Here is a 60,948-nt window from a genome sequence, read left to right on the forward strand (position 1 = left end):
TGAAAGAAAGGGCAGAGTTTCCACATGGGCACATCTGTTTCATAACACAACATTAACACACTCTCTTTGTCTCTTTGTGAAAAAATGCTCTTCTTACTCTTGTTTTTAGTCTAAATATCTAAAAATTCTTACATTAAGAAACATTTACTAGACAGGTAAAAATTGTCTTGTTTTGGGGAAAAAATAACTCAAAATAATCTGCCAATGGGGTGAGAAAAATAATGTTGTTTTAAGATTAATTTGCATACCCCAGTGGCAGATTATTTAGCTTATTTTAAACAAAAAATCTATTATTTTTCCCCAAAACAAGACAATAATTTTTACCTGTCTAGAAAATGTTTCTTAATGTAAGAATTTTTAGATATTTAGACTAGAACCAAGACAAAAATACTAAGAAAAGCATTTGTTGCAGTGCGCATCTCATTTAAAACCACATTTGTAAGTGCTTCAGCTCGGATGCGAATAATCGGATCTCGTGCAGATTTTTCTGCAAATTCCACAGATATGAGTCAGATGTGAGTAAACAATCAGATTTTGTATGTCGGTGTAAACGCAGCCTTCCACATCGTGTTTATAAATCTGAGCGTTATATATATTTGAGCATGCACACACACACACTGAGCCGCGTGAGTGAATGATGTGAGCACTGTAGGGTGGTTAAAGCACTTACCGCTGAGGGGTCCTCACAGACAGATTGCCATCTTCTTCTTCTTGTCCTTGCTGTCTTGCTCCCGTCTGGAGGACAGGCGTCTCTTGAGCTCATCTGGCACTCGCTCGTAGCAGCGCTTGCACACCGGCTTCAGGTCCATCTCCACAAACTTATCCCTGAGCAACGGCACAGATACGGCACGTTAGGACACACTCCAGCCTTTCTCATCCTGAGAGAGCTCAAACTTATCCCTCAGCAACGGCACAGATATGGCACATTAGGACACACTCCAGCCTTTCTCATCCTGAGAGAGCTCAAACTTATCCCTGAACAACAGCACAGATACGGCACATCAGCACACACTCCAGCCTTTCTCATCCTGGGAGAGCTCAAACTTATCCCTGAGCAACGGCACAGATACGGCACATTAGCACACACTCCAGCCTTTCTCATCCTGGGAGAGCTCAAACTTATCCCTGAGCAACGGCACAGATACGGCACATCAGCACACACTCCAGCCTTTCTCATCCTGGGAGAGCTCAAACTTATCCCTGACCAACGGCACAGATATGGCACATTAGCACACACTCCAGCCTTTTTCATCCTGGGAGAGCTCAAACTTATCCCTGAGCAACAGCACAGACGGCACATCAGCACACACTCCAGCCTTTCTCATCCTGGGAGAGCTCAAACTTATCCCTGAGCAACAGCACAGATATGGCACATTAGCACACACTCCAGCCTTTTTCATCCTGGGAGAGCTTAAACTTATCCCTGAGCAACGGCACAGATACGGCACATCAGCACACACTCCAGCCTTTTTCATCCTGGGAGAGCTCAAACTTATCCCTGAGCAACGGCACAGATATGGCACATCAGCACACACTCCAGCCTTTTTCATCCTGGGAGAGCTCAAACTTATCCCTGAGCAATGGCACAGACGGCACATCAGCACACACTCCAGCCTTTCTCATCCTGGGAGAGCTCAAACTTATCCCTGAGCAACAGCACAGACGGCACATCAGCACACACTCCAGCCTTTTTCATCCTGGGAGAGCTCAAACTTATCCCTGAGCAACAGCACAGACGGCACATCAGCACACACTCCAGCCTTTTTCATCCTGGGAGAGCTCAAACTTATCCCTGAGCAACAGCACAGATACGGCACATCAGCACACACTCCAGCCTTTCTCATCCTGGGAGAGCTCAAACTTATCCCTGAGCAACAGCACAGACGGCACATCAGCACACACTCCAGCCTTTCTCATCCTGGGAGAGCTCAAACTTATCCCTGAGCAACGGCACAGATACGGCACATCAGCACACACTCCAGCCATTCTCATCCTGGGAGAGCTCAAACTTATCCCTGAGCAACGGCACAGATACGGCACATCAGCACACACTCCAGCCTTTCTCATCCTGGGAGAGCTCAAACTTATCCCTGAGCAACGGCACAGATACGGCACATCAGCACACACTCCAGCCTTTCTCATCCTGGGAGAGCTCAAACTTATCCCTGAGCAACGGCACAGATACGGCACATCAGCACACACTCCAGCCTTTCTCATCCTGGGAGAGCTCAAACTTATCCCTGAGCAACAGCACAGACGGCACATCAGCACACACTCCAGCCTTTTTCATCCTGGGAGAGCTCAAACTTATCCCTGAGCAACAGCACAGACGGCACATCAGCACACACTCCAGCCTTTTTCATCCTGGGAGAGCTCAAACTTATCCCTGAGCAACGGCACAGATACGGCACATTAGCACACACTCCAGCCATTCTCATCCTGGGAGAGCTCAAACTTATCCCTGAGCAACGGCACAGATACGGCACATCAGCACACACTCCAGCCTTTCTCATCCTGGGAGAGCTCAAACTTATCCCTGAGCAACAGCACAGATACGGCACATCAGCACACACTCCAGCCTTTCTCATCCTAGGAGAGCTCAAACTTATCCCTGAGCAACAGCACAGATACGGCACATTAGCACACACTCCAGCCTTTTTCATCCTGGGAGAGCTCAAACTTATCCCTGAGCAACAGCACAGACGGCACATCAGCACACACTCCAGCCTTTTTCATCCTGGGAGAGCTCAAACTTATCCCTGAGCAACAGCACAGATACGGCACATCACCACACACTCCAGCCTTTCTCATCCTGGGAGAGCTCAAACTTATCCCTGAGCAACGGCACAGATACGGCACATCAGCACACACTCCAGCCTTTCTCATCCTGGGAGAGCTCAAACTTATCCCTGAGCAACAGCACAGATACGGCACATCACCACACACTCCAGCCTTTCTCATCCTGGGAGAGCTCAAACTTATCCCTGAGCAACAGCACAGACGGCACATCAGCACACACTCCAGCCTTTTTCATCCTGGGAGAGCTCAAACTTATCCCTGAGCAACGGCACAGATACGGCACATTAGCACACACTCCAGCCTTTCTCATCCTGGGAGAGCTCAAACTTATCCCTGAGCAACGGCACAGATACGGCACATCAGCACACACTCCAGCCTTTCTCATCCTGGGAGAGCTCAAACTTATCCCTGAGCAACAGCACAGATACGGCACATCACCACACACTCCAGCCTTTCTCATCCTGGGAGAGCTCAAACTTATCCCTCAGCAACGGCACAGATACGGCACATCAGCACACACTCCAGCCTTTCTCATCCTGGGAGAGCTCAAACTTATCCCTGAGCAACAGCACAGATACGGCACATTAGCACACACTCCAGCCTTTTTCATCCTGGGAGAGCTCAAACTTATCCCTGAGCAACAGCACAGACGGCACATCAGCACACACTCCAGCCTTTTTCATCCTGGGAGAGCTCAAACTTATCCCTGAGCAACGGCACAGATACGGCACATTAGCACACACTCCAGCCTTTCTCATCCTGGGAGAGCTCAAACTTATCCCTGAGCAACGGCACAGATACGGCACATCAGCACACACTCCAGCCTTTCTCATCCTGGGAGAGCTCAAACTTATCCCTGAGCAACAGCACAGATACGGCACATCACCACACACTCCAGCCTTTCTCATCCTGGGAGAGCTTAAACTTATCCCTGAGCAACGGCACAGATACGGCACATTAGCACACACTCCAGCCTTTCTCATCCTGGGAGAGCTCAAACTTATCCCTGAGCAACAGCACAGATACGGCACATCACCACACACTCCAGCCTTTCTCATCCTGGGAGAGCTTAAACTTATCCCTGAGCAACGGCACAGATACGGCACATCAGCACACACTCCAGCCTTTCTCATCCTGGGAGAGCTCAAACTTATCCCTGAGCAACAGCACAGATACGGCACATCACCACACACTCCAGCCTTTCTCATCCTGGGAGAGCTTAAACTTATCCCTGAGCAACGGCACAGATACGGCACATTAGCACACACTCCAGCCTTCCTTATCCTGGGAGAGCTCAAACTTATCCCTGAGCAACAGCACAGATACGGCACATCAGCACACACTCCAGCCTTTCTCATCCTGGGAGAGCTCAAACTTATCCCTGAGCAACGGCACAGATACGGCACATCAGCACACACTCCAGCCTTTCTCATCCTGGGAGAGCTTAAACTTATCCCTGAGCAACGGCACAGATACGGCACATTAGCACACACTCCAGCCTTCCTTATCCTGGGAGAGCTCAGCTGCCAAACAATGGCTCAGTCTGTACATCACAGTTACACTTCTGCTGTTCGATCAATGGTAAAACGCTTATGAAAGTAAATTAAAGTCACTATGGAACCATTGCTCATCTCTTCTCTGATGAGGGCGGGGCCAACTGTCACTCACATGAGATCGGCCAATAGCAAACCACAGCAATCCAATCAATTCCCCACAGACACAATCAAGGCCCGCCCCTACATTTGTTCTTGTTTGATTAAGGGCTTCTCCTACTGCAAAGTGGAACTTTTTTTTTTTTTTTTACCATGTATTACAGTGACTGTATACCTCTGGTCTCTAATATATAACTGTACTCTGTCTATCTAAAGATTCGGTATCTACCTCACTCAGGGGGCAGAGGAAAGCTCCTGAATGAAGAACAGGAACTTGATATAGTCCACATGGTGATTGCTGATAATGAAATAAAACTGAAGGGCATTCTATAAAGTTACTCTGAGATGGGTCATTCATTTTTTGTATTGAACTTCTGCAGCAAATTAAGCAAAATTGATGCAATTTATTATAAACAAAACCAAAATGTGTAGAGCTGTTAAAAGACACATAATCTATGATCAATCAAATATACCGTCTATTGTATAAGGGCAGACCTGACACATAATATAACGCAGTTTCTGTAGTTCCATCTGATGTTAGTGTTTTTATGACATTGTGTTATGATTGACCAAATGTTGCTGTTGGAAGAGAACGTGTGTTAGTGTTTGAAAAGATATTTGATTTTGAAAATGAATGTTGGAGTTTAGTTTACAATGTGTGATTTTGAGCATGACAAACGGTTTGCCAGTTCTGTGTTGTAGGTGTGTTGGTGCATTAAGAGTTTAGGATATTTGTTAAAAGGGTTAAAAAAAATTGTCAAATCAATTGTAAAAAACTGTAACAAATGCATGTTTACAATCAAACCAGTAACGCATTAAGAAACACACACACAGGGTCAGAAACCCTGAACTAGCCCAGATGAATGCTTTAATTGGACGTGTTGGTGATCGTACGCACTTGAGAGTCAGCTTGGAGTTGCACGTGGAGCAGCCGAAGCATTTGACACACCAGGCCTTATTCAGCGCAGACACAACTGAGGAGAGAAGGATCAGAGTGAGTTCTGCAGGATAAGGCCAGCCCAGAGCAGAGTTTAAGAGTTAACCGTCTCACCGTCGCCCTCAATGACGCGGTTGCAGTGATAACAGACGTCTCCGAAGAGCTGCAACACACATGCAGAAATATCTCAGACGGACTCCATCATGGCCCGACCGCTCTCATGTTAAAGTGTGGCTACAGTATTCCAGCAAGGATGTGTAATGAAGCTCCAGACTGTACCTGGTTGTAGTGGTTCTCACAGTACGCCAAGCCCTTGCGCTCGTAGTGCGGGTGACCCAGAAACGCTTTCTCACATTTAGCACACACAAAGTGCTGCAAACACACAAACACACGTGTGTGAAGATGCCAGATTCTGGCTCAGAGGATGATGGTGATTGCTGGATCAGTTTTAGGTGTGCTGATGTATCAGAGGATGGTGATTGCTGGATCAGTTGTAGGTGTGGTGATAATATACCTCCACATGCCACTGCTTTCCCATAGCGTTGACCACGCGGCCCTCGATGGGTCTCCTGCAGGCTCCACAGATCGGCACGCCCAGCTTATCATGACACGGCAGACAGTACAGCTCGCCTTTGAGCTCTCTGGCCTCCGCTGTCAGCTCCTTACTGCACACACACACATTAAACACACACACACACACACGCCTCAACCTTAGAGTGGTGCTATACTTAGTATCAGACTCTCAAAAGCTCAGGGTTAGCTCAGGGTTCCTCAAGCTCGGTCCTGGAGGGCCCTGTCCTGATCTAACACCTGAGCCAATCAGGGCTTCAGGATCTCCAGAATACCACAGGAAGAGGTGTAGGAAGAGCTCAACTCTTTATTGCCTTAGTATTGTGTGAATCAGCCTCCTTGTCATTTCTGACTTATAACAAAAAACACAACAATGTCTAAAAGCTGATGGGATAAGGAGTACAGAAAACAAGCTAAAGAACCCAGAACTAAAAACCCAGAAGTGTTTATAAGCTGTCGACCCAACTAGCGAGCGTTTAAAGACACAAAAGTGGATCCAGGCGATTGAGACAGAGCCTGACATGCTATATTACACTGAGAACGACGCCCCCTGGAGGAAAACGCAATCAGAGACAGGAAATATCATATATAACGCTGACATTTGGATATTTGACAGAATGTTTATTGCACATGTAGGCATACTGAGTGTCAGGATTGACCCAGTTTTCCTGCAACACAGCAAAAAATGCTTTTCTTACTCAGTATTTTTGTCTTGTTTCTAGTCAAAATTTCAAAAAATTCTTGCAAAAAATAATAATTGTTTTCTGTTTGAATTAAGATTATTTTTCTCACCCCATTGGCAGATTATTTATCTTATTTTAATCAAAAACTCTTCATTTTGAGTTATTTTTCCCCAAAACAAGACAATAATTTTTGCTTGTCTAGTAAATACTTCTTGTTTTAAGAGTTTTTAGATGTTTGGACTAGAAACAAGACAAAAATACTGAGTAAGAAGAGCATTTTTTTGCAGTGTGAAGCTTCCCGTCTTATTGCCTGTATCCACTTTTGTCTCCTTAAACACTCGTTTTTTGGGGTTGACAGCTTCCACTGGGTCAATCCTGACACTCAGTATGCCTACATGTGCAGTAAACATTCTGTCAAATATCCAAATGTCAGCGTTATATATGATATTTCCTGTCTCTTATTGCGTTTTCCTCCAGGGGGCGTCGTTCTCAGTGTAATATAACATGTCAGGCTCTGTCTCAATCGCCTGGATCCACTTTTATGTCTTTAAACGCTCGCTAGTTGGGTCGACAGCTTATAAACACTTCTGGGTTTTTAGTTCTGTGTTTTTTAGCTGTACACCTTGTCGCACATCAGCTTCTAGACATTGCTCTGTTTTTTTCTTATATAAGTCAGAAATGATAAGTAGGCCGATTCACGCAAAACAAATTAATGGAGAGCGTTGGTCTCTGTAGTCTCTCCGAAGTCCGAAGACTTTTGCATTTCACAGAGGATGAATCGGAAATGGAGCAATATAACCTGCTAACCGGGACTCATCTTTATGTGTTCAGATGTGACGCAATGACGCAAAGATATGCTTGAATTTAATCTAACAGAGAGTTGCTAGACGACACTGGCTGAAAAGGACATCTGCTGCCCCTAGGGTACGTCTAGATTACTAGGTTAAGAAACAACAGCAAGAGTTAGAACAAGAGCATGACAGAGCCTCTTTAAAGGGACAACACGAGCTCTAAACAGACGGCTGATAAACACGTGTCCTGTGACCTCCTGCATAATGAGACCTGCCTTCGCTGGTGTTTGTCGTGTTTGCTCACCCGCAGTTATAGCAGCTGAAGTGGTCAGGATGGTACGGATCGTTCTTGAAGATCAGTGGAACATCTTCCACGATGGCTTGGCATTTCTGGCAGATGTACTTCCCCAGACCGTGAGCCTTCTCTCGGTTATGACACGGACGGCACAGGTGCCTGTCGGGCAGAATTTGGACTTCAAATCCCATTCCTGATCACATTCAGTGGCCTGATTTCTGCCGATCTGAGCCTCACCTGCCGGCGTTCTTCACAAAGCCCACGTCTGCGAGAACGGCCTGGCAGAGATCACAGCAGAAGCATTCGGGGTGCCAGCTGAGGTTCATGGCCTTGATCACGCGGCCAATCACAAACTCGCCTGGCAACACAACCAGTCACACCATGCTGAGACCATCAAGAGTTTGAGTTTGCCACACTATGCTATAATCTGGTGTCATACATCTCCCAGAATACCCCATCCAGTCAGGCTGCGGAGGGAAATATTCTAGGCCTTATTGTGTTAACTCACCGCACTGGTGACAGCAGGGGGCGAACAGCATCTGGAAGTCATGCTCACAGTACTTTCTGCCTTCAAACTGCAGAAGCAAGAGCAGGAGACATGATTACAGAAAAACACCGGCACAGATTCATGTCCTCATCAAACATGTCTTACACCTTAATGTGATGGTCCACTTCGACATTCTGCTGACTATGAGTAACTTTACAACTACATGTCAACAAGCTCTCCTTAGAGTATTAGTAGACTGGGTTAGGGTAAGTAGAATAAGTTGACATGTAAATGAACTCTAAATGAAGAGAGTTTTTGCTTAAAATAAGATAAATGATCTGCCAATAGGTTGAGAAAAGTAATCTTAATTCAAACAGAAAACAAGATTATTTTTCTCACCCCATTGGCTGATTATTTCACTTATTTTAAGCAAAAACTCTCTTCATTTAGAGTTATTTCTTCCCAAAACAAGACATTAATTTGTACTCGTCTAATAAATGTTTATTAATGTAAGAATTTTTAGATATGTTGACTAGAAACAAGACAAAAATACTAAGTAAGAAGAGCATTTTTTGCAGTGTTGGCCATCAAAATAAAGTGTTACCAATGTCTTAGACAAGATTTTAAAACCCGTGGAAACATAGGCGTTATATAAAGTCAACTTCATTGCTTGGATTTGAGTGACTGTTATCATTTTTCCATGTTCATGTGTGCTTCTGCAATCTGATTTATTAAGATTATTCTTGGGTTTTTATTTAATCTTTCCCCACTTTTTTCACTCAAGATGATTAAAATCTTCAAAACTTGTTTTCTTGGATTTTGGTATCTTCAACTCCACTTTACACTGTGAAATCCCTTAATTTAATGTGTTTGTCACCTGGTGGATATTTTTGGTACTGTGCCAAAACAAAAACCTCATTAGAAAACTACATTTTTGTGATATCAACTTCAAATTTGGAACACAACTTGGTTAGACATATGTCTTTGATTTTATTGTAATTTTAGAGAAAAAAATATTTAGTACAGTACATCTCCTTTACAGTAAACCTAAACGTTCATAACGTTTTCATACTTCCGCAGTAATCTGCCCAGTGACAGAAACCAAGACCAAACATAGCTCTATACTCCAAAGCATTCCTGAATTAGTCTTTAGGTTTGGATGATGCATCTATTCTCTAAAAGGGGGCGACATTTAAAGCCAGTGCTGAAATTGTGTTATGGGGACCCCACCATAAAAATAATTTGGGCTGGGGCTGGGGTAAATCCTGCAACAGGGCTATACATAGGACTTTTATAAATACATAGGGCATATAAGTGATATTGCTAGGGGAGTTTGGTGTAGGCCGCCCCGAAAAAATGTAGATTTTCCAGATCTACACGTGCATTTTAAGGAGTTTGAAGGCCAAATTTATGGGCAGTGGCATAAATGATTTTTCAAACAGATATGAGCATCAAAGATCAGTTTCAGCCACTTGTTTCTTTCCTGAACTAATCAACGTTTACTCATTAATGGTTCATTTTCTCATTTATAAAGACACTCGACATCTACTATCTTTCTGTAAACACAGGTTCGAGTTTTCTGCGTTCTTTGCGCTCTTTTCCCCATTATATCGTCCCACAGAGGGACCCCTGAAGCGTCTGACCTCGTAGAAGAGGCCGTGCAGGAACTGCTGGAAGCACTGGGCGCAGACGAAGCACTGCTCGTGGTACAGCTCGCCGTTACTGTTCACCATCTTCTCAGTCGGCCTGAAGCCGGCCTTACACACCTCACACGCCGCATGGGCCAGAGCGCTTGTCATGTTTCTGTGGAGACAGAGGATAGGTCATCCAATGAGTCTTCAAATACTACAGTCTAGTAAAACACATTAGATAATGTTTCCTGATTCCTGATGCCATAGCTAGAATCCCTTTATTCAGTGGTAAAATGCACACAATTCATTTCAAACTCTACAATGCTTCAGCGCTGTCATATAAAGAGCTATATGAGTAAAGGTGACGTGACCATTAGGTGCTGCTTCTGCTCGGCTTCACATTTACACACAACTGTCAACAGCATGTCTAGCATATTTGATCTTCTCTAATCCTGTCTACTGGCATACGGCCATCTCATTGATTTCTGGCGGTATCCTATCGTGAATATCGCATGTCAGATCATTAGAGCCGTTATTGTGTTATACAGTGATCCCCAAATGCTGTGGACTCACTGGACAGAGTCAGTGGATAAAAGCGTCTCCTAAAGCACTACTCACTGGGTGAGATTGTGAGGAATAGTACAGCTGTTCTCTGGCTGCTCTTTGTGAAGGTCAGACTCTGGACTGTCTGGAGAAGCATGTAAGGCATGTGTATCTGCATACAGGGCTTGATCTGTTCAGCACACAGCTGTGTTAACTCTAGTCTCAGCTGCACATGACATGGAAAACACGGTCTGGAACTGGTCAGGATGCTGTGACCTCAGCAGGAGTATTACGTATGTACAGTGCATCCGGAAAGTATTTACACCGCTTCACTTTTTCAACACTTTGTATGTGTTACAGCCTTATTTCAAAATGGTTTAAAATCATTATTTTCCTCAAAAATCTACAAACAATACCCCATAATGACAACGTGAAAGAAGATTGTTTTAAAGATTTGCAAATGTAAAAAAATATTTAAAAAACAAACAAATCACATATCTATAAGTATGACTCTCAGCATTGAGCTCAGGTGCTCCTGTTTCCACAGATCATCCGTGAGATGCTTCTACAACTTGACTGGAGTCCAACCTGTGGTCAATTCAGCTGACTGGACATGATTTGGAAAGGCTCACACCTGTCTATATAAGGTCCTACAGTTAACAGTGCATGTCAGAGCACAAATCCAGCCATGAGGGGATTGTCTGTAGACTCAGAGACAGGGGTGTATAGAGGCACAGATCTGGGGAAGGTCCCAATGAGCTCAGTGGCCTCCATCACCCATACATGAAGTTTGGAGCCACCAGGAGCTAGAGCTGCCGTCCGGCCAAACCGAGTGATCAGGGGAGAAGGGCCTTAGTCAGGGAGGAGACAGAGAACCAGATGGTCACTCTGATAGAGCTCCAGCATTTCTCTGTGGAGAGAGGAGAATCTTCCAGAAGAACAGCCATCTCTCCAGCTCTACACCAATCAGGTCTGTGTGGGTTAGGGTTAGACCTCTCAGGCCTCTCTGGTCTGATGAAACAAAGATTAAACTCTTTAGCCTGGATGGAGGAAACCAGGCACCACTCATAACCTGGCCAATCCCATCCCTACAGTGAAGCATGGTGGTGGTGGCAGCATAATGCTGTGGGGGTGTTTTTCAGCAGCAGGAACTGAGAGATTAGTCCTGATCAAGGGAAAGATGAATGCAGCGATGTTCAGAGATATCCTTGATGTAAACCTGCTCCAGAGCGCTCTGGACCTCAGACTGGGGCAAAGGTTCATCTTCCAACAGGTCAACGACTCTAAGCCCACAGCCAAGATAACAAAGGAGCGGCTACAGGATGACTCTGGGAATGTCCTTGAGCAGCCCAGCTAGAGCCCAGAAATGAACCTGATTGAACATCTCTGGAGAGATCTGAAAATGGCTGTGCACGATGTTCCCCATCCAACCTGATGGAGCTTAGGAGGACCTGCAACTGCCTAAATATAGGTGTGCCAAGCTTGAGCATCATACCCAAAAAGGCTTGAGGCTTTAATCGGTGCCAAAGGTGCTTCAACAAAGATGAGAAATATAACAATACAGACTCTTTCTCTTTACATTTCCAAACTTCAAACTCACTGACAGCACTTTATTTTTGAAAAGATGTTTGCCTGTTCGCTAGTGATTAGACTGTTGTTGAACTGAGAAGGCGAGTACAGAACGAGTTGCTCTATCCACCGTACTCTGTGAGCTGTTTTCTGTGAATGTGTGAGACTTCTGATTCATCAGCCGCTGTAGGGAAATTACTGAGACAAAGAGCAGTAAATGGTAAAACTACCCAGCAAGCAATAGCCATCATTTCACCGTCTCGGTTAACTGTAGACCCAATATAGTATGGCTATGAGTAACCTACTTCTAGCCAAAAAAAATCTTACATTTGGTTACCTGTAGTTTTTGCCAAAATATCTTGTGAGATTTATGATATTCCATCATGTGAGCAAAGTCAACAGTGATTATAAGGTGTCTGGTTTCATTTATTTGACTTGTTCATGTTCTAGATGACTAGTCTATTCTTGGGCTATGGTTAGACGTCTATTACACTATAAATAGCCCTAATTCAGCCTTGTTTTAGCCCTGACGTCAGGGCTGTGTTTGGAACGCAATTAGACGTCTATTAAATGTAAAATTACTAGCTGGGTATCTGCACAAACCAGTGTGATTATGATTATAATAATGAAATCTGATAACAAATAGCAGTTTTTGTTCAAGTAAAATAACTGGAAGCGAATAAGAGCGGAATCCTCCACAGTAAAGGGAAAAAGGATCTAGATATGAGATTAAACATCTCATCTGCAAGCGACTGGCTTCAGACTATCTGCCATTTCTGCAAAAGTATGAGCAAGTATTTTTTTTGTGCAAACCTCAAAAAAACAAAGCAATTCACAAAACAGACAAATGTAAAAGGGCATGTAAAGGGGATAGTTTTTGTCATCATTAATGCAATGAATCAGTCAATCACTGGTATTTGTTCTCTTTCTGAGCTAAAACATGATGTATATTATCAGCTCAGAGTTACAGATCACAGGTTTTACAGATTTACTGTAGTTTACTGCTGAAGGGTCCCGTAAAGGCCAGCCGTGACCAGTGATCAAGTTATAATAATCTGCTTTCAGGGCAGTATTTATATTTGTGCTTTTATCTATTCATCATACAAGAGTCAACCAGTTGAGTATAGTATAGTTTATAATTATATATAAATTACAAAGTCCTGAATGCAGCAATACAAGTATATTTTTCATGCGTTTCCGAATATGCAGAAGCTGTATGAAGCCAAGAAGAGCTGTAGGAGCGGCAGACTCACGATCGCACGTAGAAGTCGCAGAACTCCTTGTAGACTTTGACATCGCTGCGCCGGGGAAGCTCAGATTCAGCCGAGATCTCAGCGTGCGGCTGGAGGCCGTTGATACTTTCCACCTCCATCACAGAGGTAATCACAGAGACAGGCTGGTGAAATCACAGAGATAATCCCAGAAATCACAGCGAAGGAGACGGACTGGTGGAATCACAGAGATAATCCCAGAAATCACAGCGAAGGAGACAGACTGGTGGAATCCCAGAGCCGGACTGGTGACGCTTGTGTGAGAGCAGCAGCCGGGACAGACTGACAGACCCTGAGTCAATAATAGACTGTGACAGTCTGTCCCGCTCCTCCTGACCTCATGTCTGAACCCTGCCTATAAACCACACTTCACCCAGAGACACTTGGTTTGTGAGCACTTCTACTGCCTCAACTAACATGACTACTCCTGATCCTAATATTCCTAAAAATCCTGAATATTCTGGTTGAGATAACCCTGTGGGACACTTCACCCAGACTCTCACAGTTACATCAATAACCAGCAGAGCAATAACTAATTAACATATAGTAATAATGTACTGAATGTTAGTGTGGTGTTTAGATCAATTGCTGTTTCCTGAGTTCATCATAGCACTTTATCTGTCAGACAAAGAGTCATATTTAATGATGGTTTAATGCTCTGTAGAAGCAGCAGCTTCAGAATCACACATACAGTAAGAACTAAGATTCCTAACTCTAACACAGATAAGCGTTATTCCTAACTCTAACACAGATAAGCGTTATTCCTAATACTAGCACAGTTTTTTGACCAGCACATTCCTCCTCTAGCACTCTTGGTCTATAAATACCCTCAGCACATCTACAAACCTGGCAGCTGATGAAAACACACAGAGCTAAGTTAGGAAGCACTCGAGGCCTCTGAAACCCGTCCTTCATTCTCTGAAAACTCTGCCATTCACACTGGAGATCATTTAATCTGATCATCTGAAGCTAATGGAGCTCAGAGAATCACATGAGCGAGTGAAGGTTCTGCTCAGATCTCACTCAGCTCCTCTGTGCTAAAGACAGATCCAATCTTCGGGAACATTCACATTTGGATCATTCTTTTCCCATTATAACCATTAAAATGTAAATATCTACAGATTTGTTTCTTGTCTTAAACAACTAATGTGACCTAGGCAGACATGCTGTTATTATATCAGTAGTGTCACTGAGACACATGGGGGAGAGCGGGCACAACTGAACACTTTTTGACCAAATCTACTTGGGGCTCAGATTTTTTTTTCTCACACATTAATTTTACACGTCTAGTACAACTGTGTAGTTTTGTTTAATTAATACAGTGTATATTTTATTCTTGATTTACCCCAAAAGAATGGAAGTGAAATGTGACAACATGACCGTGTGTGTGTGTGTGTGTGTGTGTGTGTGTGTGTGTGTGTGTGTGTGTGTGTGTGTGTGTGTGTGTGTGTGTGTGTGTGTGTGTGTGTGTGTGTGTGTGTGTGTGTGTGTGTGTGAGTGTGTGTGTGTGTGTGTGTGTTCTCCTATAGTAGTGAATGAGTGTAATTTTTCCTCAGTGACCCTGCAGTGCTCTGTCTGAAGTGATACTGTAATAGACGGCTGCATGGTTATAATTTTATTCCTAATATTATCAATCTTACTAGTAAAGAAGTTCATAAAGTCATTACTGCTGTGCTGTTTACAAACGTCAGAAGCTGAAGCTTTATTTTTTGATAATTTAGCCACTGTATCGAATAAATACTTAGGGTTGTGTTTGTTTTCTTCTAAAAGAGATGAGAAATAAGCAGATCTAGCAGTTTTTATGGCCTTTCTGTATGCAATCATGCTCTCTTTCCACAAATTGCGAAAAACCTCCAGTTTTGTTTTCTTCCAGCTGCGCTCCATTTTTCTGGCTGCTGTTTTAAGGGCCCGAGTGTGCTCGTTGTACCACGGCGTTGGATTATTTGCTTTAATCTTCTTTAAGCGCCGGGGAGCAACTATGTCTAAAGTGCTAGTAAAGAGAAAGTCAATAGTTTCTGTTGCAGCATCAAGTTCATCTTGGCTATCTGTAATGCTGAGGAGATGGAACTGATGAGGAAGATTATGGACAAAGCAATCTTTAGTCGCAGCGGTTATCGTCCTGCCATATTTGAAGCGAGGGGATGGCTTTGCAGCCTTAGGTAAATTAAGTATACATGATATTAGGTAATGATCTGAGATGTCATCGCTCTGCTGCAGAATTTTAACAGTATCAACATTTATTCCATGTGACATTATTAGATCTAAAGTATGATTAAGGCGATGAGTGGGTCCCGATACGTGTTGTCTAACTCCAATAGAGTTTAGAATGTCTCTAAATGCCAATCCCAATGCGTCTTTTTCATTGTCTACGTGGATATTAAAATCCCCAACAATTAGTACTTTATCTACAGCTAATACTAACTCCGATACAAAACCAGCAAATTCTTTGATAAAGTCTGTATTGTGCCCTGGTGGCCTGTATACAGTAGCCAACACAAATGTCAGACGGGATTTATCATTTACACTACACAGTGTTACATAAAGCACCAAAACTTCAAAGGAATTATATTTGAAACTAGACTTCTGAGTAATACTGAAAATATTATTATAAATTACAGCAACACCTCCCCCTTTACCTTTCAGACGTGGCTCATGTTTGTAACAATAATCTCGGGGGGTGCACTCATTTAAAGTAATGTAATCGTCAGGTTTTAGCCAGGTTTCTGTCAAACACAGCACATCTAAGTTATGATCTATAATCATATCATTGACAACAAGCGTTTTTGGCGAAAGGGATCGAATATTCAGCAACCCAAGCTTTATCAATTGTTCATCCGTATTATATCTGTTGTTTATTTGTTGGACATCAATTAAATTTTTACTGTTGAATGGTTTTTTGTATTTACTAATTTGGGGAACAGACACAGTCTCTATATGATAATATCTAGGTGAAAGAGTCTCTATGTGCTGGGATTTAGCTGACTCTGGTGACGTGAGACAGCTAGCAGACGGTTGGTTTAGCCAGTTTGTCTGCTTCCTGACCTGGGCCGCAGTGAGTCAAGATTATGATATGTGGTTTCCAGCTTTTTTTGTATAAACTCTGTGGACACACACAGGCCTAGTCCACACATACATGGGTATTTTTAATATTTTATTAGTTTTTCCTCCTCCATTTAAAAAAAACAATCGCGTCCACACAAGCACGGTTTAAAAAACAAATCTGTCCACATGAATCCTTTCCTAAAGAAAAAGATGGTTGAAGATGAGTTCAAAAATTATATCTGGAGCCAGGTTAGATAGAATATATGTTCAAAAAGCAGTATTAGTCCCACACACCTATCTGATCATCACTACATATCTGTCAAGGTCACAACACTGAATACTCATAATAAATCTTATTGGCACTTTAATAATCGACTGTTAAAAGATCACTCTTCCGTGCACTCTTTTACTCTTTTCTGGAGAGCTTGGAGAGAGAGAAGGTCACAGTATAAATCCTTAAGCCAATGGTGGGACATTGGGAAAATCCAGATGAAGTCCTTTTGCCAACAGTATACACAAAATAATACGAATGAAACTAAAAAGAAGATAAAACTTTTGGAAGAAGACATTTTAAAGTTAAGTAGCTCCATAAGTGAAGAAGATGGGGAAAGTGAAAATCTACTCGAACAGAATAAATTCATTTAAAAAAAATCTGTATGAAGAAAGAGACCAAGGAGCAATAGTTCGAGCAGGAATCGCTCAACTTCACAACATGGACACTTCCTCAAAATTCTTTTTTGCCTTGGAAAAGAAAGTTGAGAGCGAAAAGCAATCAATCATCTTAAACTACCCGATGGGAGAGAGAGACGTGGGATAAAGAGGAGATTATCTTACAAGCCTTGTCATTCTACGAAAAACTTAACAGCTCAGTCTTGTGATCCTAAAGCTGTGGAACATATTCTTAATGATGTCCCTAAATTAAATTAAATGACGACAACAAGAAAGAACTGGAACATTCACTGTCCTTTGAAGAACTAAGTACAGCTTGTGAACAACAGTCTGCTGGACGATCCCCAGGGTTGGACGGTCTGACATCTGAATTTTACAGAGCTTTTTGGTCACTTATTGGACCTGATTTACATTCTGTTTTTATTGAAAGTGAAAAACTGAAAGTTTTACCTCTGAGTTGCAGAAGAGCCGTAATAACTCTATTACCTAAAAAAGGTGACTTAAGGTCCTTAAAAAACTGGCGCCCCATCTCAATTTTAAACACAGACTACAAGATACTTTCAAAGGCATTACCGAATCGGATGAAAGAATGCTTGGCTTCCATAGTCCATGAAGATCAATCATACTGTTCCAAAACGCTCCATCTTTGAAAACTTGTCTCTGGTGCGTGATCTACTACAGTTAACTGACATATATCCTCCTGGACTTAACTGCAGCTTTCGATACAGTTGACCATAACATCCTCCTTCACCGTTTACATTCCACCATTGGTCTCTCTGACTCGGTCCACAACTGGTTTTCTTCTTATCTCACTGGGAGAACTGAATATGTCGCGTTAGGAGAAGCTACATCCCTGTCACACAATGTCACCTGCGGTGTCCCTCAAGGCTCTGTGCTCGGACCCACCCTGTTCATACTCTACATGCTCCCCCTTGGCCGTCTCATCAACCGGCATGGGATTTCTTTTCACTGCTATGCTGATGACACTCAACTTTACTTTAGGACAAGTTCATCTCCCTCTGCTGACCTCACACCATCCACTTTGATCACTTGCCTGGATGAGATAAAGGCGTGGATGAAGCAAAACTTTCTGCAGCTAAACAGCTCCAAAACTGAAGCTATCCTAGTCGGCACTCCACTTCAGGTCCAGAAGTCCGTTATCACCAGCATTGCTTTCTCTGATCAGGTCATTCCTCTTTCCACTTCAGTCACGAATCTGGGGGTCAGAATGGAATCGCAGCTTACTTTTGAAGCGCACATCAAACACCTGTGTAAGACCTCCTTCTTCCACCTCAGAAACATTGCCAAACTTCGTCCCATTCTATCACTGGCTGATGCGGAGAAGCTTGTCCATGCCTTTATCTCCTCCAGGCTGGACTACTGCAATGCGCTCCTTATTGGCATCCCTAGCAAAAATCTCCAGAGGCTGCAGTGTATTCAGAACAGCGCTGCTAGGATTCTCATGAGGGTGCGCAAATACGACCATATCACCCCCATTCTAAAATCACTCCACTGGCTTCCTGTGTCGTTCAAGATCGAGTACAAGATCTCTCTCCTTACCCACCAGTGCATCCATGGTGATGCTCCCTCCAATCTCTAGGAACTCCTCACCACACAAACAGCCACTCGTAACCTCCGCTCTGTTTCGCTGTATCGCCTCAAAACTCCCACAGCCAATCTCCGTACTATGGGGGATCGGGCATTCTGCTCTTCAGCCCCCAGTCTGTGGAATGCTCTCCCTGACCACCTGCGGACTCCACAGACTATAGATACTTTTAAGCGTGGTCTTAAAACCCACCTTTTCAGCAGAGCTTTTAATTGACTTTTAATTGACTTGCTACTTGTTTAATTTATTTTATTTTATTTTTCGGTTTTATTTATTTATTGTTGTTGATTGTTTTGTTTTTGTTTTTAAATTCTGTAGCACTTTGAGATTTTGTTTAATATAAAGTGCATTATAAATAAAATTTATTATTATTATTATTATTATATACAAGCTTGAAGTTGGACTTCTGTCACTTGACCAGGAGAAGGCTTTTGACAGAGTCGACCATCACTACCTCTTTAAAACTCTGACTGCCTTTGGGTTTGGAGAGAAATTTATTTCACATATCCAGCTACTATACACTGATATATACAGTATGTTGAAGATTAATGGAGTTTTAACAAGAACTTTTCCAGTGTGCAGAGGTGTTCGACAAGGCTGCAGCCTTTCTGGACTTTTAGATATCTTGTCCATAAAGCCCTTGCTGAGACTTTTGAGGAAAAATCTACATGGCATTTCAGTTCTTAATCCTGATATCTCAGAAGTAACTAACGTAAGCCTTACAGCTTACGCAGATGACATCACTGTGATAATACGATCTCAAGAAGATATTGAACACTTGAAAATGAGTCTTGACCTGTATCAGAAAGCATCTTCAGCACAGGTGAACTGGAATAAAACCAACACACTACTTCTGGGCCATTGGCAAGAAGGAAGTCCACCTCATCTTCCTCAAATGTGCCAGTGGAAAACAGACGGTTTTAAAATACTTGGAGTCTTCTTTGGTACTGATCAATACATGAAAAAGAACTGGGAAATGGAAGTGGATTCAACCTCAGCTGTCCTATAGAGGAAGGGTATTAGTTATTAATAATTTGGCTGCTTCGATGTTGTGGCATCGTCTGTCCGTTTTAGACCCTCCAACAGACCTTTTACATCTACTCCAGAAACACTTTGTGGATTTCTTCTGGGGAGGATATCACTGTCTGAATTCAGGAGTCTTGTGTTTGCCAGTATTTGAAGGAGGTCAAAGCCTTATTCATCTAGTCTTAAAAGTGAAGGCAATGAGATTACAGATAGTTCAAAGACTGCTCTATGATCGAAACCCTCAGCCATGGATAATGTTCAGTTTAGCCATTTTACGGAACTCTGGTGGAAGAGGACTTGACAGACAATTATTTCTGATGAAAAATGAAATGTTAAAAAATGGCTCTTTTACTAGTTTCTATAAGAATGTCCTAAGTGTCTGGAATCAATTTAAAACGGACAGAGAAGAGCATTTTGGCCTTGACGAACCACTTTTTTATAATTCATGGTTTCACCAAAAAGTTATATCAGATACCGAAATTAAGAATTTTGTTTCAGCAGGTATTTCAAAAGTAGAAGATTTAATTGATTTAGAGGAAAGAAAATGGAATTCAGTACAAGAAATTTGTAGACAAGTTGGGGGAAAATCTGAGAGAATTGTTGGAAATATCTTAACCAAGCTGAAAGAATCCTTTCCAGTGTTACTGAGACAGTTTATTGAGAGGCTTCTGTCTACTGGGTTAAAGCAATGCCTCTTTCCTGAGATGTTTATTACTCCACATAGTTATCAAGATGATGAAGACGAAAGACCGCTCCTTTCATTTCGAGAGCTAGAACACTAGATCTAGAGAGCTAGATCATTTCTAGAAATAAATAAAAGACAATTATATATTGTATGTGTTAAAGTTACATTTTCTAAACATCTAATAGAGAAAAAAGATACAAAATGGAGAAGTTTCCTATCAGTATCCCAAGATCAGTCGCCTTCTTGGCGGTTGTTTTATAAAAGTCCTTTACCTGCGCTCAGGAGACCTTCAGTGGCGTATTTTGCACTGTGCAATGCCAACAAAATCCTTTAAATGTAATCCTGATATATTACCAGTTTGTAGTTTGTGTAATGTATTAGAAACTGTGTTTCATACTTTTTGCGAATGTCAAAGACTGTATGCTCTCTTTAATTTTTTAGAGGGTATGTTATCAAGTCTGGGTTGGGTTTTTTCAAAAACTCTATTTATTTTTGGGTGTAAATATTCACGTTCTCAAAGAGTAAATTGTACTCTCTCAAATTTTTTGATTGGTCAAGCAAAATTATCTATTTGGAAGGCATATAAAATTGAGAATGAAGGAAGAACTGTTAATATATTAGCCTTGTTTAAAGTTTTGGTTAAATCCAGATTTAAATTAGAATATGAATATTATAAAATGAATGATGATATACGTTTTCGAATGAAGTGGTGCTTAAGCACAAATTTGTTTTCTTTGATGGAGGATGGAGAGTTACTTTTCCCGTGGTAGTAATGGGGAAGGTGTAAAGTTATATTAAACACCTTTTTTTGTTAAATGTTACAATGTCAATAAAAAGGTGTTTTAAAAGTCAAAAGTCTACTTGGACTACTTTTGCTTCTAGTGTCAAATAGTATATTAGTATATATATATATACACAGTGTCTGGAGCTGACATCATGTTCAGCTTCCTCGTCCATATCCGTCAGTTTCTGCTGTCGTCTCTGCTCCTCAGGGTCAGTTTGTAACACTGCACAGCTATTGCTGACCATTGGTTAACTGGACTTTGAGTCTCTATGAGGAGGTGTAAGGGTGTTTCTAATGGGATGAAACATGAACAAGAAGTCATCTTAAATCCACACATTAATCCACACAGAACTGTGCTCCTCCAATCCCACATCAGACTTCTCTTACTCTACTAATAACACACACACACACACACACACACACACACACACACACACACACACACACACACACACACACACACACACACACACACACACACACACACAGAGCAGTGGGCAGGGATTGTTTTGGGTTAGGTCTTTTCAGGTATAATCAGTAGCGTACCGTGGGGTTTCAGTCAGGGCCTTCACTAACTATCACCCCCCGACACACAAACACACACACACTCTCTCTACAAATACTATAATACACTGTATGCAAAACTAGCCGCAATTTCGCAAAAACTCCCATATATCGCAAAAAAGTTTTTACGCTCTCATGAGGACGCTTTCATCATTTAAAAGATTAAATGTAGCTGCAATAAATGCGTTAACAATCCGTACAGCTGTTGCAGTGCAGGACTTTTATTCTGCTGTGCTGAACTGAGGAAGAGCAGTTTGATCTTCAGCGGACCAATCAGCAGACACGGGCGTATAATTACCGCCCACGTGTGGAAATCGAATATTCAAGCTGTTTATTCATTTTCTACCTCTGAACGAAAAACGAAAAATCATGCTGAATTCTTGTTTTTCGTTTTGTTTAAAAAATGAAAAAACGAAAAAGGAGCCGTTTTTTGTTTTTGAATACCCGTTTCTATAAGGAAAATCCAATGGCCACAATATACACTGACCCTAAACGTAGCCTATTTAGTTTCGTAGTTAGGCTGTTTTCTTTAACCTGCCGATGTTCTCATTTTTTCCTTCTTCCTTTAAGACAGCGGAAACAACTCACAATACTCTGTCATTTTTAGCTATACAGATGAGTTCAAGACATCACATAATTATAAACTATAAACTGTCTACTTTTATGTGTGGACACTGTCTTCATTTAAAGAAGTATATATTTTTGTTTATTAAATGCCAATTTTTTTCCCCCAAAGCATTTCTATATTCAGTTCATATGTCCAACAAACGAAATGTCTAGCCAAAATAACGAAAGTGGTAAACAAAAAAAAAACATTTGAGTCTCCATGAAAATTCTAACACTTATATGCGTCAACATGGCGCGCGTAAAAGTTGATCATTCTTTACAGATGACGGTTTCGGTTTGGAGAGAAGACGTGACGAAGTTCTTTATTAAACTCATAAAAGACAATATAGGATTACAGGAATACTGGATGCTAAACACAGAAATGCTACATTATCATGAAGACCTTGAAGCAGATCTGACACACACACACACACACACACATCCGTGCCGCTTCAGTAACCTAAGGGGCTTTCCTTGCCATTAATGCTGGGATAACACACACGTCTCCTTCCAGTAATAATAATGGCTAGTGTGATGGATGGGATATACAAACCTACCAAGTGCCGTCAGTCTGGACTGACCTATCGCGAGAGGAAAATAACACGTTTAGTCGCATAACTGCAGCTATGGAAACGCTGTCATTTCGCAACAGTTTTTTATCGACATTTAAGAAATATCGCAAAAGTTTTAAGCAAATCTGTAATGGAAATGCAGCTACTGTTACGAACCTCACTTTCAAAGTGTTCGTTGGGAAGGGGCCAAGCAAAAAGTATATGCGAGGCAAAAAGGCAATTAATTTAATTAATTAATTTATTTATTTATTTTTAAAACAGGAAAAGATTAAGGACAATCGGGCCTGGCTCAGTATACAACTGGTTTTCAGCAGGTTCCTGCTCTGCAGAACATAGCAACCACATTCACAACAAAGCTCACACACTTGACATCTTAAGACAACAACAGACACACATTACCAAGATACGGGCGACAGGGGGGCTATAGAACCATCTCAATGATCACAGATATATCTGTCCATTACATATTGAGCAAATGTTTTTTTAAATAGTCTTCTTGATGTGATAGTCCTGATGTGCTGTGGGATCTCATTCCAGTTTTTAGTGAGCACAAGAAAAAAAGATCTCTGTCCATAACAATTTCTAAAAGCCGGTAAAGGCAATAATCCATTTGTAAAAGATCTCGTAGTGCGTTCAGACCTTGAGCTAAGTTTCGGAGCCAGTTCGGTTAAAGCGGTTACAGTGTGTCCATTAGTGATTTGATGAAGTAGGTTTATCCTGTGGCTTATTTTATAATTCTGAAAGGTCAGAGCATTACACAAAGATAGTGCAGTACAGTGGTGAGTCCAGCCTGGCAGCCTGACATGGATCTTATGAGCTCTATTATAAAGGCTTATTACTGGTTCAATAACCTCATTTGTTGTTAGTGACCAAACAGGTAAACAATACGACAAAGTGGACAGAATGATGGCATGAAGATAGGTTTTTGAAACAGAAAGCAGCAAATATGGTCTAATTTTGCTATAAACATATAACTTTTGATTTAACTTTCTGGTTAGGGTTTGAACATGTTCTCGATAAGTAAGATGAGAGTCAAGATAAACTCCCAAATACTTACTGATACAATTAAAAGCGTTTGATTAGAAAAGGTGATAGGATTGGATATGGATAATTGTCTCCTGGATGAATAAAAATACATGCATTGTGTTTTCTTGACATTAAGTGTTAAATGATTTTCATGCAGCCAGTTCTGTAAATGCTGCAGATCCGTGTTAAGTTTGTAATTGATTGAATCAATATTTGAACCAGAAAGAAAAATAACAGTGTCATCAGCATATAGCAAAGAACTAGAGAAATTCAAAACACAGGGAAGATCATTAATATACATAAGGAAAAGTAAAGGACCTAAAATACTGCCCTGTGGGACTCCCATAGAACACACTCGAGAACACACTCGAGAACACACTCGAGAACACACTCGAGAACACACTCGAGATCACACTCGAGAACACACTCGAGAACACACTCGAGAACACACTCGAGAACACACTCGAGAACACACTCGAGATCACACTCGAGGTCACACTCGAGAACACACTCGAGAACACACTCGAGATCACACTCGAGAACACACTCGAGAACACACTCGAGAACACACTCGAGAACACACTCTAGAACACACTCGAGAACACACTCGAGAACACACTCGAGAACACACTCGAGATCACACTCGAGGTCACACTCGAGAACACACTCGAGAACACACTCGAGATCACACTCGAGAACACACTCGAGAACACACTCGAGAACACACTCGAGAACACACTCGAGAACACACTCGAGATCACACTCGAGAACACACTCGAGAACACACTCGAGAACACTCGAGAACACACTCGAGAACACACTCGAGAACACACTCGAGAACACACTCGAGAACACACTCGAGAACACACTCGAGATCACACTCGAGATCACACTCGAGAACACACTCGAGATCACACTCGAGAACACACTCGAGAACACACTCGAGAACACACTCGAGAACACACTCGAGATCACACTCGAGGTCACACTCGAGAACACACTCGAGAACACACTCGAGATCACACTCGAGAACACACTCGAGAACACACTCGAGAACACACTCGAGAACACACTCTAGAACACACTCGAGAACACACTCGAGAACACACTCGAGGTCACACTCGAGGTCACACTCGAGAACACACTCGAGAACACACTCGAGATCACACTCGAGAACACACTCGAGAACACACTCGAGAACACACTCGAGAACACACTCTAGAACACACTCGAGAACACACTCGAGAACACACTCGAGATCACACTCGAGAACACACTCGAGAACACACTCGAGATCACACTCGAGAACACACTCGAGAACACACTCGAGAACACACTCGAGATCACACTCGAGAACACACTCGAGAACACACTCGAGAACACACTCGAGAACACACTCGAGATCACACTCGAGAACACACTCGAGAACACACTCGAGAACACACTCGAGAACACACTCGAGATCACACTCGAGAACACACTCGAGAACACACTCGAGATCACACTCGAGATCACACTCGAGAACACACTCGAGAACACACTCGAGATCACACTCGAGAACACACTCGAGAACACACTCGAGATCACACTCGAGAACACACTCGAGAACACACTCGAGAACACACTCGAGAACACACTCGAGATCACACTCGAGAACACACTCGAGAACACACTCGAGAACACACTCGAGAACACACTCGAGAACACACTCGAGATCACACTCGAGGTCACACTCGAGAACACACTCGAGAACACACTCGAGATCACACTCGAGAACACACTCGAGAACACACTCGAGAACACACTCGAGAACACACTCTAGAACACACTCGAGAACACACTCGAGAACACACTCGAGAACACACTCGAGATCACACTCGAGGTCACACTCGAGAACACACTCGAGAACACACTCGAGATCACACTCGAGAACACACTCGAGAACACACTCGAGAACACACTCGAGAACACACTCGAGATCACACTCGAGAACACACTCGAGAACACACTCGAGAACACTCGAGAACACACTCGAGAACACACTCGAGAACACACTCGAGAACACACTCGAGAACACACTCGAGAACACACTCGAGAACACACTCGAGATCACACTCGAGAACACACTCGAGATCACACTCGAGAACACACTCGAGAACACACTCGAGAACACACTCGAGAACACACTCGAGGTCACACTCGAGGTCACACTCGAGAACACACTCGAGAACACACTCGAGATCACACTCGAGAACACACTCGAGAACACACTCGAGAACACACTCGAGAACACACTCTAGAACACACTCGAGAACACACTCGAGGTCACACTCGAGGTCACACTCGAGAACACACTCGAGATCACACTCGAGAACACACTCGAGAACACACTCGAGAACACACTCGAGAACACACTCTAGAACACACTCGAGAACACACTCGAGAACACACTCGAGATCACACTCGAGAACACACTCGAGAACACACTCGAGATCACACTCGAGAACACACTCGAGAACACACTCGAGAACACACTCGAGATCACACTCGAGAACACACTCGAGAACACACTCGAGAACACACTCGAGAACACACTCGAGATCACACTCGAGAACACACTCGAGAACACACTCGAGAACACACTCGAGAACACACTCGAGATCACACTCGAGAACACACTCGAGAACACACTCGAGATCACACTCGAGATCACACTCGAGAACACACTCGAGAACACACTCGAGATCACACTCGAGAACACACTCGAGAACACACTCGAGATCACACTCGAGAACACACTCGAGAACACACTCGAGAACACACTCGAGAACACACTCGAGATCACACTCGAGAACACACTCGAGAACACACTCGAGATCACACTCGAGAACACACTCGAGAACACACTCGAGATCACACTCGAGAACACACTCGAGAACACACTCGAGAACACACTCGAGAACACACTCGAGATCACACTCGAGAACACACTCGAGAACACACTCGAGATCACACTCGAGAACACACTCGAGAACACACTCGAGAACACACTCGAGATCACACTCGAGAACACACTCGAGAACACACTCGAGAACACACTCTAGAACACACTCGAGAACACACTCGAGAACACACTCGAGATCACACTCGAGAACACACTCGAGAACACACTCGAGATCACACTCGAGAACACACTCGAGAACACACTCGAGAACACACTCGAGATCACACTCGAGAACACACTCGAGAACACACTCGAGAACACACTCGAGAACACACTCGAGATCACACTCGAGAACACACTCGAGAACACACTCGAGAACACACTCGAGAACACACTCGAGATCACACTCGAGAACACACTCGAGAACACACTCGAGATCACACTCGAGATCACACTCGAGAACACACTCGAGATCACACTCGAGAACACACTCGAGAACACACTCGAGAACACACTCGAGAACACACTCGAGAACACACTCGAGATCACACTCGAGAACACACTCGAGAACACACTCGAGATCACACTCGAGAACACACTCGAGAACACACTCGAGATCACACTCGAGAACACACTCGAGAACACACTCGAGAACACACTCGAGATCACACTCGAGAACACACTCGAGATCACACTCGAGAACACACTCGAGATCACACTCGAGATCACACTCGAGAACACACTCGAGAACACACTCGAGAACACACTCGAGAACACACTCGAGATCACACTCGAGAACACACTCGAGATCACACTCGAGAACACACTCGAGAACACACTCGAGAACACACTCGAGATCACACTCGAGAACACACTCGAGAACACACTCGAGAACACACTCGAGAACACACTCGAGATCACACTCGAGAACACACTCGAGAACACACTCGAGAACACACTCGAGATCACACTCGAGAACACACTCGAGAACACACTCGAGATCACACTCGAGAACACACTCGAGAACACACTCGAGAACACACTCGAGATCACACTCGAGAACACACTCGAGAACACACTCGAGATCACACTCGAGAACACACTCGAGAACACACTCGAGAACACACTCGAGAACACACTCGAGATCACACTCGAGAACACACTCGAGAACACACTCGAGAACACACTCGAGATCACACTCGAGAACACACTCGAGAACACACTCGAGATCACACTCGAGAACACACTCGAGAACACACTCGAGAACACACTCGAGAACACACTCGAGATCACACTCGAGAACACACTCGAGAACACACTCGAGATCACACTCGAGAACACACTCGAGAACACACTCGAGAACACACTCGAGAACACACTCGAGATCACACTCGAGAACACACTCGAGAACACACTCGAGAACACACTCGAGATCACACTCGAGAACACACTCGAGAACACACTCGAGAACACACTCGAGAACACACTCGAGATCACACTCGAGAACACACTCGAGAACACACTCGAGAACACACTCGAGATCACACTCGAGAACACACTCGAGAACACACTCGAGAACACTCGAGAACACACTCGAGATCACACTCGAGAACACACTCGAGAACACACTCGAGAACACACTCGAGAACACACTCGAGAACACACTCGAGAACACACTCGAGATCACACTCGAGAACACACTCGAGAACACACTCGAGAACACACTCGAGATCACACTCGAGAACACACTCGAGATCACACTCGAGAACACACTCGAGAACACACTCGAGATCACACTCGAGAACACACTCGAGAACACACTCGAGATCACACTCGAGATCACACTCGAGAACACACTCGAGAACACACTCGAGATCACACTCGAGAACACACTCGAGAACACACTCGAGATCACACTCGAGAACACACTCGAGAACACACTCGAGAACACACTCGAGAACACACTCGAGATCACACTCGAGAACACACTCGAGAACACACTCGAGATCACACTCGAGAACACACTCGAGAACACACTCGAGATCACACTCGAGAACACACTCGAGAACACACTCGAGAACACACTCGAGAACACACTCGAGATCACACTCGAGAACACACTCGAGAACACACTCGAGATCACACTCGAGAACACACTCGAGAACACACTCGAGAACACACTCGAGATCACACTCGAGAACACACTCGAGAACACACTCGAGAACACACTCTAGAACACACTCGAGAACACACTCGAGAACACACTCGAGATCACACTCGAGAACACACTCGAGAACACACTCGAGATCACACTCGAGAACACACTCGAGAACACACTCGAGAACACACTCGAGATCACACTCGAGAACACACTCGAGAACACACTCGAGAACACACTCGAGAACACACTCGAGATCACACTCGAGAACACACTCGAGAACACACTCGAGAACACACTCGAGAACACACTCGAGATCACACTCGAGAACACACTCGAGAACACACTCGAGATCACACTCGAGATCACACTCGAGAACACACTCGAGATCACACTCGAGAACACACTCGAGAACACACTCGAGAACACACTCGAGAACACACTCGAGAACACACTCGAGATCACACTCGAGAACACACTCGAGAACACACTCGAGATCACACTCGAGAACACACTCGAGAACACACTCGAGATCACACTCGAGAACACACTCGAGAACACACTCGAGAACACACTCGAGAACACACTCGAGATCACACTCGAGAACACACTCGAGATCACACTCGAGAACACACTCGAGATCACACTCGAGATCACACTCGAGAACACACTCGAGAACACACTCGAGAACACACTCGAGAACACACTCGAGATCACACTCGAGAACACACTCGAGATCACACTCGAGAACACACTCGAGAACACACTCGAGAACACACTCGAGATCACACTCGAGAACACACTCGAGAACACACTCGAGAACACACTCGAGAACACACTCGAGATCACACTCGAGAACACACTCGAGAACACACTCGAGAACACACTCGAGATCACACTCGAGAACACACTCGAGAACACACTCGAGATCACACTCGAGAACACACTCGAGAACACACTCGAGAACACACTCGAGATCACACTCGAGAACACACTCGAGAACACACTCGAGATCACACTCGAGAACACACTCGAGAACACACTCGAGAACACACTCGAGAACACACTCGAGATCACACTCGAGAACACACTCGAGAACACACTCGAGAACACACTCGAGATCACACTCGAGAACACACTCGAGAACACACTCGAGATCACACTCGAGAACACACTCGAGAACACACTCGAGAACACACTCGAGAACACACTCGAGATCACACTCGAGAACACACTCGAGAACACACTCGAGATCACACTCGAGAACACACTCGAGAACACACTCGAGAACACACTCGAGAACACACTCGAGATCACACTCGAGATCACACTCGAGAACACACTCGAGATCACACTCGAGAACACACTCGAGAACACACTCGAGAACACACTCGAGATCACACTCGAGAACACACTCGAGAACACACTCGAGAACACACTCGAGAACACACTCGAGATCACACTCGAGAACACACTCGAGGCTGTGATGTTACTGTGCCGATTCTCACAGTCTGACATCTATCACTTACATATGATGGAAACATATCTATTACAGAAGATGACAAATGAAAAGAATGAAGTTTGTTTAACAGAATTTGATGATTGACTGTATCGAAAGCTTTCTGAAAATCTATGTATATAACTCAAGTATTGTATATATATAATAATAGACCTGCAGACATCTGTAATGCCAGATATTTGATGTTAATCTGCAGCAGCGTTTCACAGCTCGCTGTGGCAGCCGCCATCTTGGTCTATTTATTGAACGCTCTGTCCACTGCACTCACTTGTCACCATTTAGGCAAATGGTGAAATGAATCAAAATCAGCTCACTGGCACAAATACTCTTAAACAAACAAAAACACAGACCAACAAGAACATCAAAATAAACAGAAAAAAACACCGCTTGTTAGCTAACACGCAGCCCGTCATCCGCGGCAGCCATAGCTCACTTCACACAGATCGCTCACAACCCGCGGAAAGTTCAGACGGCGGATGACATCAGCGGGGGTAGCGCGCCAACACATCGCTGGGCCTCTGGGCCGTTCTATCACTACACATCAAAATCTGATTGGCTGATGACCCACGTCAGTCAAAGCTATGGTCCAATGGGAAAAAGCAGCTTCAATGGGAGGCAAGCTAATCTTCTAGTGCTGGTCCTTGGAGCTGTGATGCGTTTCGATGATGACATATGGGAAATACAGCTCAGCCTCACAAAAAATAAATACACTCTTTCTGGAAATATAATCGTAACATTATATATATATATATTAGATTTTGGCAGGGCCAGCAGAGAAGACACCTGATGGCCCTGCCAGCCCACCACTGGGTATAATATATCTGTCAGATCGATTACACATGTGTAATGTGAAGAAAAAACAACTTCCACACAAAATATTAAAATGAATCTGTAAATGAGTCTTTGGGGCACAGTGTGTGTGGTGATCTCATGTGTGTGTGTTAGTGAACGAGTGTAATCTCTGACAGGACGATGACCTGAGGAGTCAGAGAAGATCAGTGACCTGAAGACTGAACACAGCATCCTCATGGCCAGCAGAGAGAGCAGAGGTGAAAGATTGAACTCTAGTCATAGCTGACTCAACATCAGCCGTCTCTATTAAACAACAGCGGGATCGTTTAAATGAAACGTGTGGATGATGTATGGAGGGTAGTTTGCCGCTGGTGAGATATCAGCAGCCTCTTTGTTTCTGATGTATCATAGACTCTTATTAATTATAAAACAGTGTTTTTCTAAATGGCATTGATCACACTGAAGGCTGAGGTTTGATATAAAGCTGATAAAACAAAGACAGTACAGCAGAGATGGTGTAATAACTTCAATCATCATGTGAAGCTCATCTTCAGGTCTCCATCTCTGATCTGTGCTTTACCGCGGTAACATCTCCTAGAGAAATCTGATCTTGGTTTACTTGTGTTCATTTATGTTTTGTGAAAGAAAAGTTAATTTAGTTAAGTTATTGTGTGGTATCTTAAATGTCAGTATTAAATGCGATTGTGTCTGCAGGTGTTGCTCACGGTTCTTCTCTCAGGAGAGATTGGAGCAAAGAGAGACCACCTGACCGTAAGTGCTGATTAACCCTGATGAGTGTGATTATTATGGGCTGTCCCTCCGAAATAAAACTGTCAAATTCAGATCTTGAAAGCAGCTCCTGATAATGTTTCAGTTTCTATTTAAAAGTTCAACATACAAATATACAAAACTCAAACTATACAGTTGTTCATAAACAAGGTCAAAGGTCAATCTTCAGTGTTCCACAGGAAATGTAGATGATTAAACTAACACAGTTCTCCAGAGCAATGAAGCTGAAAGATTCGCTGTCATTTTATAATCTCACACATACACAGAAAAAACAACATTAGTTTATTAGGGTGAATCAATATGCTAATCTGATGGAATAATATAGGCATATACACATTGTTCATTTGTGACCCTTCACGGAAACCAGCGACACAAGTCGGCAGCTCTACTTGTATAGCAAAAGGAGAAAGAAGCATTTTATCAGCGGATTTTCGCTTTTTTGCAGAATCTGTTTGTTAAAATCTTGAACAAGCCTCTCTGTGTTTGAGATGGCAGTATTGGTATATTTAAAAGCATTCATTTTGAGGTTAAAATGGCTTGTTTTTCTAAGATGCTGGCTTGCAGTAGGGGCCTCTGTCTGTGTGTATTTGCATACTGGATAAGCCGGCTTGCAGTGGCGGAGGAAGGACTGAATCGCAGTACTGAAGTAAAAGTACAAGTAACCAGAAATATATTTACTTTAGTAAAAGCAGAAGTACAACCCTACTTAAGTAAAAAGTAAAAAGTACCTGATTTTAAATGTACTTTAAGTGATAAAAGTAAAAGTACTTGCATAAAAATGTATTCTCTTAATGTCTAATTCTAATAATTAAAAAGAAGAAAACAGTATGAGCGGTGGCGTTTTAATTGAGTTAGTTTTGGGTTAGTGTAATTGTTCTGACCATCTGTTGTCTAGTTCACATTCTGACTTACAGTTCTGCTTATCTGCAAAGTTAAAGGTCAACATTCTCATCAGCTTTGGTGTATTTAAATCTTCATATTTATGATATTTTTACCTTTTATAAAGGACATTTTCCCCTAATCTTATTAAATATAGGCTTTGCTTCAGCTGTCCCTTTATATTCTTAAATATGATTAATGAATTAAATTAGAATAAGATACAATAGGGTTGTTACCAATCAAATTAAATAATTAACACTGAAAAATTACAACTGCTCTAAATAATGCTATGAGATTATTTTAACTAAAGTTAACTAATCCACCAGTAGATGGCGGCAGGTGAATCCTTATGAGAGAGTCACTGAGTCGATTCGTTCAAACGGCGGATTCGTTCATAAATGAGGCGGTCGTTAATGAACAGGGCATTGAATCTTTGATTCAGTAACACGCTGTTGCTGTGCAATACGTTATGGTTCGGATGTGGAAATATTTTCGCTGCTGAAATAGAACAAAAGCAATAAAGCAATCAATAAAATGTAAGTGACTTGATGTTAATGAATTGTTTATGAAACTGTCAAATGAAATCAGTGTCACGTTTTCTGTCGTGATGGTATTCAGGAAAACTACACTCATCGGTCGTGTCATGTGGTGTTTTTTTAACTGTTATAAAATATAAAAACTAAACATTTTGAATGTTTAATGCAGTATGTTACTGAGTTTCTTTGTGTGAGCGGGGCTGATTTGTTTCCATTTCTCCTCGAGAGGCTGCGCGAGCCTCAACAGCGCCACCGTCAGTTCATTAGCTATAACGTACATTATATATTATTATCCGGGCAAGCCTTAATCTCCAGCCCTGAAACTGATCAGACAATGTAACGAAACGTTGTAGAAATGTAGTGGAGTAGAAAGTATAATAATTGCTGCAAAATGTAACGAAGTAAAAGTAAAAAGTATGCACTATTGATTTTACTTAAGTAAAGTACAGATACGTGAAAAATGTACTTAAGTAAAGTAACGAAGTATTTGTACTTCATTACATTCCACCATCAGATTCTCATCATCAGACTGGCGTCAGACGAGTTGGACCGTAAGATATCAAGGGCTATCAATAGTAACATTTGATGGGGATAAAGGCAGAGAAATGGGTAAAGTCCGTAACTTTCACTACACGAGAAGAAAAGAGAACTCTCTGCATGGGAGACAGTGCTGTAGCCAGAAGCTTTCTCCAGACATTAATTAGAACATACGGATGGATTCTTTAGCTGCGGAAAAAGAGTGGCAGGACATGCGAATTATTGGACATTATTGGCCTGAATCCACTTCAGTTAATTTGGACTGCTGTCTTAGTAGTCAGGGCCCGTATTTATCAAGCTTCTCAAAGTGCTATTTTAGTCTTAAGTGCTGAGAATTCATGACATTTACTCCTACTTTCAAACTTAAGTATAAAAGCAAGTTATCAAATGTCTTAAAGCTAAGAATCCCTCTTCCTCTCCCAGTTATTTAAGAGCTCGAGAGGTCTCTCAGTGGTCAGGAGTGTCCAGTAGGGGCAGTGATGGCGCTGAGGAGACAGAGACGTGCGCAAATCTCTCAATAGAGGGAGAATGTGTTCGAAATGTGTGACGACAAATAGTTCATCAAACAGTATCGTTTGGACAGAGCAGACATCATCTTTTTCAGCGCTGGTTAATGTTGGGTTTTATAATAATAATAATAAAAAACATTTGAGTAATTCAGCAGCAGTAGCGATCGCCTCTTCCTCCTGCCATGTCGGTTTTCTTTTGGAATCCATGGTGGCTGATTATATATAAACAATCTCGGCTATATATAGGCAGGTCATTTAACAGCACACCAGTTTAAAAAAAATAATTACATGGATGAAAACATTTTTATCTTTCATTTAAAATGTGTATATTATAATGTATTCTCTTAAACTCTTTATTGTCAAATGTGTGTTGGATGTAAACTCCTCTTAGGAATTTCACCATTCAGTGTGAATTTATCTGATGATATTCTTAAATAAGGACATCTCTTCAGTGATTGGTTCATGCCTATGACATCATCCGAAATCCCGTTTGTGGCACAGCAAAGTGTCGTAAATCCACTCTAAGACTAGCTCTTCAGATTTAGTCCTACACGTCACTTAAAGTATGATTGGGACGCTTGATAACTAACTTTTAAGCGCAGCTTTGAGCCAAGAATTTTTTTACTCTTAAGTCAATTCTTAGCAGTTTTCTCTGAGTAATTCTAAGATATTTGATAAATACGGGCCCAGGTTTCCATTACAGATTTGCACAAAACCTTTGTGATATTTAGGCTGCTTAATGGCGATAAAAAACTATTGCGAAATGACGGCGTTTCCATTAACCGCTGTTATGCGTCCAAAACATTTTTCCCTCTGATAGGTCATTCCTAGAAGTCTGCAGCGTATGTTGGTAAGTGTGTGTTATCCCAGCACCGCAACAGCCTTATTATCCACACATTCATTCACATGATAAGAAGGAATTGTTTGAATTTGCATGGTGGTAACTCAAAGGTTTTCTTTCTTTTTCATTATTTTGGCTTTGAATTTCGTTTGTTAGAAATATGAACTGAATATTTAGAAATTATTTTAAAATGAAAAACTTTGTGTTTAATAAACAACATTTTTTAAATGAAGAGAGTTTGGAGTGAGTGCATTCAAAATAATCTGCTCTCTGAATCAACGACCTTTGTAAGTATACACTAATAAAAGTCGACAGTTTATAGTTTATAATGATGTCTTGCACATATCTGTATGACTAAAAATGTCTATTGTATAGTGAGCTATATCCGATGCCATTAAGGACAGTGTCCATCAGAATGCGTCGGCCATGGGTTATTTTGCCTTTTTCCAAAAACCTACTTTTGCGAACTAGTCCTAGGTTTTTGGCCCGACCGGAACCAAACCAGCGCAGCGAGATTCTCTGGAGTCTGAATGTCAATTATTATCAAAAAAAAGTGTAGATTTGGGATCATGGTCCCCAAGGGCCGCCGAAACGTTCCAGGTGGGAGGAGCCGCCACGTGATCCCAAAGAAGCGCCCATTAGTGGTGTTTTAACTCTTACAAAGGTGAAAAAGGCTCTATATTATTTTATGCAAAAGGACCTTTAAATGGCTGAAAAATGGTCTGCTCTGCGCAAAACTTCACCAAATTAGCTGAGCACGTGCATCATATTGCTCTAAAGAAGCATGCAAACTTTTACAGAGATCGGGCCATCAGTATTACAGTTTAAAATGTAAAAAAAAAAACACCACATTTCCATGATAAATGAGCTGAAAATGTGAAAATCGAACGCTCCCCCCCGAACAAAGTGCATGTCAGAGCCCCCGATAAAGTTTTTGTAACCAGCAGCCCAAAAATCAAGCTCTGAGACCCCATAGTTTTTTTTTTTACAGGCTTTTTTAGACCCTTTTATGCCCTTTTTATTAGGGGTTCAAGCTGTAACCCTATTGTTTTTGTTTATTTTCCCATGATGCATCATTCTCCATCTAAAACTGATTGGGCAGACCAAACCGTAACTCGTAGAGACTTGAAACTTTCAGGGCTGGTGGTACTCACAACGACTACCTACTTCACCGAGGCACGCCCCGATCGGCCTGACGGGGGCGCTACAGCGAGCAAAAGTATGAAACGCTCATAACTTCTAAACCGTTGGGCGTAGCCTCAAGTGTCTTATATCACTGGAATCCTTGGCTCAAGCCGACAAAACACACACCTCAGATTTGCTCGCCCTTAAGGCGAAAATTTTGAGATATTTTGTTTTTTTTGAAAAACCTACTTTTGCAAACAACTCCCATGTTTTTTCCCTGATAAGAACCAAACCACTGCAGAAATGTTCTTTGGAGAGAGACTATAAATAATTACGAAAGCAATTAGAAATTTCGATGCATGGTCCCTAAGGAGAACCAAAATGTGAATGGCTCCAGGGCCACTTATAGTAAAATGACTATAACTTTTGAACGGAATTAGATATTTTCACTAAACTCGGTTCACATATTTATGAGCTCAAATATAGGTCACATGAAAAAAAAAGTGATGCTTGGCCACTTGGTGGCGCTGTAACAGAAAAAAAAAATCATGAAAATGGCTATATCTGCATCCAACCATTTGTCATATTAATAATTGCCATGCATTATCTTTGCTCAGGGTGCAGTTTTGCTCAGGATGGTGTATGAGAACATTGGCATATATCAAAAAACTTCAGATAATCGCATCACCGGCACAATGCCCTTAAGGAGCCCGAGTAGTTTCAAGCCAGTGTTTTTCACAGGAGTCACCTCCTTTGACTCTTGAATCTTTGCTGACTACAACAATACCAAATATGCCTTATAATTTGTGTAACAGTGTCATTTAGTGCTTACAAAACTTTTGCGATTATCTTCAAAACAGCTAGTCTGATCGAGACAAAATGACTACAGGAAGTTTGAAACCAGGTCGAAAGCTAAACAATAATGTTCAAATGTCAAAATTACGAAAGGAAGTGAAAACCAATACATTTTGCTCATTGGTCATTTTTATACTTTAACTAACACTGCCATTCCTGCTCCTGGAGGGCCACTGTCCTGCAGAGTTTAGCTCAAACCCCAATTCAACACACCTCTACCAGCTAATCAAGGTCTTAATATAAATACTAGAAACTTCCATACAGGTGTTGAGACAAGCTGGAGCTAAACTCTTCAGGACAGTTGCAGCCCTAGAACAAATTTGATATGTATAGACACACTCTGAGGACACCTACAAAAATGGTGGAGGTTGGGCAAGGCGTGTTTCTATAACTGCTAAAAAAAAAAAAAAACTTACAAATGTTTCATTTTTTTTTTTTACAAAAAATGTTTCCTTAGTATTGGCTGTAAAAGCTTTTCTTTTTTTTTTTTAGGTTTCTTTAGGTTATTTATTTGGATCCCCATTAACCAGTACATAATCAGTGGCTACTCTGAGGTCTTAAAGGTCTTAAAAATACACTACTACCTCAAATCTACTACAATAAAAAGTCAATGAAACATGCAAACCCAAAAATCATTCCAAGTGTCAAAATCAACAATTTACTACATATTGTGCCATTAAATGTTCCTTCAAAGATTTTAAAACTTTTTTTAAATATTACTTAAAATATGTCATATGTGGTAAATCATTCCATATCTCCATTAATATATACAGTGCCTTGCGAAAGCATCCGGCCCCCTTGAACTTTGCGACCTTTTGCCACATTTCAGGCTTCAAACATAATGATATGAAACTGTAATTTTTTTGTGAAGAATCAACAACCAGTGGGACACAATCAGAAAAGTGGAACGAGATTTATTGGATATTTCAAACTTTTTTAACAAATCAAAAACTGAAAAATTGGACGTGAAAAATTCGGATTTAAATAGGTCAGATGGCATGTGGTGCTGGACACATTTCAACTGCCTTCATTTGGACTTTGACTTGAACTTTGAAGCTGTCCTCAGCAGAAAGAAACTTTAGTTTACAAAACCTTGGATCCAGGCAAGAACTAATGATTACAGTGTTGTGAGATGTGTCACAGAAAGTGGTTTCACTCTTCCATCATTGTTCAAGCTCTTCTACAGCTGTGTTAAGGAACGCTTGTGCACCTTGTGTTTCAAAATATTGACTTGACAAATCCTTTTACCAATGGTGGCACAGAGGAAATTGTAGTGTATTTTTCACCACTCATGTACTCTGTGGCACAGTCAAAAGGCTGTGGAAAGTTCTTCAATTAGGCTCCACTGGTCTGGTTTTAAGTCTAAATATTGCTTGCCTGTTTAGGTCCAACAGCGTTGCAGTAACAGGCCACCGTTGCTCAAGCAGACAACTAATCATGTGATAAGTACTGCTCCATCTAGTACTAATATCTTGGATTAGTTTGTGTTCAGTTGTGCCTGTTTGTTGTTGTTTTTGCTTCAGTTTGGTGGATGCAAGATCACTTCTTTTAAAATGCTCAACAAGGCATCGTGAAGCTGCAACCGCTTTGGCAATGGTCTGGTGTTTAAGAGCAGAGGTGAGAACAAGCTGCAATGTATGACCAGTGCATCTGAGAGAGCCCCATCCATATTTCTCCTCCAGTAGTCGAGCAGCCGCCACAATGCTGGCCCCATTGTCATGCACAATAGCAGACATTTTATTAGGAAGAATTTCAAATTTGTCCAATATTTCTTCCAGCCAGCCTGCAATATTTTGTGCAGTATATCTCTCCTCTAACGGCATAGTAGAGAGGCAAATTGACTCCATTTGCCAGTCAATTCCACGGCTGAGATAATTGATTTCACTTGATCCACTGTGACATTGTATTTCCAACAACTTTGCAAAATGTGTTCTAGAGGGGATGGTGTAACCTGGATTGAATGACTTTATAATTTGTTGGAAACCTGCTCCTTCCACCATCGAGAGTGGTCTCATGTCTTTCACTAGCATGCTTAAAACATTCTCTGTCAATTGTGCACATTGCTGCAGGGTGAGTATCTTCTTGTTGCACACAAAGTCACTAAGATTGGTTTGTTTTTTTCCTAAAACACATCTGTCACAACGACAGAATAAGTACGATTTTAAAACCAAAACGAACATTTGAATTTTAATTATGAATAAATCAGCACCAATATTTCTAACACTGTCTGGCATTATATTAACCAACAAGGCCAGCTGTTGGCTATTTGCTACTTCTGCTGTACTGGCTGACTAAAACCTCCGGTGGCTCATTACTTGCGTGTTTTTGAAGCTTTGATTATGTTTACAGTGTGCAATATAACATGAGTTAATGTTTCCTGTGTAAAAAAACAGTATTTTTCACACAATTGCCTTATCTGTACAGCGCTGTTTCCTCTGTCCTACAAACGGCCTGATGATTTCAGATGTGCTGGACTTTAAAACTTTGGTTTATACAAGGACTTTTATTTTGATACTTATTTCTGAGTTTCCCTTAGTTTTCTTATGGCTTCCTGTTTAAAAGAGGAAGTAGGCCATATTTCTTGAGTGCTTGAGTTGTGCAAGGTGCTCCATGTGGTTGCAGACATCCAGCTTCACCATGCCTATCAGAGCCCTTTGAAATGCAATATCTTTTCACTGTCACTGGCCTCACTGTTTTAATTGTTCCAGCCGCTAAACACTTCCACAATAAACTCCACGAAGGTACATTTCATGATTAAACTTCATAAAACGCACCTTCGTGGAGTTTATTGTGGAAGTGTTTAGCGGCTGGATAGCTGGAACAATTAAAACAGTGAGGCCAGTGACATAACGAGTTCTGATTGGGCCAGCGCTTCCCGTGTTGTGATTGGACAGCAGCTTAGCGCACTTTGCCCGGAAAGGTCCCGCCTCTTACCATAACGGGGCGATGCAAGCGCTGAATGCGCTCTTCTCCACGCGGGAGAGCAGCGAGACCACGCCCCCTATTTTGCGTGTTCTTGTGGGCGGAGTCAACAAACGGTTCTAGTGCCGTCATCACAGCAGGAAGTGCAGCGCTGTAGTTCAAACCGGCCGCTCGCTGTAGGCTTTGAAAGGGTATTTCTGGTGCTGCTCTTTCCTGGTTCTCCTCCTATCTCTCTGACAGACTGTTCTACGTTTCTCTTCAGAATTTCCGCTCACCCACTGTCCCCCTGAAGCAAGGTGTCCCTCAGGGATCCGTTCTTGGGCCACTATTATTTATAATCTATATCACACCTCTTGGTGAGATCCTACGCCGTCATGGTTTTAAATATCATTTTTACGCTGACGACATTCAATTATACACTACCTGTACATCCACTTTATCATTCACAACCGACAAAATCTCTGCTTGTGTACATGAAATAAAACATTGGCTTCATTCAAATTTTCTAAAACTCAACATGGACAAAACTGAGATTATTTTCACTGGACCTTCATCACTCACTAATAAAATTCCCACCAACTTCACCTGTGAGACCGCTGGCACTCTTATCAAACCATCTACTACTGTTAAAAATCTTGGTGTAATTTTTGATTCCTCTTTATCTTTCCACTCTCACATTCATTCCGTCACCAAATTAGCATTCTTTCATCTGCGTCGTATCGCTCAGCTCTGTCCCTTTATCAGTATCTCTGATGCTGAAACACTCATCCATGCGTTTGTCACATCACGTCTTGATTACTGCAATGCACTTTTCATTGGCCTACCAGCTAGCTCCATTTCAAAATTACAATATATTCAGAACTCTGCTGCCAGACTACTCACACACACCAAACGTTCTGCTCATATTTCCCCAATTCTGCATGATCTTCACTGGCTTCCTGTGTCTTACCGTATTAAATTCAAAATTCTTCTTCTCACTTTTAAGTCTCTGCACGGCCTTGCTCCCCCTTACCTCTGTAACTTGCTTCTCCCCTTCAACCCTACTCGCTCTCTACGATCTGCTGATTCCAACTTTCTCGTTGTCCCTCGCCATCGCCTTGCTTCAATGGGGGCAGATCATTCAGTGTAATAGCACCCAAATTATGGAACTCTCTACCCCGACCACTCCGTTTTGTTGCCACTATGTCTGATTTCAAATCCATGCTCAAAACACACCTCTTTTCTGAATGTTATAGGTCTTAAAGATGATTTTTTTTTTTTTTTTTTTTTTCTCACTCTGATTTCTGTATTATTATACTTGCACTATCAATTGCCTACTGTTGTTCTGTCTACTCTGTCATTTGGCTTTATTGTTGTTTGTTTATTGTAAAGTGTCCTTGAGCTCTGGAAAGGCGCTATATAAATAAAACTTATTATTATTATTATTATTATTATTATTATTCTGTTAAATAAAATATCTCGCTTGGCATTGAACTTTGAGCTTTACAATTATACAGGTATTATTTATGCACTAACAGCAACATTACACACTAACTAAAGTTTGAAAGATGGAATCGTGAAGAACAGAACCTTTAATTGTAATCGTTAGAATCGTATCACTTGCTAAAAAAAACATTACCCCATGCAGCTTTACAGGGGGTGTGGCTTATCTAAATGAGATGTAAATGAGCCCTATTGTCACTCCCAGCAGGAGAGAACAGGTGAGAACTGCACAATCTTTAGAGGCCGTTTTCTCCAGTTTAAATTTTGTTAAATGCCTACATTCAAATGGCCAAAACCTCTCCAAATATTATCAGATTTCCATGTGTTGTACATCATTGGAAAGCTACACTTACAGAATCTGTGAATAACTCAAAATATCCCAGAACCGACTTGTGTCCCTACTTTCCGTGACTGGTCACATTTACATAAATGTATGACACAACAAATATCTCTGATATCTGGCTGAACTCACTCATCATTTCACTACAGGTGTGGGGTAAGTTGTGCCAAAGCTTATAAAAGTATTATAGCTATGCAAAATAAAAATTAGTTACACAACACTTTCACTTTGAATTGGTTTAAAAAAAAATTACTCATCAAAATAATGAAACCAGTGAAAAGTGGCACAACTTTCCCCATACCCTGTGGATCTTGTCATTTGAAAGAATGAGGACGCTTTTATTTCAGTATGTTTTTTTTAAATGCTATTTTAATCTTTTGGATTGTCAGTTTCTGGAGAAAACGAAGATGAACTGAGGATTGTGCTGCTGGGAAGAAGTGGATCTGGGAAGAGTGCGACAGGAAACACAATCTTTGGAAGAAACGTGTTTCCAACAGGAAGGTCTCCAGAATCAGTCACTTTCGAGTGTCTGAGAGAATCAGCTGAAGTCAATGGCCGACACATCACTGTGATCGACACTCCAGGAGTTTATAATACTGAGCTTAGTAATGAGGAGATCCAAAGAGAAATCAGCAACTGCATCCCCATGGTCCTGCCTGGACCGCATGTACTCATCATTGTGTTCAATTTAGGACGATTCAATGACGAAGAGCAACAATCAGTGAAGATCATCCAAGAGATGTTCGATGACAAGTCTTTAATGTACACCATGCTGCTCTTCACCAGAGGAGATTATCTAGAAGACAGAAATATTGAAGAGCATCTGGAAAATATACCTTCTTTGATGAAGCTGACTGAAGCATGTGGAAACAGATACCATGTGTTCAATAATAATGAGCCTGAAGACCGAACACAGGTGTGTGACCTACTGCAGAAGATAGACACCATGGTGAAGGCAAACAGAGGGGGTTTCTACTCATATGAGATGTTCTACAAACAGATGGACCGAGAAGGACTAGAACAACAGATGGAGATTCTGATCGACAGATTCAGAGAAAGAGGAGAAGAGATGAGGAAACTAGAAGAAGAGAAAGAGAGAATGAAGAAGATGATGGAGGAAGAAAGACAGAATTGGGACAAAGAAAGAAAGAGAAGAGAAGAAGAATATAGAACACAAATAAAAGAGAAAGAGAGAGGAATCCACGAGGAGATAAACAGAGAACAAGATGAATGGAAGAAACAGAAACTGGAGGAAAAGATGAGAGGAGATGAAAAGAAACTAAAACAAGAGCAACACAAACTCATCAAACGACATCAAACTGCAGTAACTGGACACACACACAGTGAGTAGAGATTATAATATTTGGGTTCCAGTTTTTTAGTTATTTTGAGATAATCTGTAATCTAGCATCATCCGCTCTTGCTGGTCTGAGAATATGAACTGATTATGAGTCTCAAAACATCTCGACACTCATGCTCTCACAGGCTGAAAACACTGATAAACCGCTCAAACTAAAGCCTAAATTATCCTTCCGCTTGTACACACATGCTAGGGTTTGTGTACAGTGTGAGTGACGTCAGTTTCATCATAAGAATAGTATACTCATATACACATACTTTGCTGTACAATTTTATTTCATTTTTTTCATATTCTGGCATAAATGTGTTTTGGGGTTTTGCGGGTGGTTCAAAACCACTCCAAAATGGAGCTTCCACATCTTCACGAACAGTATGGCATTGCTCAGTTTAAGCTTCTTTCTATCCTTGAGTGAAAGAACAACATTAAACTGACAGATGGAGTCACAGCTCTGTAGGTGCTTCGCCTGTGTCTTACAGCCCATTCACACAGCAGCAGGATACAGTTGTCAGTCCTGTATTTGAGTCCTTAACATGCTTAGGTTCAAACACCGTTCGGTTGTTTACAGTTGCATTCTATAGCTGAACTCACACCTGTACATTTACAGGACTCACTACCATATCCTCGGAAATTCTGCATTGTGTGAATAGAACCACACTGGAAAATTAGTTACCTGCCTCTCATACAGAGCTGCTCTCTTGTACACCATGGCTAAGCACCTCCTGCTATGGGCACAGGCCAACCTGTGCTCATTAAGAGCAGTGCATGTACCCAATAAATTGAACCAGGGAGCTGGCATGCTGTCCCGAGACGACATTCCCCCTAGGGATCGGTCTCTCCACTTTTACAACTTAAAACTGTACAAAGGGAGTTGAACCAGAGGCTCAGGGAAGCGAAGGAACATCATAGGGAGTCGATAGAGGTAAACCTCCAAAAAATGAACTCAAAACAATTATGGGACTCAATGAAAACCGTTACTAACATGAAACCCACAAGGAAATATTTACATGTTGGGGATGAACTGGCTAAAGCTAATGAATTGAACTATTTTTATGGGAGGTTTGACATTCATAATGTCTCAGCGGAATGTGACATGGTGCTTGATAGTGTTGCTATTGATGATGCTGATAGGCTTGAGATCAACAATAAATCCATCAATAAGGTTTTTAAGCAAATCAATGTAAATAAAGCAACAGGCCCGGATGGCATTTCTGCTTTTCTACTAAGAACATTTGCAGATGAACTGACGCCTGCATGGTGTCCTATCTTCCAGAGGTCCCTACACTCTCACACTGTACCCACACAATGGAAAAAGGCAATCATAACACCGGTCCCTAAGAAATCCCACCCACTGGAGAATAATGATTTCAGACCCATTGCTTTAACTTCTGTTGTAATGAAGTGTATGGAAAAGCTCATTGTGCGCAAATTACAGATGGATGTAGGCCCACAGTTAGATCCTTTCCAGTTCGCTTACAAACGACAGAGAGGCACTGATGATGCGATCAACAGTATAGTGCATCTAGTGACTAAACATCTTGAGAACCCTAGAGCCTACGCTAGATTACTGTTTGTGGACTTTACCTCAGCCTTTAATACATTGCAGCCCCATGTTCTCTTACAGACACTGCAGCGGTTGAGTGTCAACCCATTCATTATTAGGTGGTACCATTCATTTCTGACCAATCGTAGTCAGCATGTCAGGATAAATGGGACGTTGTCTGAACCTATGACCATCAGCACTGGCGCCCCTCAAGGATGTGTTAGTTCCCCAGTCCTGTTCACACTGTACACTAATGAATGTACATGCAGGACTGCTAACAACTACATGATTAAATTCTCTGATGACACAGCTATCCTGAGTTTAATATCAGACACAACGGATTTAATAGCATATAAACATGAGATCCAGAATTTTGTTCAGTGGTGTGACAAACACTCCCTTACAATCAATATTAAGAAAACAATGGAGATGGTGTTCGACCCCAAATCCATTGGTGACCATTCACTAATGGTCATCAATGATCAGAATATAGTCCAAGTTGACTCTTACAGATATTTGGGCATATTCATTGACAGTAAACTGACATGGAGTGTCCATATAGAAAGTATCTGTACTAGGGTCCAACAACGATTACATTTTCTTCGTAGGCTCAGGGTTTTTGGTGTTCAGCAGAAAGTGTTGTTTCTTTTTTACCATGCTGTAATTGAGAGCATTATGAGATATGGCATCGCAGCTTGGTTTGGCAACCTCAATGTACAGTTGAAAGCCCAGATTACACGGCTAACACTGAGAGCCATGAAAATCATGGGAGTTGAGCAGCATCACACACTTCAGGCCGTCTATGATGAAACAGTTATCAGACAGGCCCAAAAAATTATATCTGACCCCACTCATATCCTTCATCATGAGTACCAGCTACTTCCCTCGGGAAGACGCTTTAGAGTCCCTAAGTGCAGACTCAACCGCTTTAAGAACTCCTTTGTACCCCTGTCTATTATAGCCTTAAATAAGCATTAAGGTTACCTCTGAGATGTATTTTAAATTTTAGAACTGTAGTTTAAAGGGCAATGTGCAGTTGGTTGTTTGATTGTAGTTTGTATATGTATTGCAGATATTGTGTGCGTGTGTGTAAAGTGCGTGTGTACAAGTGACATTCATGCATTTATTTATTTACGTATTTATTATTATTTATTTATTTATTTATTTATTTTTATACAGCAGACAGTGTTTTTGTATGTGTCCAAGACAAATTTCCTTTGGGATAATAAAAGGTCAATCAAAGTCAATCAATCAAACCCCTAGACGGTTCAGCTAATCTGGAGTATCTTTGGGAAGGCAGAGGTCGACCTCTTTGCCTAAGAAGACAACTTTCAGTGCCCAACATTCTTTTCGAGAGAACAGGGACACACTGGCACACAAATTGCCCAGTCCTTCCTTTTATGCATTTCCTCCGGTTTCAATGCTCCCACAGGCCATCGAACAGATCAGGGAAAACAAGCGGGAGGTCCTCCTAATAGCTCCTCTTTGGCGGACCCAAACACGGTTTCCAGAGTTGATGCATCTGCTCTGAGCAGCTCCTTAGCCAATACCCCGTGGGAGGACCTGCTCACTCAAGGGGAACAGGACAGTCTCACACCCCCAGTCCCAACTTGTGGGCCCTCCATGTATGGCCCCTCAACGGGTACCAAGGGATCTCCCAGAAAGTGTCCTAAAAGCTATCACTGAGGCTACAGCTCCATCCACAAGGCACCTCTTCACCCTTAAATGGTCAGTGTTCACCAGCTGGTGCTCAGGTTGAAACCAAGACCCCTATTTATGTGAAGTTTCGCTGGTACTTTCTAATTTACAAGGGCTACAGAACCCCCTCCATGCTCAAAATATATGTGGCAGCCATAGCAGCCTTCCATGCTCTTGTGGCCAGCCAATTCTTAGGAAGAAATGACTTAGTCCTACACTTCCTCAAAGGGACCAGGAGGTTGAACCCACCTCGTCCCCCCTCTAAACCCCAATGGGACCTATCCACGGTCCTCAGGGGACCCCCATTCGAGCAGCTTTAGTCGGCTGACTTGAGGCCACTCGTTGAAACCGCACTCCTGCTTCTAACATCGGTTAAGCGAGTGGGCGATTTGAAAGCGCTCTCCGTGAACACTTTCTGCCTTGAGTTTGGGTTTAATGACTCCAAAGTCGTCCTCAGTTCAAGACATAGCTATGTAACTAAGATGTCTGCCCTTCCCTTGTTGGAAGAAGACAGAGAATTAGATGAGTCTGGGTTTAGTATACCAGAAGTACAGTAATTAGCTAACTGCATTGTGTCATGTGTAAAGTTTGGTGGAGGGGTAGGGTTGTTTTTCAATGGGATGGCATTTAAGCTCATGTGCATGTAAAGGCAGGCGTCAGACAACTTGGCAATATAGTGTAACAGGAGACACAGATTGGATGTTCTTATACACATATAAATAGAAAACAATGCATCTAAACATAAATGTCTGATTCCACTTGGTATTGATATAGATGTTGTTTGAAAAACACCATGTTTAAACCTGTCTTATATTTATATATAAAAATATTCCACCATGATTTTCAGGTGCTGAGGCTAAAGATGATCTGGAGCCGTTGAGGATTGTGCTGATCGGGAGGACAGGAAGTGGAAAGAGTGCAACAGGAAACAGTATTCTGGGAAGAGATGAGTTTGTGAGTCAGCTGAGCATGAGCTCAGTGACGACTGACTGTCAGAAGGGAGTTTCTGAAGCTGATGGTCGATCAGTGGCGGTTGTTGATACTCCAGGTCTCTTTGACATGACATTGCCAAATGATCAGGTGATAGAAAACCTAATGAAATGCATTTCAATGTCAGCACATGGACCTCATGTGTTCGTCATTGTGGTGAGTTTGGGAAGATTTCATAGAGATGAGATGGACACTGTGGATCTGATCAAGAGGATCTTTGGTCCAGAAACTGCTCAGTTCAGCATCGTTCTGTTCACTGGAGGAGACGGACTCGGGGATGAGTCTGTAGAAGATTATGTGAACAGAAGTAAGTCTGCTGAACTCGAGAAACTGATCAGAGATTGTGGAAACCGATTCCTGGCTTTCAATAACAGAGAAAAACGAGACAGAACTCAAGTGATTCGGCTGTTAAACATGATAGAAGAGCTGAAAGACACAAATGAGGGTCGATTCTTCACTAACAGCATATTTGAGGAGGCAGAGATGTCCATTAAAAAGAGAATGAAGGAAATAATGAACGAGAAAGAAGTTCAGGATCAACATGAGGCTTTAAATACCAAATATGAGATGGAAATGAAAAACATGATGAAGAGTCTCGAGGAAGAGAAACAAAGAGCTGATGAAGAGAGGATGAAAACACAGAAACAACTGAGAGAAAAAGAGGAAAAACTCAGAAAAGAGTTTGAAGAAAAAGAGAAAAGAGAACAAATGAAACAAGAGACTGAAAACCAGAAACGATTAGAAGAGGAAAAACAGAAAAGAGCTGAACATCAGAAAAAAATAGAGGATTTAAAGACAGAGATTGAAAATCAAAGATTACAGTATGAAAAACAGCAGAAAGAAAGAGAAGAAGAAGATAGAAAACGAGAAGAGAAATACAGACGAGATCTAGAAACGATGAGAAATGACCATGAGCATATTATAGCAGAGTTACAGATGAGATATGAAGAGGAAATAAAGAGGAGAGATTTGCAGAAGCAAAGGAGGAATGAAGAAGAAGAGGAGGAGAGACAGAGATGGAGAAGGAGAATAAAAGAGGCTGAAAATGACAGAAAAGAGATTCAAGAGGAACTCAAACAACAGCAGAGAGAGTGGGAGGATGAAAAGAAGCGACAGATGAGAGAACGAGAGGAAGAAGAAAGACAGAGAAAGGAGAAACATGAGAAAGAGCTGAGAGAAAAACAAGAAGAACTGGAGATAATGAGAAAGAGATTTGAAAGAGAAAGAGAAGAAGAAAGACAGAAGATAGAGGAAGAGAGACAGAAACAGAGAAGAGAAAGAGAAGAGAAAGAGAGAGAATATGAGGAAAAGAGACATGAAATGAAAAGCCATTATGAACGACTGGAACGAGAGAGAGAAGAGGAGTGGAAGAGAAGAAAACAAGAAGATGATGAGAGACGAGAGGAAGAGAGAAACAGATGGACGAAAATGATTGATGATGTGAAACGAGAACAAGAAGAGGAGATCAAGAGAAGAGAAGAAGAGGAGAAGGAGAGAAAAGAAAGAGAAGAAAAAGAGCGAGATGAAATGAAACAGAAGCATGAAGAGGAAATAAGAGTCATGAAGAAGAGTCATGAAGAAGAGGCCAGAAGACAAGCAGAACGGACAGATTTCAGAGAGAGAAAAGAGCAACAGCACGTTCAGCAGATCCAGCAGATGCTGGAGGAACGACAGGAACAACATAAACTACTGGAAGAACTGCACGAGCAGAAAGAAGAAGAGATAAAAGAGCTACGGCAAGAAATCGAAAGACTAAATAACAGATCCTACTGCGCCATTCTGTGATAAACATCAGTGTCAAATGACAGACAGTATTAATGCTTCTGGTTTAATGTATTTTAGTTATTAACCTGAATGACCAATGGGATGTTATTTGATTAGAACTGTTAGAACATTAGAACATTACAAAAACTCGTTGTACAGCTGACAATGACATTTCCATGTTGAATACTTCTAAAGCAGTATTTAATAAAATTATCAAATGTTTTTATCTATTCTGTTTTTTATTCCAGAGAAAATAATGTTTTTCCTGCAGATGTTCCCTCTAAACCTTACGGAAAAGATGTGTTTTAAACTTTCAGTCCACGTTTTATATGTAATTCTCAGAAATATATTAAAATTGCACTTAAGTATACTTGACTTACACTGACAGAAAATATATTTGGCCTATACTTGTACTCAATCTTTTGATCGAGATATACTCAAAAGTATAAATAAAGGGTTACTTCAATGATTAGCAAATGGCTTTGTATCAGTAGAAACCCTGGAGAATATTCAAATGATCGATTCCCCTCAATTATGGAGCTAAATCAGTATCAATAAAGATAAATACACACCCTACATTCACATATGCACACACAGGATTCATAAATACACACACAGGATACACAAATGCACAAAACATTCATAAATACACACAAAATTCAGAAATGCAAAGAAAATAAAAAAATGCGCTCAAGATCCAGAAATGCACAAGGCAAGATCCAGAAATGTACAAGGCAAGATCCAGAAATGCACAAGGCAAGATCCAGAAATGTACAAGGCAAGATCCAGAAATGCACAAGGCAAGATCCAGAAATGTACAAGGCAAGATCCAGAAATGCACAAGACAAGATTCAGAAATGTACAAGGCAAGATCCAGAAATGTACAAGGCAAGATCCAGAAATGCACAAGGCAAGATCCAGAAATGTACAAGGCAAGATCCAGAAATGTACAAGACAAGATTCAGAAATGTACAAGGCAAGATTCAGAAATGCACAAGGCAAGATCCAGAAATGCACAAGGCAAGATCCAGAAATGCACAAGGCAAGATCCAGAAATGCACAAGGCAAGATCCAGAAATGCACAAGGCAAGATCCAGAAATGCACAAGGCAAGATTCAGAAATGCACAAGGCAAGATTCAGAAATGCACAAGGCAAGATTCAGAAATGTACAAGGCAAGATCCAGAAATGTACAAGGCAAGATCCAGAAATGCACAAGGCAAGATTCAGAAATGCACAAGACAAGATCCAGAAATGCACAAGGCAAGATCCAGAAATGCACAAGGCAAGATCCAGAAATGTACAAGGCAAGATCCAGAAATGCACAAGACAAGATTCAGAAATGTACAAGGCAAGATCCAGAAATGTACAAGGCAAGATCCAGAAATGCACAAGGCAAGATCCAGAAATGCACAAGGCAAGATCCAGAAATGCACAAGGCAAGATCCAGAAATGCACAAGGCAAGATCCAGAAATGTACAAGGCAAGATCCAGAAATGCACAAGGCAAGATCCAGAAATGCACAAGGCAAGATCCAGAAATGCACAAGGCAAGATCCAGAAATGCACAAGGCAAGATTCAGAAATGCACAAGACAAGATCCAGAAATGCACAAGGCAAGATCCAGAAATGCACAAGGCAAGATCCAGAAATGCACAAGGCAAGATCCAGAAATGCACAAGACAAGATCCAGAAATGCACAAGGCAAGATCCAGAAATGCACAAGGCAAGATTCAGAAATGCACAAGACAAGATTCAGAAATGCACAAGACAAGATCCAGAAATGCACAAGGCAAGATTCAGAAATGCACAAGGCAAGATTCAGAAATGCACAAGACAAGATTCAGAAATGCACAAGACAAGATTCAGAAATGCACAAGACAAGATTCAGAAATGCACAAGACAAGATTCAGAAATGCACAAGGCAAGATTCAGAAATGCACAAGGCAAGATTCAGAAATGCACAAGGCAAGATTCAGAAATGCACAAGGCAAGATTCAGAAATGCACAAGGCAAGATTCAGAAATGCACAAGACAAGATTCAGAAATGTATTTCTGATGCACACACAAATATACCTTGATTTAGAAACTGCTTGTATGTGTCTGTGAACTTCACTGCATTTGTGTGTGAACTTTGAGACTCCCCTGACTTGGCTCGACACACAAATGACCTTTTTAAACAGGGAATGATCAGCAACCAATCAGATATCGCCCTTGTTTTAGTCAATCACAAGAACGCACCCCACGTGGGGGATTGTTAACTTATAAGCCAATCACATGAACGCGTTCACACACCGCGGTATATGTGGTGCGAGCGAGCGTGAACACAAGCGCGTGCAAGCGCGGGGGAGGACTTCTTCTGGCAGATGCCTGACTGTATTTTCTTTCTTGGAGTTTGTCGCTGTTTGTCAGCTGCCAATAGCAATAGTAACTCACGCGCGCAAAACACAGTTAATAACTATTTGCTTGTATATCACTATATTAGCTGTTTATAAGAACTCATAAAGCACATACCTTAGTGACCATATTCTAAATCTTTATACACCTGAACAGTAATTAGAAGTTTGAGGCAAAAGTCAAAAGTTAATAGAGAGAATTAGACCCAAAACTAAAGTGATACACATACACACATACATAGGAAACGACTCAACTCGACTCAGCAGCCGAGAAGCAGAACGTCCAACATCACGCCGGACGCTGATGACGCTTATGGGAAGCTATGGGAAGCCAAACAAAAGTGGGACGAGACAGCGGGATGTTACAGAGCTCAGCGCAGCGCGGACGTGTTTACTAGTGCTGGGGAGCGCGGTGCGAACCATAAACACACTCAAATATACAATAAAGAAACCCCTCATTCCTTACAAACATTGGTTCTCTGCTGAAGTTTAATTGTTTTCCTCTACAGTAGACAAATGAAATCAGGATAACATGCATTTTCTTTTGTTTATTATCTTGAAAAGTCAAGTCAACAGTGCTGTGCGTCGATACTGAACTGCACACTATATGGACATATCTGTAAAGCAGAAACGTTAATGACTTTCAACATCTTATTTGTCATCCTGGTAATTATATCAGAGAGTTTAGGCTTATATGTTCAGGTAATTATTAATTTTATATTGTACTTCTAATTACTGTTCAGGTGTATAAAGATGTAGAATATGGTCACTCATAATAAGGTGTTATGTGCTATATGAGTTCTAATAAACAGCTAATATAGTGGTATACAAGCAAATAGTTATTAACTGTGTTTTGCACACATGAGTTACTATTGCCATTGGCAGCTGACAAACAGCAACAAACTCCGAGAAAGAAAATACAGTCAGGCATCTGCCAGAAGAAGTCCTCCCCCGCGCTCGCACGCGCTTGTGTTCACGCCAGGTTCCAATAAATGCCTGTCATTTCGACAAATGCCACTGATGACAGTGTCCTGTCAACCATAGTTAACAGATATGCGATACCATGAGATGAGGGCAGAGGACCAACCAGGTCCACATTTATGTCAGAGGTCGGAGTGGACCACCACTATCGTGAGTCTCACTCCTCCCTCAGTTTCCACCCCGAGGAGGTCCCAAAAACACCCCAATGACCAAACAGACGGGAACAGGTAAGTTAAAACAATATTTATTTATTTAAAAGGGTATGGAAGTGGGGAAAGGGATACTTTAAAATAAAGGGCCTAGCTCTCTGGGACTGGAGAACTTCATATCCGAGTCGCTTCCGACTCTCTCACGGGGATGTGGAGGTAGGTCTTCCCAACTCCCTCTCTTCATCCACACGTAAATTGCAAGTGAGTATACAGGGCGGTACACTGGGCTCTTAGCTATAGGCGTGCAGGTGAGTATACAGGACTGTACACTGGGCTCTTAGCTTTGGGCGTACAGGTGAGTATACAGGGCTGTACACTGGGCTCTTAGCTTTGGGCGTACAGGTGAGTATACAGGGCGGTACACTGGGCTCTTAACTTTAGGCGTGCAGGTGAGTATACAGGGCGGTACACTGGGCTCTTAGCTTTAGGCGTACAGGTGAGTATACAGGGCGGTACACTGGGCTCTTAGCTTTAGGCGCACAGGTGAGTATACAGGGCGGTACACTGGGCTCTTAGCTTTAGGCGTACAGGTGAGTATACAGGGCGGTACACTGGGCTCTTAGCTTTAGGCGTACAGGTGAGTATACAGGCGGTACACTGGGCTCTTAGCTTTAGGCATACAGGTGAGTATACAGGGCGGTGCACTGGGCTCTAAGCTTTAGGCGTACAGGTGAGTAAAATAGGGCGGTACACTGGGCTCTTAGCTTTAGGCGTACAGGTGAGTATACAGGGCGGTACACTGGGCTCTTAGCTTTAGGCGTACAGGTGAGTAAAACAGGGCGGTACACTGGGCTCTTAGCTTTGGGCGTACAGGTGAGTATACAGGGCGGTACACTGGGCTCTTAGCTTTAGGCGTACAGGTGAGTATACAGGGCAGTACACTGGGCTCTAAGCTTTAGGCGTACAGGTGAGTAAAACAGGGCGGTACACTGGGCTCTTAGCTTTGGGCGTACAGGTGAGTATACAGGGCGGTACACTGGGCTCTTAGCTTTGGGCGTACAGGTGAGTATACAGGACAGTACACTGGGCTCTTAGCTTTGGGCGTACAGGTGAGTATACAGGACAGTACACTGGGCTCTTAGCTTTAGGCGTACAGGTGAGTATACAGGGCGGTACACTGGGCTGTTGGCTTTGGACGTACAGGTGAGTATACAGGGCGGTACACTGGGCTCTTAGCTTTAGGCGTACAGGTGAGTATACAGGGCGGTACACTGGGCTCTAAGCTTTGGGTGTATTTACACAGCGGACTTCCAGCCTTCCTCACTAGGACAGACTTCTAAGGAACACGTTGACTTCCCACACGTAGTAGAACAGTCCCACGACAACGCAGAGCCCTTGGCTCAGTCCTGAAAGCACTCAACAGACATATGATCATACAGAGACAGCACATAAGCTCCTTCTACGCAGCAGCCCATTCAAACTTCCCTTTCTTCGATACTTCAAACAAAGTTCACAGCAAGCTCTTACTTCATCCAGTTGCCACTCCACCACCAGGTGGGGGAAAGGGGTTGATGAGTCACAGTCAGGTGTATATATATGCAACAATCGCCCATCGTCACCAATTCACTTCCTCTAATGCAGGGCTTTCTCTTCGGCCTGGGGAGGGATTGCTGACAACATTGGCACAGCACAACACTACAATTCTTCAGGTGTACACACGTCAAAAAGACTCACCCACTGTACTCCACACACTCACGGTGAATTAGGGTCAGGATCACCACGTTGGGCCGGGAAATAGGTCCTGGATAGTGGAAAGGGTCAGTGCAGAGGATGACCAAATGAAAACGTCAAGACCACGACCTTTCAGCACACTCCTTCCTCTTTTCAGTACGTTTCTGGTGACTTCTCAGTATAAACAATCTCTTCATGGTAATAATAATACATATCAACAGAATTACTTCCAAAGGAATGCTTCAAACACTTAACTTTGTGTTTTCTTCAGCCCAGTAATCTGTTTTGACTTCGCCCAGCCTGTAATATCCGCCTCAATACATCCCTCCAACCCACCGATCGCTCCATCTCGCCCACTGCGTTTGCCGGAATAAACTTCACCTCCTTTTGCTGTTCTCTGGATGGCTTATTTATACGCCTCATCTTCTCTGAATTGCCCAATCACCAATCACCACATCCATTCACACACCTGTTCTTAATAATCCCCCATTTTGGTTGCCCGGAGTTACCGGAACTGGCTGCGTGTCTCATGGACAACGGTCTGGGCGGAACTATTTCCGCCATTTTAGGTTCCGCCGCATTAAGTCACTCTGTGACATTTACATGGTCAAAACTCCTTCTAGAACTTGGAACTTTATTTCAATTAATTTTGATGATTATAACTGACAACTAAGGAAAATCCCAAATTAGGTATCTCAGAAAATTTGAATATTGTGAATAGGTTCAGTATTGAAGACACCCGGTACCACAGTCTAATCAGCTAATTAACTCAAAACACCTGCAAAGGCCTTTAAATGGTTTCAGTCTAGTTCTGTAAGCTACACAATCATGGGGAAGACTGCTGACTTGACAGTTCTCCAAAAGATGACCATTGACACCTTGCACCAAAAGGTCATTGCAAAAGAGGCTGGCTGTTCACAGAGCTCTGTATCCAAGCACATTAATAGAGAGGCGAAGGGAAGGAAAAGATGTGGTAGAAAAAAGTGTACAAGCAATAGGGATAACCGCACCCTGGAGAGGAGTGTGAAACAAAACCCATTCAAAAATGTGGGGGAGATTCACAAAGAGTGGACTACAGCTGGAGTCAGTGCTTTAAAAACCGCTGCGCACAGACGTCTGCAGGACATGGGTTTCAGCTTCACATTCCTTGTGTCAAGCCACTCTTGATCAACAGACAGCATCAGAAGCATCTCGCCTGGGCTAAAGACAAAAAGGACTGGACTGCTGCTGAGTGGTCCAACGTTATATTCTCTAATGGAAGTAAATGTTGCATTTCGTTTGGAAATCAGGGTCCCCGAGTCTGGAGGAAGAGATGAGAGGCACACAATCCACACTGCTTGAGGTCCAGTGTAAAGGTTCCACAGTCAGTGATGGTTTGTTGAGCCATGGCATCTGCTGGTGTTGGTCCACTGTGCTTTCTGAGGTCAAAGGTCAATGCAGCCGTATATCAGGAAGTTTTAGAGCACTTCATGCTTCCTGCTGTTGTCCAACTTTATGGAGATGCAGATTTCATTTTCCAACAGGACTTGGCAGCTGCACACAGTTCTAAAGGACCATGGTATCTCTGTTCTTAATTGGCCAGCAAACTCGCCTGACCTTAACTATGGGGTATTGTGAAGAGGAAGATGTGATATGCCAGACCCAACAATGCAGAAGAGCTGAAGGCCTATCAGAGCAACCTGAGCTCTCATAACACCTGAGCCGAGCCACAGACTGATCGACTCCACGCCGCATCGCTGCAGTAATTCAGGATAAAGGAACCACAACTAAGTGTTGAGTGCTGTACATGCTCTTACTCTTCATGTTCATACTTTTTTGATTTCTAAAAATCCTTTCTTTGTACTGGTCTTAAGTAATATTCAAATTTTCTGAGATACTGAATTTGGCATTTTGCTTAGTTGTTAGTTATAATCATCAAAATTAAAATAAACATTTAAAATATATCAGTCTGTGTGTAATGAATAAATATAATATACACATTTCACATTTTGAATGGAATTAGTGAAATAAAATACATTTTTGCTGATATTCTAATTATATGATCAGCACCTGTATATGCTGTTTCCTGGTTGGTGGAACGATCTTCCGTCCTCCATACTCACAACAGAATCACTCGCTTCATTCAAAAGACAGGTAAAAACTCATCTCTTCCATGAGCACTTAATCTTACATAAAAAAAAAAAACTCTTTCCCCCTCTATTTCTCCTTTCTTCTTTCCTTTTCTGGTCTTTGCTACTGTGAGCAGTGTACAAATCTTAGTATTTAGGGCACTTTTTGTGTTTCGTTGCCTCTTCTTGACGGATCGCTTCCTGTTCTCCTGAGTTGTAATTCGCTTTGGATAAAAGCGTCTGCTAAATGCATAAATGTAAATAGTGTTATTTTTCATATGCATCTGTTTATATGATATTGCTTGTTTCTGCTTCTTTGCCTGTTTTAATCAGGAGAGTCTGTACTCTTTCAGGAGATGTGTAATAACGGCCCCTACTGTACAACAGTGTAAACACTGCTGGGAAACTCCATCAGTGGTGGGGAAAGAGTTAATGATCTGAAACAGACTTACTTTCATAAATGATTCATAAAACATGCAAGCTTAGCAAATCATTAAAACACGACAATTTATGAGATTAATACCATGTTTTGCTCCAAACTCCAAAGGTATGTCAGTTGAGTCTTCAATACTGTAATAAAGGCTATGTTGATTAGAAATGCATTATAAATATACACTGTTCTTATGAAAATGCATGAGATGGCCTGAATACAAATAAACCATATATCATTTGAAAGCCACATTTCTAGCATCTGTAAAACCGCATTCCACCATCTTAAAAATATATCTAAATTAGGGCACATGCTTTCAATGCAAAATGCTGAACAGTTAGTCGATGTGTTCATGAGCTCAAGGCTAGATTATTGTAATGCTCTACTGGGTGGTTGCCCTGCTCGCTTAATAATCAAACTCCAGTCTGTTCGAATGGTTGGATTGAACCATAAACTTTGACCACATCATTCAGATCAGTTGAGTGCAGCTGGTATTTCAAGGGATGATTCCTACAGAAATCTCTATTCAGCAAACTCCCTTCTGATGAGAAAAATTTAAATCTCTTTTAGAAAAGAGAAGAGGTTCTCCCTCACCAGAGCGAATGTGGGATTCACAGCTGATATTTTATAATACCAAAGAAAAATGGCAGCATGTAACTCTGAACGTCAGAGGTTTCAATTATATATCTTCTCAGAATGATGCAAAAATAAACACATTTCAGTAAGAGCATTGGATTGTGACAGCTATTGGACGGCTATTTTCATGTTCAATTGTTTTTCCAGTTCACAAAATTTAGCAGTTCTCTGTCCTTCTGTTCAGATTGTCTCTTCTCACAAATGTACACACTGGTTGCTATATATGATTTCTGGATAACAAGATATTTGTATGACGGCAGGTTGAGCCTCTTTTGTTAGGATCGTTATTAATGTTGCTTTAGGGTCATCAGCCAATGAAGCGAGAGATTGATGGTCCACTCATTCACTGACACTTGAGTCCACTAAAGAGTGTAGAAGTGAATGCAAACGAGTGACCAACTGTGGACACTGACACATATCCATCATTCACCAAACAGCTGAAACAGATTCGTCACTTATGTTCTATTATTTTACATGCACTTTACTTTAGAAGTAAATCACCCCAGAAGTTCACCCCAAAATGAGCATTCTGTCATCATTTACTCACGCTCATGTTGTTCCAAACCAGTATGATTTCCTTACTTCTGTAGAATGTGTAAAAATATATTTTGTGCCCCACTGAAGACAGTCATAGAAGTTTGGAACGAGGAGTAAATGAAAAAAGCTGCTCATTGCAGAGCCAATGGGTGGAGCTTAGCATCCAGCCCCTCCTATTTGGTGGAGCTTGAAGGTCTAGCCACACCCTCTCTCTGGACATAAATAGGTTAAGCTCCACCCACTAGGTCCAGAGAGGGCGAGTGGGATGTTATTTGGCTCCACGGTGAGAACCAATTGATAAATCATGACAGATTTCATTTTAAAAACAATAAAAATCATAATAATTACATACCACCATGCCAGTCTTATGCTTGTATTAATGGATACAATTAACATTTTGTTTTTTTCATGCTTAATTTGTGTCCATAATCATTAAAAAAATAATTAAACCAGCATTGTATTTATGGTTGTAAGTCTGTTTGCTTTGAGATAAGATAGAGCAGAGCTCCTTCAGGTGGTTGTTATGATTAGAGGTTATATTAGAGTGAATTTAGTAGACCACCAAACACAACCACAAAATAGAATATATGCACTATGTGTAAATCGCCATGGACTTTGACTTGTGGATTTGTCGCTCTTGTGAGAATGAGTATACTTCTGGTTAACACACAAGACAGAGTTTTGAACTTGGGGCTGTCATGGGCTAGCTACCCATGGTGGCAGTCTCCGACGCGGCTTCAGTGTGCTGGAGACACCCGCCAAATGCTACAGAAAGTGAACAAAGGAACATACCCCTAGAGCCTGCGAGAGCGGGGGCACAAAATGGCTCAATGACTGACAGCATGGTTACAGACCCAGGAACGGACATGACTACGAGTAAGAACACGGCACGAGACAACAACAGCAGCAACAGGACACTCACTTCAAATGTGCACCTCTGGCTGGGAAAAAATAACATCATACAGGGGGTTAAGGACCCACCAAGGAAAGAGAGGGTGCTTGAGAGAGCAGGGACAAGGCTCCTATTGACCAATACTTCCTACGAAGCAACCAGTCAAATCAGTCGATTGAAGCACAGAAACTGGACAAAAAACACATTTTGCAGAGCATAAGCACCCATGTCACTGAGGAGGGTAATACAAGCACAGGAATGCAGGTGGAGGAACCCACCCACCTACAGAGATCTCCCAAAGAGGAAAAGATCAAAGTGTGAAGTGGCTCAAAACTTGAAAAGAGAGAGTGGGAAATAGTCAACAATGATCTGACAAAAATCCTGGAGCAACAAGTGGGCACAGCAGAGAAAAAACTGGAAAGGATGGGCAACTTAAATTACCACTACAGAGAAGAGCGCTTTGGAGTGAACACAAGGAGAAGTGACAAAGCAACACCAGCAACAGCCAAATCCAGGAGGCAGCAAGAGATCGAAAGGTTGGTCAAAGAGAGAATGCAGCTGAGAAAGCAGTGGGAGAAAGCCCCTGATCTAGAGAGAGAGGGTCTCATGCTACTCCAGGGGAACATCAAGTGTCGGCTGGCAACCTTGCAAAGAACAGAAAACTTGAGGAAACTTTGCAAGAAGACACAAGAACTTGCTTCTACAAAAAAACCTTCAAGTTTGTCAAGACCTCTTTGCTAAGGAAAAAAATGGGACCCTGAAAATTCCAAATCAGGAATTGAAAAAACATCTGGAAATGGTGCACAATGACACGAAAAGGCACAAACAGATAGTTATCCCGCAAGACATCCCACCTATTCAACCTCCTGAATTCAATCTGGAGACTGGCCCTCCAAAATGGAAGGAAGTAGAGAGAACAGTATGGCACGCAATATCGGCATCAGTCCTTGGGTCGAATGGAGTACCGTATAAGCTCCACAAGAATGTTCTATGCTACCTTTGGAGGCTCATGAGGATAATGTGGCAGAAGATAATAATACCTAAGGCGTGGCAAAGGGCTAAAGGGGTGTTAATTCCCAAGGAGAAGGACGCGACAGACATAAGTCAATTCCGGCCAATCTGCCTTCTCAACATTGAGGGAAAATCTTTTTCACTGTGATAGCACAGAGGTTGTCCACCTATCTGGAGAAGAACAAGTACATTGATACATCTGTACAGAAGCCCGGCATTCCTGGGTTTTCTGGTTGTTTGGAGTATTCCAGTATGATCTGGCACCAGATCCAAGCAGCGAAGAAAGACATAAGAGACATCCATGTCATTTTCCATGTCATTTTCCTTGATCTGGCCAATGCCTTTGGATCAGTTCCTCATAACCTCCTTTGGGAATCTTTCAGCTTCTTCCAAGTTCCATCCTCTGACATGACCATTCTGACCACTACTGCATCATGCACCATGCGGCTACTAGGAAAACTGCAGGAGAACATCAAGTGGGCCCAGATGAAAATCAAACCAAACAAGTCATGAAGTATCTCAATAGTTAAGGGACAGCTTAAAAATGTGAAGTTCTGCATTGATGACGACCCAATACCAACAGTGCCTGAGCAACCTGTCAAAAGCCTGGGCAGGTGGTACAACACAAGCCTAAGGGAAAAAGACCAAGTGAAGCAAGTAAGGCAGGACATTACCAACAGCCTGGAAAACC

At 42.2% G+C, this 60,948-nt stretch overlaps 2 protein-coding genes across 2 annotated transcripts in view; one reads left to right on the plus strand and one right to left on the minus strand.

The window, feature by feature from the left end:
* lims2 (LIM and senescent cell antigen-like domains 2) overlaps nt 1–13,565 on the minus strand; it is a 14,886-nt gene extending 1,321 nt beyond the window's left edge. Inside the window, exons 1-10 of the mRNA XM_067444844.1 lie at nt 13,211–13,565; nt 9,858–10,017; nt 8,236–8,302; nt 7,965–8,085; nt 7,737–7,886; nt 5,903–6,053; nt 5,668–5,760; nt 5,503–5,551; nt 5,350–5,425; nt 671–825 (exon numbers count right to left, since the gene is read on the minus strand). Coding sequence (XP_067300945.1) covers nt 684–825; nt 5,350–5,425; nt 5,503–5,551; nt 5,668–5,760; nt 5,903–6,053; nt 7,737–7,886; nt 7,965–8,085; nt 8,236–8,302; nt 9,858–10,017; nt 13,211–13,329 — 1,128 coding nt within the window. The 5' untranslated portion in view covers nt 13,330–13,565 and the 3' untranslated portion in view covers nt 671–683. The remainder of the gene's footprint in view (nt 1–670; nt 826–5,349; nt 5,426–5,502; nt 5,552–5,667; nt 5,761–5,902; nt 6,054–7,736; nt 7,887–7,964; nt 8,086–8,235; nt 8,303–9,857; nt 10,018–13,210) is intronic.
* A 17,829-nt stretch (nt 13,566–31,394) lies between these two features.
* On the plus strand, nt 31,395–49,505 carry LOC137075894 (GTPase IMAP family member 8-like). Its single transcript, XM_067444845.1, has 4 exons — nt 31,395–31,478; nt 31,936–31,992; nt 42,426–43,379; nt 47,482–49,505. Exons 1-4 carry the CDS (start codon nt 31,457–31,459, stop codon nt 49,407–49,409), a joined length of 2,961 nt encoding a protein of 986 aa, XP_067300946.1. The 5' UTR covers nt 31,395–31,456; the 3' UTR covers nt 49,410–49,505.
* Nucleotides 49,506–60,948: the final 11,443 nt, after the last annotated feature.

The sequence above is a fragment of the Pseudorasbora parva genome, chromosome 5 (assembly GCF_024679245.1).
Source record: "Pseudorasbora parva isolate DD20220531a chromosome 5, ASM2467924v1, whole genome shotgun sequence".
Taxonomy (NCBI): Eukaryota; Metazoa; Chordata; class Actinopteri; order Cypriniformes; family Gobionidae; genus Pseudorasbora; species Pseudorasbora parva.

Bases quoted from the DNA above. Each gene is read 5' to 3' on its own strand.
- LOC137075894 (XM_067444845.1), top strand. From the start codon at position 31,457: ATGGCCAGCAGAGAGAGCAGAG. The intron at 31,479-31,935 runs GTGAAAGATTGA...TTGTGTCTGCAG, and splicing joins GGCCAGCAGAGAGAGCAGAG to GTGTTGCTCACGGTTCTTCT. The intron at 31,993-42,425 runs GTAAGTGCTGAT...TTGGATTGTCAG, and splicing joins CAAAGAGAGACCACCTGACC to TTTCTGGAGAAAACGAAGAT.